The sequence below is a fragment of the Cylas formicarius genome, unplaced genomic scaffold (assembly GCF_029955315.1).
Source record: "Cylas formicarius isolate icCylForm1 unplaced genomic scaffold, icCylForm1.1 PGA_scaffold_7__23_contigs__length_41026272, whole genome shotgun sequence".
In the NCBI taxonomy this organism is placed as follows: Eukaryota; Metazoa; Arthropoda; class Insecta; order Coleoptera; family Brentidae; genus Cylas; species Cylas formicarius.
Genome location: NW_026844352.1, coordinates 2,926,912 through 2,999,000, shown reverse-complemented (window position 1 = coordinate 2,999,000; position 72,089 = coordinate 2,926,912). Strand labels below are relative to the sequence as shown.

Below are 72,089 nucleotides of genomic sequence, written 5' to 3'. Positions count from 1 at the left end.
CGTATTTTACGCACAACGGATCAGCGAAATCTTGCACAATATATTATACGCGGAGAACGAAAATGATATAAAGACGAAACTTTTGGATTTCAATGGATGAATGCGCGCTGACCATTGGGTTCTGACCACATTTTTCCTAAACAGTTCTTTGAAACTCTACGACCGTCTCTTATCACGCTAGCCCGAGTTTTACGTTACCTGCATGTTTTTAATGATTTTTTTGTGTTGCATATCTGACGTTCGACATTTTGTACAGATCCAAACCACGATATCGTATTTCGAGGCATTGCCGTTTCGTACAGTCTTCCAAATCGCACTGGGAATACAGTGTGGGTAGTCATGCGGATAGATAATATCATTCTAAACACCTATGAAGGGTAAAGGGCAAAAACCCATGATTTTAAGGTTTAGTAGTTAATTTCAAACATTGTTTGAATAACAACAAAATCAAACAAAATGCTAAAAAAAAATTATTTAAACAGAAAAAATTCAAATCAGACAACTACTAACTATCTTTTTCTTCTAAACTCCCAGCGTCAACAGGTGGGTCGTTGAATAGGCGTCACTTCTGGCTACAGGAAAGTCACTGGGGGTTAGGTTTTGATTAGCTATGACCATCTTTGCCAATATTTTTTGCAATTTTCCAAACCAGTTTTATCAGGTTAAAAGTAAAAGTTCTGCCAAGTCATCTACCACATTCTTCTTTGTTGCTTTGTACCTAAAAGACAGATGGTTAAGCAGTAAAATTTTGGTAGTGTAGATAGTTACTGTACTATAAAGGTTACAAGTTCAGTTCTGAACCAAATCTAAAATTTCAACTTTGGAACTGATCGTTCGTTAATTAGATTCAGTCAACTTCTTCGACAGCTGATTATCGAACCAAAGGAGAAAGTTTTCTTGCTGCATTTCCCCATGATAGCTGTTAAGTTGTGTTTCCCTAAACTAAATTAGAAAATAGCTAATTGAGCATATCGGTAAATTTACGTTAGAATCTCAGTAGATCTATATTTGCAGAAATTTTGGTTGATAAATACGTTACCGTCCAAACCTGATTTCAGGCCAAACCAGTTTGCCCTAGGCCACCAAATCAGCTCATAATAGTGGTTTGTCTATCTAATCAAAGCTAACCAAACCTGTCATCAGATTAAAAGTTCGCGTTTTGCTCAGGACTAACTTCATTTTCGTCAGTTTTGGTGAGCACTTGCTGCTTTTCTATTTACTTATAAACTGATATAGCCTGTGATAAATTAGTTTGACCGGTAATATACATTTACTTTTAACAGCTTAAAGTAAATTTGCAATGCATTTGCTATAAAATTACCATGTTAAGTTGACTAAACTTACAATGCCAAGCTGAAAAGATTTAACTATTCAATTTATTTCTAGAAGTCGTGTTATTTAAACACATTATCACTATCAACTATCAATTCAAATATTTCAAATAACCTAAACACTTTAGTCTAAATTAAAAGAAAACTAAAACAGCAACATTCTTATTGTGGATTAATTATTAGATATTTTATAGAAATAGTCTAAGAAATTAAAATGTTTGCCTTTTCTACAACTACATCTCTTACAGATTTTTGCGTGTGTGTGTGACCTACTTCAATTTGACAATGACTAAAAAGATTCAACTTATTGTCCAAGAAACTCTTTAGCATATATCTCAAAAATCCTGTGACTTCATCACAATGACTTTAATAAACCACATAAATTCTCACTTATTTTTTAAACGGCCTTATTATTGTCAATTTCAGTTTAGTCCAGACAAAAAGAATACATAAAAACCTAACTAAAACACCAGGTGATCTATTTATAGCCTGCTTTAATAGTACCAAAGCTAAAAATGAACAAAACTTGACTGACTAAAATGCACGTCGCAATATGTAAATAAAATACAACAATAAATGCATATAATTAACGTAGTTTTTCTGGGAAAAAGTAAGAAATAGTAATTTGTTGACTGTTCGGCCTTAAGTGTCATGTTATTCCATGTCGGTATTTCTCCTTCTTTAAAACCTGTGTATTGAGAATATTTTACGAGTTAATTACTATTTCTATTTAAGTTTTGTTTATTTTGTCTAGATTCTCCTGAATTAGATAGTCTTTTGTCATAAAAGTTTGTTGCTAATGATGACTTTTAATTTGAAATTTCTGTTGTTTGTGGAAAAATGAATATTACCTTAAAAGTTACTAGTGATTCTTAATACGCTTCCAATCAACCTTAAGGTAAATCATAAAATGATGTAATTTATACTGGTGTATTAAAAATGGTGAATACAAATTATATATACATACATTAGAAGAAAAATTAAGTGCTTGTCGAAACCAAAACGGCAAAAGATACTCAAACAGTTGTTTTCAAAAGATCAATTCAAATGATTTTATTGAACTCCTTTCTTTAATAAGAAATTTATTTATAATTAATACCCCATTTATACTGGTCACTACCGACAATATTGATGAGTGTCTGTGAAATTTGGGTCATATAAAATTATGAACCGACTTCCTATTGTTAATCATAAAGACATCAAAGGACTCCGAAAGTTGATAAAAAACAACTACCAACAGCTCATTAAATGCAATAAAATATTATTATCCCGCTACACGCAGGTCAAAGATTTTGTCTTTGCTGTGTACAAATTTTGTAGATAAATGGTCGGTCATTTATTAATTTCCACTTACCGATATTAATATACTCTACGAACGGAAGCTTTAAAATATGAGACTCATTTCTCATTGAAAGCAAAAGTATCTTTCCACCTACAAACAAAACAAAACATAGTTCTGAGTGATGATCTACCCATTCGCGATTGACAGACACTAAAGCATCGGTTACGGCCTCTTTACGGCTGTCAGTGGTGGGTGCCGCTGGATTTTTTTAAGGGGTCGACAATTTAAAAACGAGCTACAATTTTTAATTAATTTTATGCCAGTCGTAGTAAAGTCCGTTCCAAATGAATTATAGATAGCGCTTTTCAGATAAACGGAGAAGCACTTAAAATATTCAGCCGTTAATGCGACTGATACCAGATTTGTTTGACTGCTAACTTACAACTTAGGAAAATATTTAATCGACACTACGTCGATACGTTTTAAGAAATACATACTTACCTACTTATCTTCGACTGCCGCTCAGTCGCCGCCTAAGGCAGCCCAGCATCACATTTCCTACTGTCCATCCAGCGGGAACTCTTCACACAAGACGGCTCATCTGAAATGCAAATGATTTATGTAGCCCTCTTAATAGATTTTTTGCTTGTAATGTTTTTAATTGAAAAGAATTCATTAAGAGGCACTTTTTTAACTCCGTTTTCGTTTTAATTATGTGTAGGTATATATACATTTTTTTATTCTTTATCGCAGATGAGCAACGCCGATGAAGTGGTTTGCGTAGATTGGAAAATGTGGTTTACATTTATAGATATAACTTTAAGAGGGCCGACTTTTAAGATTTTCTTTTTAAATCATAAATTCAATGCCCAAGCTTTTTGGTGTAAGGGAATTATATTTTTTCGGATTTTAAAGTAACAATTTAGTAAAAATAGTCAGTGCGAAGGTATATCAAAAGCTTATCTCTTTTTCCATAGTTGAAATTTCTATTTAACTTAAATTTATATCTTGCCTGATCAAAAATTGATCATCTAAAAAATAATACAAATGTTCTTACAATGTAGTTAATAATAATAATAAGTTTATTTATCAATCAATATCAGCCACAATATCACGACTAAAATATAACGCTATTCATACTAATTCCCGTAAATCCATAACCAAAAAAATAAACACTAAAAAAAAATAAAACAAAAGATTATTAGTAGAAGTGGGAGTAAAATAATTACGATTATTTCATAGAATAAAATAACACCAAGGAAATACTTCTTGTCGGTGAGAATTAAACTAGTTCTGGATACGTTTTCTTGGTTAAGTGTTTATTGTTGGAGATATTCGAGAATTTATTTTTTTGTCGTACTTTTTAAGCTAGCCATATTTTTTCATTAGCAGCGATTGAATTCTCGATCTCTCTTGACTAAGCAGCCATTTGTCTACTCGAGATTTAAACAAAGTTGAAGAATTTATACTTTTGATTTCAATCGGTAGCTTACTGTGGATATTTCGGCTAAGTACAAAAAGAATCTCTGTCCTAGTGAGGTGTTGGTTTGAGGAAGGTAACCTGTTACTACTTTGTGCCTGGTGTTATGATTATGCTTTATAGTTTGTAACGTGTCTTTTTTCTTATATTGTCACATTGCTATACTTTGCACAAAAAGTTGACGAATATCTAAAATTTCAATCTCTCGGAATAACTTATTACTTGCCATAAATTATTTTTAATATCCACTTTTCAGTGATTTCTAGCGTTCTAAGATGAGCATCCAGCACTCTCCCCCAAACCATAAGTTAAATGTGGTTGAACAAGTGCGAAATATAAGATTCTCAAGTACGACATTTCAAAATATTTTTTCAATTCTTTAAATTTTCTGATTAAAGATCTCAAGCAGTTACTTGTTTATTTTACGTGTTCACCCCACTTTAAATGCGGACCAAGAATAATCCCTAAATATTTGATTGTGGTTTTATATTTTATGGACACAGGATGATTCGCATTTATTTTGATATTCAGTTCTTGGAAGTCTGGGAGAGAGTCGGAATGACATCCATAGGTAGGTCATGTTCGGCTTTGTTTTTAAGTGCTTGCCAGGATTTATCTCTGTAGATGATGGCAGAGTCTCCTTTAGTTCTCCAAGAGATTTTATGTTAAATAAATTATTAATGTAAAGTGTAAACAATACCTGGCCCAGAACTGTCCCTTGGGGAACGCCAAACTCTACATTTGCTTCTTCACTAACCACATTTCCTACTTCAACTTTGTGCGTTCTTTCAGAAAGGTAACTTTTTAGGGCACCACCCCTACACCGTCCCTCTCCAAGATTTCAATTAATTTGTGATGATCAACAGCATCAAATTATACTTATTATTTATAAATTGCATGGATCGAAACTTATGTTTGAAGATAATTGCTAATTACTTCGAGACGCAAAAAAATATACAGCTAAGATTTCCAGATTGTTTGACGAAATGCAGCAACCCCAAAAATCTCACAATTTACTGCAAACGAGTTTTAGAAAGATGACTTTTATTCCTTGTCCAAATATCTTCTTTAGTTTCGCAGATATTCTGTAGCTCTGAAAACAGTTTGCAGATTTTAATCGTACAGTAAGTTGGTTAATATTAATTTTGCACTGTTAGAATGTAAATATGACATTTTTTGTTCCAACTTGATCTGAACTTTCCCATACTTTATTTCTCATTCTTAATTTAAATTGGTTTTGCTCAAATTGCCATACCTAATACGCCTGATAATGGTTACTTAACTTTACTTAATAGAAGATACATTGTGGCTTTTACTGGTAAAGTAACAAGTAACGTGAATCCTTCTGCTCTTCCCAGAATAATCCCTTATACCTTTTTTCCATGTAATTAGCAATTTTATTCGTCGCTTTTCATCATCCGGTACCCAAATGAAAATTTTATAAAGATTTCTTACAGTTGAAATCTCACAGAAAGGAACGATACTGTACTTATAACGAGTAGTTACCATAGATCATTGAGACTTAAAAACTGAGAGTATCCACGCAAATCTGGTAAGAAATGTTAACTTAAAAATATCTAAACTTAAAACAAATAATGACAAAGGGCAAATGATTTTAACTTTTCTATTTCAACTAAATTAAAAATAACTCCCTGTATTGATAAACGCTTGCAAATAGGTAAATCGGTTTATTGCTCGGTTTATTGAGGGTGAATGAAAGGGCTTTCCATTTATGATAGGTCAGACAAGTCATAACCATTTATCGTGTGCTGGACTGTACTGCGCTTGTGGAGTAAGAGCAACAAATTGTACAGTTTAATAATGATTTTGATGATGGTGTTTTTAATTGACTATCAATAATTAACTTTAATAAATAAATAAATTAATAAATTTTAAATAGGAAACTTCATATGAGACACAGGGTGGTAAAGCTTTCAAAAATAAAATATATTTTTTAACATCTTTAATACCACTTTAGATATTACAATGACATTTGGCACACTCGTATCAAGAGGTATTATTTAATGTAATACAATTTCACCTGTTTATTTTGGCAGACATTCACAAAATAATTTTTTTTGTGAAAACTAAAAAAATGAAGAAATCAAATCTGCTTATAAATGAATAAAAATGTCATTATTTTTTTGGGGCCTACCACCAAGATTGTCATGAATAAATAATATGTTGGTTAATTGGATCGCCACTGCATTGGGTAAATCGAGAACTTTTTTATGAAACGCAAAATATCTATCTAAAACAAAATATCTAGTTTTCAGTCAACAACTAGTGTCCTTCAGAAAATAAAAAAATATTAGAAGACTGTTCTTTCTACTTTTGCAGTTTTAACGAAACAACGTAATATCCTAACAACAACTTTTATGAAAAAAACTAGAACATGGAAGCTAGATAAGTTGCTCAAAGTGTCCTCCTCTTAGAAGGAGCCTTCAGCTCTTTTTCTCAGATTGCCTCCCACTCTTTAAATTATACCTCCCTTATTAAATCATAGGAAGCTATTATAAGATACTTCAGCTTCAGGTGCGATTAAGATGTCCCCATAAGAAAAAGTCCAAACTATTTAAATCTGGGCACCTAGGCGGCCACGGCTGACCTACACATCGGGTATTAATTTTTTTATTTATATATTTTTTTACTACAACACTAAAGTGCATGCATGAACCACATTCTGTTCCTTATTAAATATTAAAAAAATTTAAACTTTTATTACAGACATTAAAAGGATATATTTTATTTTTGAAAACTGTATCATAAAAATATTAAGACACATGGGACGTATGTCCATATGAAGCTTTCTTTTTAAAACGAACCATTCAATTAGAAAACACCCTGCATTATGGCAATTATTGATATAATCGCGATCACATCGTTTCTTTTTTGAGAAAACAGTACCTCAACCTCAATTGAGAAATCGTGATTTTTAAAGTTAAGCCACCTTTTCGCTGCTGGTGCCAAAAGCGGTAAGTCACTGACGTCCGATCGATCACCTACGCACATTTCAATGCCTTTGCTGCTTAAACGCTTTTTCCAACATCTCGCTCGTTCTTGCTTTCCGTTTTTCTTTTGCGCGTATCATAATTCCATATTGCTCTTATTGTTTCGGGATGAGCATGTCGCCTCGGGACGGGCTCGTTGGTCGTGTAATTTAATAACAATTATTATGGGTCGGTTTATATTGGTGCCTTATTACTCCGCTTTCATTCTTAAAGCTCGAGAGCAATTTGATTTTGTGTTTAATAAGCATAATGCTCAGAGCCATTTCGTCGACTTGGCTTGTTGTTTCTCTCGCATTTGAGCTGCTTTTTAGCTCATTAATTAAACGGGACACACAGTTACGTTATGAACGATGACCTCAAAAATAAAACCATGGAGTAGACAAGAGGACAGATTGACTAAGTGAAAGATGCGGCGGATTACAGAAAATTTTTTCGGCATTAAAAATAAGGCTCGCAATGCGTCACGTTCGTTTTTTTGTACTTCGTGCAAAATATGAAAATTTCTGAACGCTAAAGATATCGTTTTTACAGCTTAAACATAAAATGTCAGATACAAATGTATTAAATTTCATTGCGTTGCAGAATTTCAAGCAAAGCTGCTAGTCTGGTCAACATGTATCATTTTTTCTAAAATTTTTGTTAAGTCTCTGAAAATTATGTTTGTGGTGTCATTCGATTCGGAAAATTACGTAGAAATTTTAATTTTTTTTTAAAAGTTATAAACAATTAAGTAAAAAAAAGGGTTTAGTTTTTTTTTGAATATCTCGAAAAATAATGAAAATTTTCGAAATGTTAAAAAAGATCAGCTAAAAAAAGTCCCTACTCTCGGAACTGTATTTCCAATAATTATAAATTTTACGGAGCCCAGAAAAATTAGCGACATCCGGATGGTCTGGCTTCCGCACGCGTTGCGCTACTCTGACACAACAACAACAAAAAATATTTAAACATATTAAATATGATTATTAGGAAATAAAAAAATTAACGTAGCATTGGGATACTCAAATTAACAATAATCCGCGACAAAAAATGTTTATTCCAATTTGTTCATAAATTATGGATTTGCTAATTAAGTAATTTTTTCAAGTTCAAAGTTAAAATAAAAACCACGATAATTAATAAACAAAAGCATTAGGAATTTTTTCACTTCGTGGAGGTATTGGTATTGGGCTTACAATTTTATTTTTTTTTTATTGACAATCGAAAATCAAAAAATAAAAAAAAAATTACAAAAAAATATTTTGTTGTAATGTTGTGATTTCTGATGGTTTAATGGTGTATAAAATTCTTTATTTTCGTTTCTTTACTGCCATTGTTTAAGAAATTGTTATAACCAAAAATTGTTTATGCGCGAATCAGAAAAAATTTTTTGTTCATCTATTTATTGATACAAATCATGATTTTTAGAGAAAAAATGGTTCCTTAGAAAAAATTACTCGTTGCTAAAAAATGCATTTGTTAATTAACAATCGTTTTTTGAGAGTAAATTTAAAAATTAAGGAACCGTTTTTTCTCTAAAAATTATATTTTCTTAATTTTGTAATTGTTTATTTAATAAACAATTTGTTATAAAAATTTTTTTTTTCATTTTTTTTTCAATACTCAATCCTAAGATAATAAAACAGCCTTGTAGTGTTTTTTAACTCACTCGTTTATTAATCACTCGCTCCGTTCGTGTCAAATAAACTCGTGAGTCAAATGCCGTTTACCGCACTTGTTGCATAATATACTATTTTCTACTCCCGTCCGTAAAATACCTAATTACCTACCGATCTAGCGTGCGGGAATTGTCTCTTTACCGCGTCAGTTTTATTTCCCACGGATCTGAGCCACTTCGGACATTTCCGGGATTTTACCGCACGGGTATGGGAGCAATCGGATGATTTCGGAGATATTTCTCATACCTTGAATTTGACGTTTGTCAATTCTGACGACCATGTCAGTGAATGTATTCTTGTTGTTTGGCGAAAATGAACCCGAAAACTCAAGGTCGTAGAAAAAGTATAGTATGCAACACTTTGGTTAAACTTTTGAAGCCACTCGTTTATTAAACACTCGCTCCGTTCCTGTCAAAAAAAGTCGTGAGTAAAGTGCCGTTTATCCCACTTGTTGCATAGTATACTATTACTGTTTTTGTAAATTTAAAATTTGGAAGTTATTATCATCGAAATTGTCAATTGCCAACTGCTTCATTTACGACTCCAGTAAAGTTCTTTCTCCGGTTGATTTTTTTAATCTTAATCCTGTTGGGATTATGAAAAACGAGATTTTTCAATTTAAAATGATAGAAGAATATTTGACCTACGTAAATACTCTTTTGCATTTTCTTTTGCCATATGACCTTTAATCATATTTTTCATGTGTTTACTTTTAATTTATTTTAATGTACTGTGTCTGTCAACGAACGTTTCGTGAATTTAAATTTTTGTTTCAGTTAATTTTAGTTTAGATCTCATTTCTCACTGTAATTCCTATTTTATCTTATTAACTTGTGTAAATGTTAATGAATGTTGGCACCAATAAATTATCAATAAATTAGTGTTACATTTCTTACAATGGATTTCATTTCATATTATTCTTACTTTTTTATGATTTTTACTTACTTGATCTTGGACTAATTAACGTCTCAATTTTCTGCATGTCTCTATTATTATTATGATGTATAATCTTCATTATATTTATTATTCTAATAAATTACCTCTAATAACGACGCTATTAGAACGCTTATCGACTTTCTTTATAGCCAATCAGATAAATAGAAAAAAAAAGGTTACTGCTCACATCACATCACATCAATCTTTCGTAATATAGTTGATGAAGAATACTTCCCACATGAAAGAGCAGGCATGCTTTCGAAATCGAACTCCATTTACTTTCCGTTGATCTTACAAAGGCCTATAATTTAATTTCGATCCAGATACTTTGGTAAGTCCTAGGGATATCTACTATTAGCAAGGAAGAAACTTTATGATCGTGCGACGTCAATAATAAAACTAAGTTCGATGGTATCCGAGAGCTTCACAGTATCCAAAGGGCTACGGCAACGATGCTGCTTGTCCCCTACGCTCTTTAAGATTTACCTCAACGAATTAACAATGAAAGAGCACTATACACCCTCAACGTTGTAGACCATTAAGTGAAAGTAGCTCAGGACAAAGGTCACGTTTAAAATACAAACGTCTTAAGTGTATTGCTTTGAAGAGACTTCAAGTGCACAGTAATCGTACTTTAATGTTTGAAAACAATTTAGGCCAACCTAACTTTTACTTCTTTGGCTGTTGGTGGTATAGATCCAGGGTTTGTGTCTACAAATTATATTATTAAACAATTTGCTCCCAATTCATTCCATTTTGCTAAAGTTTACCCTGAAAAAGTTAATAAAACTTTGATTAGTATTAAAACTAACCCTCATGGCTAAGACAATATTGATATAAAAATGATTCTTTTGACTACTCCGTATTTAGTCGATCATATCACTTTTCTTGTTAACAAGTGTCTGCTGACCGGACTCTTGGAAGCATCAAAGATTATTGAAAAATTGCAGCCAAACAACTTTGTGAGTTCCTATGCGATAACAAAATAATCCCAGACACTTAATCTGGTTTTCGACCTCTTCACAGCACCACTTCTGCCTTGCTTCATGTTACTGATGATTTATCGAGAGCAGCGGATTCTAAATTAAACTCTTGTCTCATACTCTTGGACTATGGCGAAGCGTTCGGCACCTGGCATCATTTCCTTCTCCTTCTCCTTTGTTGATTCCTTTTGGCTCAAGCTGGCAGGCCGTTATAGAGTTCAGTTAGCCACCTTTGTTTTTTTACTAAACTCCTGTACTTGTTCGATAAACTTTGCAGAGGAAACGATATTCATAATCGAGACACCCGTCATTGTTTAAGATATTGCGTTCCTAGACTCAGTTCAGTAATTTTCCAGAGATCTTTTAACTATAACGCAGTTAAATTATTTAACGACATTCCTTATGCTATAACGTCCGTTCCCACAATAAAGTCCTTGAACAAGAGTTAATATTGTTTATTAGGCCCGCCAGTATTTGGCAAAAGCGTATGAGTTCATGATGTACGTCTATTTCTTGTATTTACGAATCATATACGGGTGTATATTTTATTGACAATTATGGCATTGGTGATATTGTTCATGTGGTTACATGGAAGAGCGCAATTTGCGAATGTCACCACTCTTGTATTATTACTTATATTTAATATTTTGATTTTTAATAAAGACAGTTTATTATTATTATTATTATTATTATTATTATTATCTATTAAAGGCGCGAATTTATGACAAAACGACTTCTAATTGAATGCTAAGAATGGGGAGTATCGGTTAATAAACTAAAGACCGGCGTAGGCCAGGGACATCAGACTCTACACCTAAAAAACAATATAGAATCCTATACATCCAATAAGACAGTATCAAAGAGTAAAATCGAGAAAGGTCATCGAATATCTGAATTCAGTATTATATATAATTTCATCTTTAACAGATTAGTGCGAAGAGTAAGGAAATAGAGCGGCGACTTATGGAAAATCGAAAATTAAGAGAGTGACGAACATCCGAATCACATAGATTTTGTTAAGTTAACAAAATAATTATTGATGAGGAACAGCGAAGGCAACTCATATGGTATGGTCCTGGGAGATGGACACCACCAGAATGGAGGACATGAGGAAGACCAAAGACAACATTACTAGAAAGCATAAAAAAAGCTATGTGAGAGCGAAGACTACAGCCAGGACAGTGGGACAATAGATTAGGTTGAACGCAGGGAAGCGGAAGACATAAGACCCTTTAATTTAGGATCCCCTTTTTGCTTCTTGTCAGACGGTTGGTTTATCAGATCCTGTAAGTTCTTAAAAAAAGGAAACTCTATTAGGAAATACCTTCTAGCTAAACTGTTGCTTTAATAGATTCCATAAGTTGTTAAAAAATAAAACTTCAACTAGGAAATACCCTGTATACTAATCGGACCAATTTCCAGCGACGGTGAGCAAGACCGAAAAAAACGCGACCCGCCTAGCGATCGTACGTAAAAGCTAATAAAGAAATAAATTGTAAGGTAATGGTAATAATTACATATCCGCGACTACCGACTTCCAATAAAATATATCATTTCACTTTCCGATCGAGAGGAAACGCGGTACCCACCGTGCGGTGGACTATATGCTGCACGCGATAGCTTTAATGATATCCCTGTAGTGCGGCGCTACTTGATTAAAATTTGCGATACCGATCTGAGATTAGATAAAAAGTTATGCCGTTTAATTACAGAAGGAGGAATGCTGTATCACAGAAGTTATTCTTTACGTCGTAATCACCAACTACCGCGAACTTTCGAAGGATTGTTTTTTTCCACGTCGGTTATAATCACCGTCTAGCGGGTCCAGACGAAAGGCCGTTTTTGTTTGTCGAAGTCAATTATCGATTAAATAAATATTCATTCATAGGCCCTCTATGGATTGCGCCTTGATAATGATATAGTTTACTTCTCGGAAGGTATAAAAATTGATGCTCGAGACTTTAGAAATTGTTTTAGATATACTGCGGGGCAGTGAGTTTTAATTGATAGTTTTTTAGATCGCGTACCAGATGGAACGAGATATTTTTTGCCATATATCGTTATCCTAAAATAGGTATTGTAAAAAATAAATTATTAGTTTTTGGCCCCCTAGCGGTTTCTGGTTAATCTTGTGTCCTACACTAATATCAATGTGTTCGTTTGCCATCTGCATATTTTCCTCCTTGTTTATTCTTTTCGTTCTGGCCTCGTTCCTTTATTTTTGCTTCCCCATCAATAGTTTGGTCAGTGATTTTGTCTCTTCCATTCTTTTTGGCCAGGTAGTGTTTTCCGTCTCATGAGTTGTTTGACTTCTTTTCTTTCAGTTGTAGTATAAATTCTTTTCATTCTTCTTATAATCTCTTCCTTAGGGATATGTTCTAATCTGGACACTCTACTTGCTCTACTTAGGAAATCAATTTTTACAGTATGAATTCTTTTCGTATTGCTGGTTGATAACTGCCAACACGCTGATCCGTAAATCATTATTGTTTCTACAGTTGCCCTGTAGATTGTTTTGTATTTAAATTTATTTGATGCTTTCCAAGTATGTATTCATTGCACGCTCTTATTTCCAGCAATTATAAACTGAGGTCTTCTGCTTAAATCCTCGTATTCTTCTTATCCTATAGTCGACATCTTCTTTCCGATTAACAAGAATTACTTGGTAATCAGCGAAAAGATAGCGTTGTTCAGCATCATTATTCCATCATCATCCCCAACCCTGCTTAAGACCTACTTTTTGTGACTCTATAATTCTTAACTGAGTTTTGCTAAGTTTTACACAAATACAAGATGCGTTGATAAATTTCCAGCTTTTCTCTTTTCTATTACTTGTTGTGGGGTATATAAGCCTGATCTAGTATTTTCTCTACTATTTAACCGGTACTTTGTTTCTGCTTCCCTATCATTAGTTCTGTCCCCCATTGTGACTTCTTTTCTCATGAACCATGTTATTTATAGGTTTTGCTATTCTTGGTTGATAAGTCGCTATTGTTTCTACCGTTGCTCTGTAGGTAGTTAGTTTTGAAATTTATCTGATTTGACCAAAGCAGCGAAATAAAAATTCGCATAGATTTTTGCCCTCGTTGAACCCTATAAAATACAAGTATACAGATACAAATATCTGTATTCATTGCGCGTTCTTATTTCTCGCAATTGTGCCTGTGCCTGCGTAAGCAAGGCCTACTTGGTTTTCAACTAAAAGCAGCGCTTTTAACGCCTCTTTCCATGTACATTTTAAGCAGGATTGATGACATGCAGCAATCTTTAAGATCTACCTTTTTTGACTCTATAGTTTTGATATCTTCTTTCTTATCTTAACTGAGCTTTGTATATTTTTATAAATATTTTGTAGTGTACGATTAGTGCTTCACCATTGGATTATAAAATATAAAATATAAATTTCGAAATTTTTGGAGTACCGGGATAAAGCTTATTAGTTAATTAATCGGTTTAATTTTATAAGAAAAAAATTAAGACCTCAGATTTTAGTTTTAGTGACTTTGGGTTACATCAAATTGTATTATATGTCTATATCAGATTAGGCTTTGCTTTAATTTCCGTTTAAAGGTATTAAGAAATTTTAGTCGTTTACATTTTTTGTATATGCTAATTGAATCTGAAGTGTGTCGTCTCCATAAAGTAGCTCTATGGAGACTTTGAAACGAGAATGAAGATGTTCCGAAGGCTATCTGGAATAAATAGATCGACGAAAGGACTCCGAGACATTAAAAGGTTATCAAAGTTAAGGCACGGGTATGTGCCTGGATATAGAATAAAGTTTTCGGCACATTCTTCTATTCTCGATTTTTATGACATCAATTATATAATAATTAATTTTGAAATAAGAGTATTTTCTTTTGGCTAGCTCATTCGAAAGTCGTTGTAATAACCGTTTGAGCCATCAGAATGGCGAATGGCGATGATTATTTTCATTCAACACGGTCCAGACATAAAATTTTAATGGCAATATTTAAGGGAAAATAAACTAAGTGCGTAGTTGTAGTTTTTCTCAAACGCCACCTCTTTAGGATCTCCACGGTGGGTTAACGGCCATGCGGGCAAATCAATAATTTCGACTGAAAAAATGAAGAGAGGGATCGTTCTTGGCGAAGGAAGTAACTACCGTCGAAAGAAGAAAACGTGGAGGAACCTCACTAAGTTAAAATTGCTGTAGTATAATTTTTTTGAAAAAAGAGCGGATAATTGACTAAAATTTATTATATAAAGTGTAGAAGGAAAACCCCATTACCATGTAACAAAAAAAATATTACTTTTTTTGGGGAACATTATATTTTAAAGGCAAACCACTTAAAAAACGTAGTCGCTGCTATGATATATACTTACTTACGAAACCACATTATTAAAGGAAGATAATAATAAATGGACCATCATCCATCACTTTCCACTTTGTGAAACAATTTCTATATATATATATATATATATATATATATATATATATATATATATATATATATATATATATATATATATATATATATATATATATATATATATATATATTCTTTTCGGAGCGCGAGCATTGAAGATGCCAAGTGAGATTTTGGCGAAACGTCTGCAGTTCAGTCGGATGCAGGATTTGCAGGATTCCAGTCGGATGCAGGATTCCAGTCGGAGTTCAACGAGCGAACGGATGATATCCCGGAATATAGTGTCATCACATTTTTCCATCCGTGAATCAATACGTGAGAATATATATATATATATATATATATATATATATATATATATATATATATATATATATATATATATATATATATATATATATATATATATATATATATATATATATATATATATATATATATATATATATATATATATATATATATATATATATATATATATATATATATATATATATATATATATATATATATATATATACTCATTGCTTTTTTTAACTGATTTTAGCCAAATTCAAACTTCAACTTCAAATCGAAAGGTTTTTTGCATACGCATGTGCATATTCCTTAAGGGCACAATAGAAATGTTTTCCCAACAAAATCAAAAATATTCCTAGTTCAATACTTTCCTGGAGCATTTGCTCACATAAGCTCAAATACGACTACGGTTTCATAGTGGATGTTTCGGATTGGAGTTACACTTGAAGTTGAAAATCGTCTTTCTTTTAACATCATACGAGATACCAATCAAAAATAAAGAAGTCAACCTAAAATTTTTCATTTTCATAGCGTTTTGAAGAGTAGAAGGTGCAATTTTGTGAAAAGAATTTGAAATATTTTCGCTAAAATCCCAGGAAAAAACTCTAAGTGAATAGTCTAAATATACACTGTCTGATCACTATGAGTGAAACCCTATTCTTTTTATATTGTTAAAGTTCAAGTTAAAAATATAAATTAATTTTGACAGGTGTGAAACTTACGAATAACTGAGGTTCAAAATTTATCGATATACAATCCAATATACTTAATTTGTCTCAATTGTCTCTTTTTAACCCTTTGTTGTGAAGAACAGCTTTTGCATAGATAATAGCAGCTGAAGACATTTAAATCGCACCAAATATCCTTGTCAACAACATTTCTTCTTTTTAACTTGTGCATTAATCATATTATAACTATGTATTAAAATAAGTAGATGCAATACAGGAGTTATCTGGAAATGTATGCAGGCATATCCATTTCCCGTCATCAGCAAACCTGCATTTTGTTTTCATTTTAACTCGTTGTGCCACATAACGAACTAAAATTATGGTATAACTTGCAACCCCCCCCCCATGCCTCTTTCTGGGACAAATGTTTTTACTTCTCAATTCCGAGCAAATTACAGTCAAATATACTGAGCTTTTGAAGAACAAGCATTTCCTGTTACGAAACACTTCAGCATTGTCACCATCAGGATTTAAAATTTTGATGCGAGTGCGGTGTTTGAAAATTGAATGAATCGCTGCATAGAACCTTTAAATCCACTACTTATTGTAAAATGAGAAGTATAGGCAAGTCACGATTAGTTGCCTTCTGCAAGTCTTCAATTACAAGAGGCCAAAGGGTCTGAATTACCGATTTTTTCCCCTCTTTAAACCTTGCTAATGAATCATCCATTCACAAAATTCAAATTCAACAATTCGATATTTGATTACTTTTTGACACTCCAAAAATTAAGGTTAGAAATTTGCGGCTTGCAGCTCCAAGTTATCTTCACTCGATGATGGCTTCCGAGAGACATCGATAATTGCACGTTGCCGAAGAAGCTGGGCAAAGACGAGTGTGTGCCGCCTCGATCGAGAAACAGCTTTTGAGCATTTCCCGTCGAAGAAGACACCAGCGGCTACGGATTAAGCGCGAGATGATGCCAAAACTGCATTCCCTTCCATTCGTCCTTTAATTTCGAGCGTAACTACGAAGTAGACGCCGTTTCCAAAGAAAACACCATTTAAACTTCATTTGCCGATAGATAATTTGTTTTTTAAATTATTGTAATGGCGAATAGTTTGAGAGGAGGAGAACCGAATTAGGTACGAGATAATTAGCGATGCCGAAGATATTCGAGCGCTCGATATAGCGTGCTATAGGCAGTAAGTTATTGAATCGCAGAAAGTATAAATAGCTCATGTCCAATTAACCACTGAAATGTGGAACATTTCACTGCAACTCTTCACGAATGTATATAGGTGTAAGAAAATCGGCAAGATTTTGTTTATGCCTTCTTAGAAGGTCTTAGTTAAACTAATGAATATATATTTCATTAGCGAGGGGATCGTAACTTTGATCTAGTCTCATAAAAAAGAAAAAGGGATAAATGGTTATAAGCGATTGCTGGTTGATGTTGATAGTTGAGTGTAGGTATGGTGTAAAGGAAGATGAACGTGGTGACGTAAGCATCAATTTGATTATAATATTGGTAACCTCAATGCCAGAGTTCCTAATTGGGAGTAGTGATTCTGCATTATAATCGTTGTTGCTGTATAAAAGAGAGGTATGGAGAGAACTAAACAATAAGTTCAAAATAAGAAAATAATAAATGAACTTTATTTTATATCAAAATTCAATTATTAAACCATATAGCAAAGAAACTTCTCCAGACTAGTGCAATACTATTCAAAAATTTCCGGATTTCTCTTGCGTTGGTAAAAGAATTGATTACATTTATCGTATAAAATTTAACGTTTGACGTTATGTCTCCGAAGAACTTTTGATATGTCGTCAGTGATGTTTTGAATATAAGGAAAGACAACTATGGCAAGTGTCAGAATTGATTTTTCATTGACAAGGAAGAATATATAAGATTGGGAGATTATTATTAGTTTCTAATTCAATGGTAAAACGTATGTTAGCGTGTATAGGGTTTAAATAGGTACAAATCTCAAGGGATTATTAATCATGAGGTCAAATAACAAAAGTATCATCAACGTAACTTTTCCATGATTTCCATATCAAAAGTTCTTAAAAAATGTAACGTCAAAATCAGATTTAACCCTTGTCCAGAATTCTCTCAGCATCTTCGATCCGTTAAAGGCAACATTTCGTTTGAAGGAGCTTTTCTTGGGGAAGGATTTGGTTCTAGGTACTGCTAAAGTAAGGAGGTACTAACATATACAGGGTGGCCCGCTTAAGAGGGGCATATCCTTATCTCGAAACCTAAGGGGGTTACAAAAAAAAATAAATACAAAAGTTGTTTCTATTGAAATGACATTTATTTTTTTTTTATTTTGCTAATCGTCACTTTTTCGTAAACAGGGTGGTAAAACAAAGTTACATTTTTTTACATTTTATTATATTTTTGGATAGTCCTCTCAAAGATAAATTCAACAACATATATGAATCTGAGTCTGTGATGCGCCGTTTCGAACTTTTTAGCGATTATCTTCACAATTCAGGTTATGTTTAAACCATCATTGTTGGGTTGCTAGTAACTTTTTAAACTTTTTTTCCTCTATTATTTTTAAGAATTTAATGCTTTTAATTATGCAATGATTAAATTTAAGATATTTTCTTGCCACGTTTCGAAAAATTATACTTTTCCCATTTTTTTAAAATTAGACACCCTGTATATTATTACATTTTGGAATATCCACTTTAATAGCAATTTCAATTTTATAACATAGTACGGGCCTCTGATTTACCGTTTTGGCTTATTTGACAGATAAAATTGAAAACTGTGAATAAGATTTAAATTATTAAGGTATGAAACTGAGAATTACCTCCTTATCAACTTGTTCACGATCGTTTTAGAGCATTGTTAAAAAGTCATATTAAAAACAGAATATTAAGCTTTGCACAGTGTTGCCAAAATTGGCAAATTACTTATTTCTACGTTTAAATGTCTACGTGAAATGATTACAAAAAATTAACACTCTCTACTAATACATGTTTTTTGAGACGAGAGAATTTGAGACGTAATTGCTGCACTTCCAAAACTGTTGACGGTTTATTTTTGTAACAAATATTTTTCACTGTGCTCCACAAAAAAAAATCCATCGGGATCAAATCTGGACTCCTCGCTGACCAGGAGATGGTTCTGTTTTGTCCAATCCATTCCCTGAAATTTTCGTTTAAAAACCGAATGATTGCAGCACTTCGATGATAAGGAGCGCCGTCTTACTGTAAAATAAAATTTGGATGCCTTTTTGGGGAATGTTATTTTGTATAAATGGCTGAATTTCGTTCCCTAATAAGTTTAAATATGGTATGGATGTTAAATTTTGTTAGTAAAATATGGGTCCCAAAATTCTAGATCTAGAATGCGTATTTTTTCTATTAAATAACACCGCAGACGTTGGAAATATTGATTCATTAGTACAAATTATATTTTGAAATATGTTATAGAAAAAATGCCTATCTATCCTTATATTGCAAAATTCGAGTATTAAGTTCAATTGTGCTTCGTATTTTTTTTGTACTGGTGTGAATTTAAATGGCTTATAACTGTTAATTTTAAAACCTGTTTGAAGTGTGGTTTGTCTTCCGTCTACATCTGAAGCGCCATGGCGGGTGGAGGTCTCTGCAGCATTTTAAAAATGCAGAAGAGTATATAGCTGCATGTTTTCATTCAAAACCTTTCGGCTCCTCCTTTTTTTCACGAAACACTGCAATTTGTCATATAATTGAAATTGCTAAAGTCTTATTTAAGAATATGGAGAAAAGTATCATTTTGCAAAACGTGGCAGGACCGCCTATCTTAAGAAAATATTTTGAATTTGATCATTGCTTAAACAAAAGCATTATTTTCGTAAAAATTATGGATGGCAAAAAGTTTAAAAACTTAATAAGCAACCCAACAATGATGGTTTAAACAGAACCGGAATTCTGAAGATAATCGCGAAAAAGTGCATCACATATATACCGTTGAATTTGTCTTTGAAAGGACTATCCAAAAATGCAATAAAATGTAAGGTGTTTTATTTAAAAAAAAATAACTTTATTTTATCACCCTGTATATAAAAAAATTGTCCATTAGGAAAAATAAAAAAAATAATGATAATTTTAAAAGAAACAACTTTTGTATTTATTTATTTTTTGTAACCCCCGTAGCTTTCAAGATAACGCCTGTACTTTGCTTCCAGTATTTTCTTCAATTGCTAAAACTCATTCATTTTTATGCCTTTTTTCACGAGGTTCCGAATGTTGCATCTCACAACCATAGTGAAATCCGCCTTATAACACCCCTAATGGAAGAACCTTCATGCGTTCTAACAATTCCATTTACTTTCTCCATTCGATTGCTCGAAACCAGCGACACTGCTACCACCCACCAAGATATTTTCGCGAAATATCCACCTTAACACGACTTTACGATATACGTGCTCGGTTCTAGAATCACGAATCAGTTTCAAACTGTAAACTTAAACGCCGAACGAGTCTACCGACGGTACCTACGCAATAAACCTTTTACAATTAAAAATAAGGGTAAGTCGACCTATATAACTCGAAGAGGCATGTGTTCGCGTGTAAAACGACACCCTGCACCTTTTCGTAATAAGTGTTGTCGCGAACAAACAACTAGTCGCGTTTATTTTTAATACCGCCTCTTATTCGGGAAAACACAAACGCACATAAAGTTTGGTACGTGCGGTTCGCTGTACGCGGGCATATTTTTCCACGCGCCTTGATATCGGCGCCACGAGCATTTCAGAAGTGCGATTCAAAGCAGCTGCCTCTAGTTCTGCGATTTTTTTTCTATTGCTCCCGGTCTTTACGTCCCGAGACAACGCCACACGCCACGTAAACGTGCACTAGAATAAATTGGCCGCAGAGTTTTTACCGGCAGACGACACGGCAAGAATCACTCATTTTTTGAATCAACGCTCAGTGCCAATAAAAATTTACTAAAAGCTTTGTCTCGTACTTCCGAAGCAGATTTGTACTTTGCAGTCAATTAAAAATAGTCATGACTCGCCTGGCCTATCATAAACGGAAGGCATTTCCCCCCGAATATACCCAGCAATGAAAAAATAAAAAGGCCACTTACAAGTGCTTATTAGCAGAGGGAGGTATTTTTATTATAATAGTGGCGACTCTTTTTGAAGTTTGAATGTAATAATAATAATAATAACAATAATAATATTATTAATAATAATGATAATAATAATAATAATAAAAAGGCCTTCACAGTGTCCCACATTCATGGATAATAGAAGTTTTGGATATTGATCCATACATACAAAACACCCTATAACAAAAAATGAAAAAATGGAAAACAAAATTAAGCGTAAATAATAAGACGAAATTCACAATAGACAACATAGAAATCAAACGCGGAATCTTTCAGGTCGATGCACTCAGCGCATTATGGTTCGGTATGGCAATAAACCCCCTCCCGCACATGCTTAATAAAACAAACAAAGTACAACAATAGAAAATATTAAAATTAGTCACCTCCTCTCTATGGATTATCTTAAAATATACGCGGATAATAAAGAAAACGTTGAAAAACTAATACAAACTTCAAGAACCTTCAGCGATGACATTCATATGGAATTTGGGCTAGACAAGTGCCGAATAAATGCGATGGAAATGGGATAATGGAAGAGGCATGAAGGATATGACGTGGGTGCAGACGAAGGACAGATAGTAGGTATGGAAATCTAAGAACTGTATAAATATTTAGGATATCAACAATCTAGTGGAATATATCAAAAAAACAGCAAAGAAACACTGAAAAAAAATTCAGAAAAAAACTACGGGCAGTTCTTAAAACGAGACTAATGCCAAAAACACAATAAAGGCAATAAACACATACGCCATATCCATTCTGACGTACAGCTTTGGACAGATACAGAACTTGAAGAACTTAATCGCTACGTTCGTATCATGAGCACTAAATTCCGTAAACATCACCCGCGCAGCTCAGTCGAGTGAGTAAACATCCCACGTGAAAAAGGGGCCCAAGGTATCGTGCACATACTAACACACCACCAAAAACAAATCAGTGCTCTCGATTTCATCGATTTTCGAAAGTAACAAGACATGCCTATTGATCGACGTTGCCATACCATCATACGCCACAATAAAAGAGAAGGAATCACAAAAGATTATAAAATACAGAGACCTTCAAATAGAAGTGCGACTGGAACCATCCACAAAAACCTTGCGGAGTCACTCAATAAAATACCGGGTAACAACGAAAACACGAATGCGACACTGCAAAAAACTACTCTCCTTAAGACAGTCCACATCATCCGACGTGCCCTAAGATAAGGAGGTATAAACCATTTAGTCTGAGGAACAGGGATTGTTCTTGATAAATGGAAATGAATTATCGAGAGCACGGTTGCGAATAGAGAATAATAATAATAATAACAATAATAATAAAACCGTCTAAAGGAAAGCGTGGTGGACATATGCCGAAAGTGCTAAAATTGTCCACATAGAATTAGCAAAAAAATATGCCCTTATCTATAACACCTCGTCCTATTATCAATACTCACCAGAATCTGTACTGGAATCCAACACCCACCTACTCTATTGGGACCTGACATCGTGGCCATTGATTAACAAAACGAACATGCATTTATTATAGATGTGGCGTGCCCACTTAGTGAGAACGTTTCTAAAACGGAGGTCGAAAAATTTACAAAGTATAAAAACCTGGCAAGAGAAATAAAAAATGTCTGGAAACTCAAAAAAGTAGAGATAGTCCCCATAATAATTTCAGCAAACGGAGTCTTTACGATACACCTAAAGAAAAATATCGATAAACTAAACTTACCAACACGATTGTATGAAATGATGCAAAAATTCGTAATTCTTCAGACATGCCATATAACGCGCAAGTTTCTGAATGGGGCAGAATTATGAAAAGAAAAAAAAGAGGATCTAGTGGAACAGAATGAAATTTCTCTCCACCAGCCCGAGCCTAGCCCAAACATGAAGAAAACACCAAAGAAGTTATTGGGCAGGTGAAAGTTCCAGCTTCAGCTGAGGAAAAGAAATATAATAATAATAATAATAATAATAGCTGCTTCGTCAGTCCTAATTTAATATGTAACGTTGGTAAAAGAATTTTTCGTTGATCGATAAGACTTACACAAAATACAGAAGTACTTCGTATATCCTGACTGCTGACAAAGTAGAAATTCCACACTTTTTAGGTCACCACCAAATTATCTAACTAAAGTCCTTGTATTTGATTTTCCAAAAACAGTAGTTCTAGATTTTCGCAACATTTTTTCATTTGCACAGAAGCGAGAACATTTCCGTTGTGCAAAAGAACAACTTTAAGGTTTCTCTTGGATGAGTCAATAAAAAGCCTGCAGTGTCCTGAATTGTAATCTGTATTAAGTTTCTTTATTAGATTAGGAATATCGGTGCAATAAACAAGTGAACCACTTTGTTCAAGTCTCGTACTAAGTCATAAATCTCTCATTGTGAAAATAAATGTGGTAACATTACTAAAAATATCTTCATATATTTTAGGTTGGGAAAATTTGGTGCTATCTTTTTCTAAATTGCCTGGATTCTCAAATATTGACTTTCTCGATAAAATAAGTATTCCAAAATGTTCCTCCTGGTTCCACTATTTTCTTCACGTACATTACAAACACTATGTGGCTCAAAGGTTGGTCCTAATCACCAATTTTTACTTTAAAATAAGCAGAGTTTTATTTTTTAAACAGGGGTGTAATTTTACGTCTATATTTCTTGGCCACAATGGAACCATAAACATAACAAAACGAATCTGGATTATTTTTACGAAGTTTTGGCATTTTAAAAAGAAATTTCGCTGCACCAACTAATCTTACGAAATCATATATTTTACTTACGGAGATTCCAAGCTACAATAAACAAAAACAATACATACGACAATTCAAAAATTAAGTCAAAATGTTGAGTGAGAGAAACAAAAGACATGTTTTTTCAATTAGTTTAATCCCTATAACTTGAAAAATATAAAAAAAAAAATATAAAAAATTTTTGTTGGCCTGTGTAATTTTATTGAATCAAATAAATTATTTATTCTTAAGAAGCAAACATTACTTTAAAACCAATAGTTTATTTCACTTAAATAATCCTTGCGATCCACATCGATTAAAAAGCGGGTAAGTATCTATATGAACAAATATTTATTGATACAAACAATTTCAGTATAAACAATTGAAATGCATTTTTCAAAAATTTCAAATAAATATTTGTTTGACCATTATCAAGCAACTATTTTTTTAAATATGGCTCCAAATTTTTTTAGACCAAATTAGGTTATGTAAATTGATGTAAACATAAATGTTTAATAACAGGAGCAGTAATTGTTTTATTTTTACTTCATCGAAATATTTACGTTCTTAATATCACTAATTCTTTCACCAGCGATAACCACTCAAAACCACATCGGGAAAAAAAACACGATTTTCCGATTGCTGAAAAGGCAAGAAGATGTGGCTATTTACGATGCTGTATATACGATACGATATTATATCGAATACGAGCTGCTGAGTACAAATCGTTTCATTTAATTCACGAGTGAATAACTCAAAGACTCGCTCGATCATAAATGCTCCGGATTGTACGATTCTCATCTGATTAGATTTTTTTTATCAGTTATTTATTGATATTGTTTAATATTTCAAAATGTCCGAGTAAATGCAGCAATGAACTAGCTGGGATAGTTTTTATTAGTTTCATGATAAATTCGAGAATTGACTGACTGATTAACGATAATTTTCTTTTATTTGGGAGTCAGTAGATCTGTCAGTTCATAATATATTCTTTGATATTATATTATATATAATTTTATTTACGCAGAACAATATTACAAACTTACAAATTTGAAAAAAAAAGTAAATCGGAAAAGAGAAAAATTTCTAATATTAAACATTCAAATTGCAATGATTTTTTTAATGTTGTTTGCTCTACCTCTTCGATGAATGTGGTTTGGAGTTTGCATACCTTCAAAAAGGCTTTTTACGTCATTGGATAGTCAAAAAAGGTCCCAACTACCAGATGAAGTCCGCATCTTAACATCTTTATCCTAGCTTTAAATAGGAATAAAAGAACTTGAAAGAACGATAAAATTTGGAGAAGTTGGATTTTGGAAAAAATTTCAAACTCAGTTAACTTTTCAATTTAACTTTCACTACTATTTACAAAACTTCTGGATGCTCCCTGCGTCGATTATTGACAAATCGAACTAGCAAGTTATCAAACTATCAAGTTATTAGCAAGTTAGATGATTAGTTAACAAAACCAAATTATAAGTGAACAAAATGTGTTTTATTAATAAATTTATTAAAAACCGACAAGGATACTCTTTAATTTTGTGCGAAACAAAGGTATTGTAAAAAAGTAAAAGATAAACAACAAAATTTTAGTTCGATATTAAATATCAACTTCATATACTAAAATTGCTATTTATTTGGTAGATTTTGGATAATTAGAGATTAATACTGTAATTATAAGCCCGCCAAGTAGAATTTTTTTTGAAAATAAGACTTTTTTTGAGTGTTAGGTTAAATTATTTATATTTTTATCGATTATGGTTTCTTGTTCAACGATTTGATTCTTTTGAAGGGTCGTACGTTTCTGAAATATTGTAAATCATTGCCCCTACTGGAGTAAACTTGTACAAACAATAGTAAACAACCTAATATCACTGATTGACAAATTTTAATATTTTAGAAACATTTTTAAGAAACACCATTTTACTATGCGTGGAGTACTGAGTATACATTTGAAAAATTAGAAAATTATGTAAATATATTTCTTAAAAATCGTATTTCGGAAAACTAAATTTTACTCTTCCGTACAGCTGTTTGGGGAGTCGAAATGTTTTATGTTAATGTAATTATTTTTTAAACCAACGGTTTTTAAAAAAAACAAAATCGACTTCCGAAATATAAATCATTCTTACAATACAAGAAATAGAGTCAAGAGAAATGTTGTAACAAAAAAGGCTAAAAAAACAAATATTCCAAACATCTTGAGAGACTCATTTTTATAATTTCCCAGATGTAAGATTTAAGGCAGAAATTCATAACCTTAATGTTATCAAGTGCTTTTAAGAAACATCTAAAAAGAAATCCAAAATGTCAAAAATAACAAGGCTAAGATATTCACTTACGATTGGTCTGTTTTCAATGTCAAATTTAAGATAATATTTGTTTCTTTAAAAATATATATACAATCAAGACTAAACTTTGTTGGTTTTAGGGAGAATTTTCAACAGTTTATTTTTGTAGATGTCCTTTGCATTGTTTTTAATTTGTAATTATCGTTGTCTACTGAATAATCTTATATTATTATATATTATTATTATATATTATATTAATATATTATATATTGCATTACATTATTATATTACTGGGACACCAGCCATAATATGCAGCAAATTCGCTACTTTAGTCACTAGTTTGATTTGGCTCTCTAAAAGTGTGGAAGTTAGAGCAAATCCCGAATTCTGTTTTTAAATGAAAAGCACAAAAAATCGTTGCTGATAGAAATTCGGAACGGCGGAACTACGAATTGGCCAGCCAACAGCCCCGACTTAACTTTAATGGATTTTTTCTTTTGGGGACACATAAAAAATCACGTGCACAGAACTCCTTGTAATAATGTCGTCGAACTTAGCATTTCAGAGGCAATCAATCATTTAAGAGACAATGCGAAATCGTTACTAAATGCAATGCATTTTTAGTGTTTTTGTTCAACTTTAATTTGTAAATAATTACTGTTGTAGTCACAATACTCTTTGAAATTATATCAAAATGTCCTATTTTTGCCGAAAAAGAGTGGACTAAAATATAAAGTATGTTACGTCATTGTATCGGAATAAGATATTATATTAAACACATGTATAATATACAGGGTGTTCCATTAAAAATATATGATGCAGGGTTCTATGTCAGAAAATTGATAGTGTTTTATTTTATGTCACTTGGAAAAAAATTGGCTACAAAAATGTTACAGCCAATTAAATCAAGAGAAGTTGAATGCATGCTACACATAGTCAATTTTGTACCTTTTAAAAATGTTTGGAAAACGTTTATAGTTTTATAGTATTACAAAGCAACATTCTTCTCACAGCGCACTTACTTCGAAATACCAGGTTTGGAAGTCAGAAATCGGCAAACCTGTATAGCTAGTATTCCTTTTTCCTTTTAGTAGCATCCGCGTTATTAAAAGTACTTACCATAGCTAAAGGTATGCATAAAACTGAAGCAAGGTATAAATAATTAATATCCCATTAAGGTTACAATGCATATCAATTAAACAGGATATTTTAATTTAATTCGAAATCCATCAACTTCTCTGGTACACGCACAGGCACAGAAATGAATATTTTTCAGGGCGATTCGGTACCGTCATAAGTTTGCGGAAACAAATTATTTTTCTGAGAAATAAAGTACTAAGTTTTCCATCATTTTATTGTATTGAGAAAAAGGTTTAAACAACTGACGATTTTTTTAAACTCTTTGATGTCATTTTGATATTCTGATCACATTCTTTCGAATTTCCTTTAATGAGTGCTGATGCAATTGTGTCCGTCCATATAAAAAATGCTCTTGGTAAAATAACCTTTAATTTTTGCCAAGCTTTGGATTTATAATTACAGATTAGGTTGATTAGACCGTTGAAAAAGGCCGGTCCGTACCTGGTCAAGGACGGGACATGATCGCATTGGGGCGGCCACTGATTGTTTATTCGAGACAGTAATCCATCAAAAAATCCATCTAGCGTACACTTTTTAGATATATATCAGCCTAATACATCAAGAGCTCCCGCGATATTGCATCGCTATCACGCCTTTTAGGGGTTGGCTCGGGAACGTGTGCCTCGAGTGGGGTTGAAAGGGTGAATTGACTTTCCGCCTAGGTATAATTTCGCCAGTGGTCGGTTATAATTTTACCAAGACAATAATGATAATTATAATAATAAGAATAATAATAATAGAATTAAGAAAGCCAAAGTGGAAAATTAGGATACAACAAAAGATAGCACAGGCAAGGAAAAAACTCTCCCAAATAAAGGAAATTTGTACGGGAAAACTAAAATCCAGTTAATAAAAAAGGACTATTCGAAAAAAATAAAATAAAGATCAAGGGAGATGAAGATAAAGTCATCGAAGAACTTAAACAGAAAATTTAAGCGCAAACTCAAAGGATAAATAGATAGAATTCTCAAAACAATCACAAAAGCTTCTATAGAACGCTGAAACAGACAAAAGAGAAGATACAAACGTTCTGGAATGGCAGAAAGAGGAAAAACAACATAGGGGTGAAGCATGAAAGGGAGCCTGATGTTTCGTTTGTCTGCCAGATGCCCTTTCCTTTCTTCTGTTCTCTGTTCTTGTCTCAGCCTTTGGTTAATGGAAAAAATAGAGCCATTTTAGACTTCCTTTTATTTTCTAACGTATAACTAGCGTTGTCACTGCTAGTTATTAATAATTTGAAATCGTCAACAGGCATAAAAGTGAACAAAAAAAAGGTAAGATATCAACCACAATCAAGAATCAGTTGATATCTTTTATCACTTGTTTGTATTCCGCTACAGAATGTAAACAAAGTTCAAGAGAATTTTTCACCCTTTTGGAGAATTTAAACTTCTTAGATCGAGGCAAATTTGAGCAGGAAGTGGGATATCCATGATTATCTGAGTGGAGTGACAACAGATTTTTCGAGTTACGAATATGTAAGATTGTGTGATATATGTATACCGATGGCGGTGACATCATACTAAGTTTTCGAGTTTTAAGCCAAAATGCAAAATTTCCGTATTTATTTCTACGGTGTGATCCTTTTCTACGCATTCGAGAAAGTACTTAAAAAGCACAACTTTCTTAATGATGCAGGCAATATCACAACAGAATTTACAATTTTAAGGCTCGATGACAATTTGAAAAATTTATTAGCCAATTTGAACTAAGCGTTCTGAGTAAAATCTTGTATAAAATTTCTCATAAATAAACATAAAATCACAGGGCTAATTCAAACACTCTCCGTATTCAAATTAATGTATATTTAAATTATATTGTTGCCTGTAATCAGAAATAATCGTTTGCTCGGATGATGAGTTGAAATTGATTGCCGAGAGAGCGGTAACTTCAAAAACGTTCTTTTCCGAAAATGCGCTAATCGATTTTCTTAAACAAACTCAATTAAGACTCCCGGGCAACTAATAACGGATAAATTGTTTTAGATGTTCTTTTAACAGTTCTATAATTAACAAAGGAACCATTTACTGGTTTCGAAATTTTCTATTAAAAAACCCTTTAGGACCATTAAGCGCAATTTTTCCGGACGCCGTTTCGTTAATGTAGGAATGAGCAATTGTGGATTATATAAACTGACTAAATTGTGTTCACGTGTGTTGAAGAGGCCGTCCGCCATTGGTTAAGTGTTTTTTTCGTTGCTCTGTGATCGTAAACAATTTAATATTTGAAAATAAGCAAGCACTTGTTTATCAAATGTAACAAATGACAGTCAAATCTGATAAAGCTTAACTTTTATATTGCGATGTGTCATTTTCTATGAATGTTGTTTTTTCGTTTTGCGCCCTACACTTATGCAGTTGTTCAGCTTCTGGTATTAATAAACAAAATGTTTAAAAACTACATGCACTAGCTATTTTGTATAGTACATAATTTCATTTAGTACGTATGAAATAAAAAAATAATAGTAAACAAAGAAGAATAAAAGAAGAAAAAAAAACAATTAATGAAGAATGTAACAAAAATAACACTTAATGGCTGGGCACGATACTAATATCTAAGGAGAGAATTGAATAAACAACCATCAAAAACCGCAAGTCTGCTGGCGAAGATGAAATACATGAACGAGTTGCTGAAGTAAGGAGGAACTAGCAAAGGAGCTGCAGGTGTTCTTTTACAAAATAATTAAAACTAACAAAGTACCAACTGAATGAAAGGAAAGCATAACCTTTCCAATATTTAAGAAAGGAAGCAGAAAAACCCAGCAAACTATCGGGAAATCACGCTGTTGACATCAATACTGAAGTCTATAGAATACAATAAAACAGCGTGTGTGTATTTGTTTTATAGGTCTCACAAAAGCATTTGACCGCGTAAGACTCTCTGATGTTGTGAGACTTTTCAAGAAAAAGAGCGTGGGCTGAGTTAAATACCGACAAATATAAGTGGAGGGCAGAAAAACACGCAAAATACCCATGCAGACAGGAATAAGATAAGGCGACAGCTTGAGCCCTATCCTTTTCAATCTGATTATGGATGAGCTAATATCTGAAGTGAAGAAGATTTTAAAGGGATACCGACTAGGGGACAAAGAAATACAGAAAATGTTTATTTAAGTTCGAAATCATAATCTCCAAGTACAAAATGGAGATATCGGTAGCAAAATCTAAATCACTAACGATATCAAAACAGCCCAGAAGATGTAAATTAGCAATATACCTGTAGACCAGGTAAAATGTAAAACAACCAAGGTAGCCTTAATAGTAGGGTAATTGGCGGGATGTAATATATATAAGACCCATGAGAGACCCGTTATGACATACGCTGTAGAAACTAGATCGGAAAACTAGACAATAAAAAGAACCATCCGAATAGCAGAGATTCTCGAGAACTCTAAGATCTATATCATACTACACACTGAGGGGCCACCAAAGAAGCGTAGACATCAGAGAACTTTGCAGTGTCCTTGATATTGTGCGATGGTCCCGAAACAGAAGGCGCGAATGGGGAGATCATGTTGAATGGATGGATGACCACAGACTGCCGAAAATTGCAAGAGATGGTCTTAAAAGATCAGCAGACCTCCTGGACACCCTCTTATACGATGGCATGGGAGCTGGAGCTCATCTTCCCAGCTAATCTCTAACTATAGAGTACAAGGCAAAAGGGTAATAAAAAGAAGAAGAAGATAAGGTAAAAGGTAAGGTAAGGTAAGGTAAAAACTGAAATACTAGATTGGTAAGCAAACACATTAGTGTATCAGTCCTTTTCTGAATAGATGAGAGCTATAAATCAGTATTAAACTGTAAAACCTGGGTGGTTCTAGTCCTAGTCTAGTCCAAGAGTCCCAAGAGTGACAGGGAGACTGACAGTTAGTTATTATTTCTTGGTGCCTAAAATAATAATTACTTCAAGACAATTTTTTATAAGTTCGTACTTGGTGAGAAACTAAGCAAAATTGAACATTCGTATGGGTCTGTTAGAATCATGAAAATCCAAAAGAAATTCCTCATCTTCTTAAAAAAAAAAGAAATGTGAAAAAAATGACCCCAAAAAACTTCAATACATTTTTACAACAATAGCAGATGCAATATTGTATACCTTGAACGAACAAAACTCTTGCTAAGCCATCAGGGTTTGCGAATAACTTAAATTTTCACTGCTTTCTTCACTTAAGGCCCAGTAGGTTATCATGTGTTTGAATAATTCAAAAACTCTAGACTTTTATGGTTTCTAAGACAGGTTTTTAAAGTATCATAACTTGTGCCAATCTACAAAAATGGTGAAATATCCCGATAGTTTTGAAAATGTTGGCCAAAAATTTGCATTATCAATTTTCTCTTTATTTTGAGTTTCGGTCAGTTTGGGTTTAGAAAAGGGCGTTCCACTACTATTGCTAGTGACTGGCATAGTTGGGTGCTTTGAATGAGGGAAGCATAGTACTCTAAAGCTGTGTCACCGCTCAAATGCCTTTGACTGTGTCAGGCATTCAGTTTTAGGACAAAAACAAAAATTTTACGATTTGCCACCCATTGCAATGGGCAGTTTACTAAAACTCAATGACGATGAAGCTCACTCATTAGTGTTTTCAACAAATATAAATGTTTCGGAAGAGAAATCTTAGAAGTTATAGGGTGTGGGCCTGGATAAAAGGCTCTGGAACGACCACATTACTCAACAGATTCCTTTTTTTTTGCTATGCAAACAAGGTTGATAAGAATTATATCCAATGTGGAATGTAGAGATTGAACTGAGGTGGCTTTTACTTGATGAAAATCCATTTAACCAAATAAATAAGAACTAAAAGTTTTTCACATGACAATTGTTTCGACAACTCCTTGTCTTTATCAAATGTAATACGATATATAGCGAAAAATTACATTAAAACCTTAATTAATGTTGTTGTAAGAAGTTAAGTTTAATAATGGAGAGGTATTTAAATCTAATTGATCGTTAAGCAATACATTTGAATGTCTCATTTTGTTAATCTCCATGGTTTCCAATAAATTTAATTTTCTGCTTTTTGTGGCTGTATGTAAAATATCAAAATTGTCGTCAAAAATGTGTTTTTTTGTTTAAGTGTGTAGCATAATTAGAATCTAGACTATTGTTATTAAACGCTCTTTTATGTTTGTTAATGCATTTCTTGAAGGATCTACCTGTTTGTCCAACATACATTTTAGGACAAGATCCGTATTTCAACCTGTAGACTCATGATTTTTCAGTTTTTGGACATTTCGTTTTATTGTTGTTCAAGTTTTTTAAAAATAAAAAAAAAAAAAGTAAACAGTTGGCAGAGCTAGCAATCAGCCTGTCCGTCACTGCGACCCAGAGGATCTATTGTGACTCTCTCCATAGCTATAGAGCTTTATTCAGGTTCGTCTCTCTAACCAGACTCCACAACTTCGATAACGGCTCCCTCGTATAGCTCTCTGCCTCTGGTTTGGTATCGCCCAGCAGAAGGAAACGCACTCTCGCTAGGCCTTCGCTGTGGCATAGTACGTGCGCGGCTGTTTCTTCCTCTTCCTGATAGAATCTACATTCTGTGTTTTCTTCCACTTCCACCAGGCTTAGATGCCTCTTAAGCCTGCAGTGGCCCGTCAGCAGACCTACTATTATTCTTACGGCTTTTCTATTGTATCTTAGTAGGTCCGCTGTACAATTGGCCGATGGGCCCCTTAGGAATTCCTTGGTCTGTCTTTGCCCCGGCATGTCCCTCCACCATCGTCGGGATTCTCGGTCCATCCAAACCCTGATGGCTATTCATTACCTTTATGCCCACCGTGCGCCGGTACCCATAATAGAGTAACTTTGTTCTGGCCTGCTATCTCGTTAATACCTTATGGCAGTCCAGAACTAACTTGGATGTTATTTTATTAGATTGCGATTTTATTAGATTTGTTCCGGATCTTCCTCGCTTTTATTTCTCTTGCAAAGTGTTCTAGTGCAGTGATCTGTGCTTGGAACACTGTTGATAGCCTACCTATTAGAATACAGATTTTCCTTTTATTCCGGCTCATATTCCTTCTTGAGTTTTTGAGCCATCAGCATACCAGGATATTTCTGGCTTGATTGGTGGCCCGTTTTCCCAGTCTTCTCTGGCTGGGATTTGAGTCCTGTAGTGGTTAACGAAGCAATACTTAAGTGTTGTGTTATCTGTAGGCAGCCCTAGGACATTGTCCGCCCTTACCTCCAAGTAAAGCTCGTTATGTTTCGTGCTATGTCCATCAATTATTGGGGACTGGCCTTGCAGTAATCTATATACTGCGGATCTTGCTTCCCCTTGTATATAGATCTGTATTGGTGGGATGTTCAGTAGGACCTCCAGCGCTGCAGTGGGCGTTGTGCTCATGGCCCCCGTAGCGCACAGACTCGCTAGTCTTTGCACGCTACTTAGTCGCCTTATCGCCTCCCCCTGCAAAAAAAATTGTGGGGTAACGGCTCTGCATCGCCTAGTTGTTTTGTTTTTCATATTGAATGAAATTGATTGGCGCTCCATAGCTTGTAGAATCAGTGGAAATAGAGAATTTTATTTCTTTTACCACAAATTAAGAAGTAGGCTAAGTTGGAATTAACGTAAACGTAACACAAATACACAAGACTTTTTTTCTATTAAAAAATTAAATAATTAATAAAAGTTTATTTTCGAAATGTGTGGTAAAAAATTCAAAATCCACACAAATCATATTTACATCCTGTTGCCAATGCCGTACTCTTTACATGACGTTAGATGTTAATGATTTATAATTTAAAACAATATTGTGTGACACACGCCGGCAAACTCTTTTGTTCCGCTTGCTGTCTTCGTCCTGAGAAAATCCGTTATTGCATAAAATTATTCTTCTACTCGTTGCACTTTTTTCCCTTAATTCAATGAACTCGCGTCTGTCTTTACTTAGGCGGCTGGCTAGATTGAAGTCAGTCGTTAAAGTCGGACAACAAACGCAATACCAACACCCAAGGCTCCAGGTGGGAATCGAACCTACAACCTGCTGCAAGTCAAGTTGGCAGGTCTAACAACTTACCAACCGAGGCATCCTCGATCACATATTTAGTTAGTTGTTGGAATTTGCAAATTAAAATATCATTTGCCAAATACTTATCTAGATAATTGGGTAATAAAGTATTTTGATTTTATCGTCTAATAATATTATATTAACATACAAAAACTATTTTAAACTATTTTATTGAACGATTTAACTTCTTGACTTTTGCTTTTAATCATACCAAAATAAATTTAAAAAGTAACGTTTCTATATTTTAGTAACAATTATCATTTTGAAATGAACTTTTATAAAAGTTATTCGATAAAAGTGTTCTTTTTAATAGTGATTTTTCTTCATTGTCCCCTAAGATATAAATAAAAATAAAGTTGAACAAGGAATGAGAGGGATAAAAGTAAAGTACGGAATATTCAATAATGTGTTACCACTGCCACCGAACAATATTTGGCTATATTCTCTATTCACATATTGTCTATAAACGTTTGCCTCGAGATAAAAAGTGTCAATTTAGTTCCTTCGATACTATCTAATTTTTTTTCCCAAATTCATTTAAAAAAAATCCCCCATTCAAATTCCTGCTCTAAAATACCTATTATTCAGTGTGGCTTAAAGACGTTACCTAGGGCTGCGAGCCACTTCGGAGATTTCCGGTGATATATTAGCCAGGGCTTTGGTTTGTCAATTCTGATGGTCAAGACACGCGTATAGTATGCAACACCTTGTAAACTTCTTCATTCACTCATGTATTAAGCGCTCGCTCCGTTCGTGCCAAATAAACTAATTTGGCGTTTATTAAACTTGTTTAGCAAAGATTTCTGAAGATTTTTTTTAAAGGAAACTTTCACAGAATAATGTAAGGCTATTTACAAATATTCTGCATTCTACCTGCGTCGGTGGTTGATAAAACTTGCTGACGTTTCGCCAACCATCCTGGAGATCTCACAGCTGGTCCTGTTCCAGACAAGCATTTTTCAATTCCGTTGACTAGGTTTGATTCCAGATTCCCGAATTGCAATATATTTGAAAGAGCTATGTCAAAACTAACCAGAGAAACAGAACAAAATATTATACGACTGTGACCAATAAAGTCATAAGCAGTTGCCGAAAACAATAATGAAACCGAAATCTCATTCTATCAAATTAAAAATTAATCAATGTAATCGATTCTTCTTCCAGGGAAATATCCGAAAATGTTAATTTTGTTGAGTAACGAATGCCGCTCTCACCGCAGTTGTCTGTGTTCTTTATAATTTTATAAAAATTTAAAAAATGCTTTTTTTATTAAAACGAAAATAGTAATCTCTAATTATTCCTCCTAAATATTAAAACTAACTAACATCGGCCCATTTTAGACCAACATTAAACACACAAAACACAGTTGTTGGTTGGCCTCGTAAAAGAAAATAATTGAAAATGATATTAATTTCTAAATTAACAGTTTTTCTTAATTCGGTACAATAATTTATTGATCTGCAAATAAGTCAAGAACTTAGAAAACAATTTAAAAAAATAATATTTAGATATTAGTATTTATTGTTTACAAAACTTCTATATTGCTCCTGCGTCGGTTTTTGCTGGGTCAAAATTGCTGGCATTTCGCCAATCATCTTGTTGGCTTCTCCAAGCTTGACTGAAACTGGCTCGCATTTTACTCTGTACTTGCTTACATATTGTTTGAGGAGGCGGCGCTAAATGAGGGACAGAAACACCGTCTCGGATGACCGACTCCCATGTTGGCAGGTAAAACCAGAGTCGCGGTTAAGATTGTCAGGTTGTTTATACATTTCTATAGAATCTCGGATTTTTCGTTGATAGGAGAATTGATTACATGGAAGAATTTTAGTTTTATCGAATAAAATTTTATGTCCGGTTTCGTGATTGTGTTCAGCAACAGTTGATGAGTTTATTTGTATTAGTCGTAAGGTTCTTTCGTTTTCCTTGAGCCTAATTGATATTTTTCGTCCGATTTCTCCAATGTATTCTTTGCCGCATACGCCGCAAACTCCTGGCATCTCAAATTTAATTTTATCTTTGACGGGCCAAAGATGTCGAGAGATTTTGGACAAGTGGCAAATCTGGTTTTGACGTTATACTTCTTTAGAACTTTTGATATGTGATCAGTGATATTTTGAATGTCGGTGGAAAGTGTAGGATTGCTTTCGGCCTCATTGCTATTGGAAGGTTGTGGTGAAGGGTATTTTTTGATCGAACGCTTAATATTTTTAATGTGGAAATTATTGGAGAGAAGACCAGAGAAAGAGGTTGAATTAATGTTTTAATTTAAGAGAGATGTTGGGAGTTTCAAGAATAGTAACTTTGGTAAAGAGAGATTCTTCGTCGAAAATAACTAGAATATCTTGTGTATCTAATGTAATTAATTAATTGAGCACCAATAAGTTCGACTCAGCAAGTTGTTTAGTGGAAGTTTCTTTAAGAAATTAATAATAGTATTTATTTTCAATTATTAAGTTGTAAAAAAATGGGCTTAGATTTCCATTTAAAAAATATTGGTTATTAGGGCACCTCATTATATATATATATATATATATATATATATATATATATATATATATATATATATATATATATATATATATATATATATTTACGTATTGATTCACGGATGGAAAAATGTGATGACACTATATTCCGGGATATCATCCGTTCGCTTGTTGAACTCCGACTGGAATCCTGCAGTGTTCGAAGTGTTTTCGGAGCGCGAGCATTGAAGATGCCAAGTGAGATTTTGGCGAAACGTCTGCAGGATTCAAGTCGGAGTTTAACAAGCGAACGGATGATATCCCGGAATATAGTGTCATCATATTTTTCCATCCGTGAATCAATACGTGAAAAAAAAAAACATATATATATATATATATATATATATATATATATATATATATATATATATATATATATATATATATATATATATATATATATATATATATATATATATATATATATATATATATATATATATATATATATATATATATATATATATATATATATATATATATATATATATATATATAACAAATTTTAGTTAATTGGGGTATCGGTCCTTTTAACTAAAATTTGTTGTTCAACTAGCCGGTCACGACTACCGTTTTGTGTATATATATATATATATATATATATATATATATATATATATATATATATATATATATATATATATATATATATATATATATATATATATATATATATATATATATATATACAGGGTGCTTCAAAAAATGTATACACACTTTAAACTATTGTAGTTTTCCCGCTCTACAAGGCTAATGTTATATTTCTTCGCCAGGTGCCAGCATAGTCGTCCCTCTATGTTATATTATCAGTTGGAATTTGTAATATCAACATGGGGAACGTACGTTTGAGTTTTGAAGAACGTAAGCAGGTTATTAAGTGGTACTGGAAGTTTGAGAAAAAAAGTTCAAAGACAGTGGAGAAGGGAGTATGATACAGAACCACCTTCAAGATTAACAATTACACGCATACGAGACAAATTCGAAGTTCATGGAACAGTGTGTGATGTGCATAAAGGTCATTCCGGTCGGCCTCGAACAGCTACAAGTGATGAGTCATCAACGGCAGTCTTGGAACTGTTTCAACGCTCTCCTAACAAATCTTCAAGGCAAGGGGCACGTGAAAGTGATGTAAGTGCTAGCAGCGTGCTACGCATTCTGAAGAGAGGCAAGTATCGTGTTTACATTCCAAGGCTGGTGCAACAGCTAAATGACGACGATCCAGATCGAAGGTTGCAATTTTGTGAATGGATTCAGGAGATGGTGATACGTGAACCGGGATTTATGGGTAGCATCATTTGGTCGGATGAAGCCCAATTCAAACTTAATGGAACTGTCAATAGGCACAATTGTGTTTACTGGGGTGAAGAAAATCCTCACATTACAATTGAAAAAGCTGTAAATTTGCCTGGTGTAAATGTGTGGTGCGGTTTTGTCTTCAAGGGGACTCATTGGACCTTTTCGATTTGAAGGCACTGTAACTGGTATTAATTACCTAACAATGCTTGCTGATTGCATATTTCCTGCCATTCGTGCATTATACGGTAATGACGATTTTTATTTTCAACAAGATGGTGCCCCGCCGCACTATCACAGGGACGTACGAGCTTACCTGGATCAAAATTTGTCGGGCCGGTGGATAGGACGCAGGGGGCCAATCGAGTATCCAGCACGCTCTCCAGACCTTACACTACTGGATTTCTTGTTGTGGGGCACAGTAAAAGATGAGGTGTACAAACGTAAATCACGTAACCTAGACATTCTTCGGAATGAGATTCAAGCAGTGTGTAGAGAAATCTCATTGGACGTTTTGATCAGTGGTGACTCGTACTCAGAATTGTATTGATGCTGCAGGTCACCAATTTGAACAGTATTAACATTTGTTATTTATGTTTCATTTACATTGGACTTTCAGCTTTCTATTTTCCTGAAATTTAACTTTGTAGAACGGTAAATAAATTTTCTATGGAAGTTCAAAGTGTGTATACATTTTTTGAAGCACCCTGTATATATATATATATATATATATATATATATATATATATATATATATATATATATATATATATATATATATATATATATATATATATATATATATATTATATATATATATATATATATATATATATATATATATATATATATATATATATATATATATATATATATATATATATATATATATATATATATATATATATATATATATATTGGTGGTAATCCAGGTGTTCATCCGTACGTTGTTTGACCCTGGAGTAGGATCATTCGCCTGACGTTTCGCCAAAATATCACTTGGCATCTTCAGAGGCCGCCATGTCACTCGTACGTGTCCGCACTTAAACACGTACGAGTGATATGGACGCGCGGCCATTCTTAGTATTGGAGTGGAAGCAGGTAATATACTGAGGTACCTTCTCTCTTGATTTTCTGACCGACTTTGCCATCGCAAATCTTAGGCATCGGCAACAACGAAAGTGGATTTTTTTAATTTGATGTGTGATCAATTCAAATTTGCACTTTTTAAGCCCTACAAAATAGTTGTTATGTTCATTTTGACGGTTCTGTGGAGCATATGGCCTCCTCACTGATTAAATGGACTGTATATTGTTCACACTTATTCATTTTACTTTTTAATTACAAAAGAAACATAGCATAATACGTTATGCCATTTTCCAGAATTATGTTCCCCATCTTTGCTTATATTCTGGGAATGTCATTCTCCTTTTCACATTTGATAAAGACACGGTGTTGTCGAAACAATTGTGATGTCAAAATATATAATTTCGTGAAAATCTGAACTTTTAGTTCTTATTTATTTTGGTGTACTCGAGGATTGTCTTTTACGCAATAATGAGCATTTCGCAGGCAAAAGTTCCATTATTTTTCACAATACTTTTGGCCGACCAGATAATCTTATGGGGAAGGTTTTCATCTTTCTGATATTTCCTAGTTTACTATCCGCAAAATGTTCCTCGCTTTTCTTTTCTTCCATACCTGAGTGCTTGACAAACTCAATATTTGAACGGATAGAATTTTTGTTTTCTCAAAATTTAATAATTTCGCGATTCCAGCTAAAAGTTATATTTTTCCTCAAAAAAATGTTTGTACTCGGTTCTGCTCTCTCCGTAGAGTTATTAAATGCATACGCTTTGCGTCAACTTTGTTACTATAGATATAACAGCAAGCCCCCATTGGAGGCGACCCGGAGTGCAGGTGGTGCATGGAAGGGGGGTGGAGACCCCGTATCATCTACACACTGAGTGCCCTGCTTTGACATGGGCAAGATTTGGAGTCTTCGGATCGATCCGGACTCAGTGCACAGTATTGGGCTAAAGGAGTTGCTGACTTTCTAAACTACGGTATTGTAATGTGGGGTAACGTTTCTGCAGCTGATCGGACTTTTAAACTTCAAGCTAGTTAGAGTAATAGCATGTGCGGGTTCCCTAGAACATTATAACTCTATCTGCAAAAGATTGAAAATCATACCACTTTTCTGTTTCTGTTCTGTATGTATTATTACATACATTATTTATCATGATTATCCTTCGCAACACGAAATTTAAATATGTTGAATGACAAAAAAATCGTTAAATCTGTGTTTGTATGATAAAGCAATATCAAAAGTGAAGGCACTGAATAATACAAAATTTGAAAGATATGTAAAAAAGATCCTACGAAGGGACTGTTTCCACTCTGTGCGGGAGTATATGAACACTACCATCAGACAGAAGATGCTAAATAATTGTACGTATCTACAATTTTTGCCCTTATACATGTATTGTTTGCTTGTGTTCGATATAAAAATAAAAGTCGTGTCACGAAATATATAGACACATATTCCAAAAAGAGATGCCCTTTAGCGTTATCGAAGATTTTATATACAACTACCCAAAGAATTTAGAAGATTTTATTCCAACTATAACCCGCTAACGCTTGCTATCCAGTCCCTGTAAAGGGCGACATTGGCAAAGGCCCCTCCGGGCAATCCGACGACGTTGCCACATTCCACACTGAATTCTCCAACGCCTATAAGAGTTCCGTTGGCGACTAAAGGTGCGCCGCTGTCGAGGGTACAGATACCTTTGCCTCCGGGGGCGTACTGGGCGCAGAACGTAGTGTCGCTAATGAAAGCTTCTAAAATTTTAATTTAACACTGGTTTTACAAACGGGAAAAAGTACTTACTTCCGTAACTTATTTTGCAATCCTCTGTGAGAACGACGTTGAGTTCGACTTGCTGCAACTGCTCCGATGGCTCCTGACGAATGATGAGGGAACCCCAGCCCGTTGCTACTGCCGGCTCCTCGCTTTTCAACACTCTATCTTTCTCCGCTAATGGAACGGCTTGAATGAACGGTCCGTACTCAAGAGGATTTTCCAATTTGACTAACGCCAAGTCCGAATTGAACCACTCAAACGGTTGGTATAAGTTTACTTCAGTGACCGGCACTACCTGACCTCCAGAAGACAGTTGGCTGCTTCCTACACGCACGGACCAGCTGCCTTGGAGACTAGTTCCTCCGATGCTGCAAATGCCCCAGAATAGGTTTAGAGAAAATCCAATTGGTATGAATACTTACTCGTAGAAGCAGTGACCTACTGTGAGCACCCAACTAGGTCCAACTATCGAACCTTGACATACCAGCGCTTCGTCTAGAAACAGCGCTGTCTGGTAGGGAAAGTCCTGAATGTCGGCGTCATCGCCTCCTACGATTCTAGGCACTGGTTTGGAACCGCGCGGAACCCCTAATATTTAAGAAGGTAATTTCACTGTCACTAAGTCGAAACTGGATAGATGATATAGTTGATTATTGTTAGTGTAAAAATTACCCTGGATTTGGGAGGCTGCTAAACAAACAATAAAAATGGCCTGTAGGGGACTCATGACGTGTTAATCTTTAAAAGTTTCAGGCAAATGTTTGCAATATATAGACCTAGATTCCTGATTGTAGATAGTTATCAGAAGGATCCAGCCAATTGAAATAATTAACAATTTTATCTTGTGATTTTTTATCATAAATAAATTATGACGTCTCAATCATTCCGCGTTTCAATACTCACTTGATGCGTTTCAATTCGTAAAAGGAAGATAAGAAAATCTAAATCAAATTAACCAAGCAACTGATGATGATGAGCGAAGGGGATTGATAATACATTTTATAAAACTTCTGGATTCCTCTTGCGTTGGTTTTTGTTGACTCGAACTAGCAAACTTTTCACCAAACATTCTGTTGGCTTCTTCAGAGCTAGACTGAAACTATGATCGTTAATATTTGCATATCACTTGAAACCTTCTAACATAACATTTTCCAAGACTGGAATGATTTGTCGGAGATATATTATCTCTGCATTTTGCTATTGTGGGTTTTATTTCGTCATCTCAAAGAGATCCACTTTAATCATTGGAGAATATTTGTAAACTATGTAGATGTTAAAAAAGTGAAATATAACCTTTTTCTGAAAAGTTTCCAACACAATTCCAGAATCTAAGTAACTACTAAATAATTAACAATTTTCGGATAAATAAAAACAAATTCAACTCCTAGGACGTTATTTATAAGTAATTGAATGAATCTATTGTGGTATCTATCTGACTAAAAGTAAATATATGTGATAACCTAAATATTCAGTTTCTCTGGTCTTCCAGTTTTTCCATAAACAAAACTATCGACGAAATCCCTTGGTTCAAATGTAACATCTGGATCGGCACCAGATTTTATAGCTATTCTAAGATGTTTATATGTATGAAGCGGAGATGTTATTCAACATTATGAATAAACTCAAAATAAACTACCCAATGGTTTTAGATTATTTTTATTGATCTACAATCCTCGAGAACAGTTTATGCAACGTCTATACAATATCTGTAAATAAACACAAATGTCTGCCACATGTATGTCTACATGATATACGCAAATTCGCTTCTCTATACCGAGATTTCCGCTCCTATTGTACCTACTGCAAAATTTAAGGTGCCTTCAATAACTGACTAAAAATGGTAGATTTTTCAGTGGTGATATGTGCGCTATTAAATAAACCCACCGGAACAGTTTAAAAAATTTTATTTAATCTACAACCCGCTGACGGTTGCTATCCAGTCTCTGTACAGGACGACGTTGCCAAAAGCATCACCAGGCAGTCGGACGACCTGGTCGCATGCCAAACTGAACTCTCCGACTCCCAACAGGGTACCGTTGGAGACCAAAGGTGCGCCGCCGTCGTCGGAGCAGAGACCTTTACCTGCGGACTGGGCGCAGAACATCGTGTCGCTGACCAAATCTTCTGAAATTCCAAATTAATAGCGATTTTAAATCTAAGCAAACGAACTCACTTCCGTAGCTACTTTGGCAGTCTTCACTGAGCACAATACTAAACGTGACCTGCTGCAACTGGTCCGCTAAATGAAAGGAATAATCCGCTGTGCAACCCCAGCCGGTAGCCACTGCCGGTTCGTCGCTTTTCAACTCTCGGTCTCTTTCCGGTAGTTTAACGACCTGGATTGACGGTCCGTACTTAAGAGGGTTCTCTAATTTAAGCAGTGCTAAGTCGTCGAGGAATTTCTGGTACGGCTCGAAGAAGTTTACTTCAGACAGCTGCAGCACCTGACCTCCGAACGATGGTTGGCTGCTCCCTACTCGAACCGACCAGTTGCCTTGGAGGCGAACGCCATCTATGCTGGGAATGGGCCGAAGTTAAAATCAGAAGAAGTCAGTAGTGGGGACACCTACTCGTAGAAGCAGTGAGAGACGCCGATAACCCAACTGCTGCTTGTGATGGATGCTTGGCATGCGTATTCACCGTCCAATAACACCGCTGCCTGGTAGGGATAATCCTGGATGTCGGCACCCTCACCGCAAACGATTCTGGGCCCTGGTTTGAAACCATGTGGTAGACTTCACATACAAAAGAAGCGGAGCCGCGTGTTTAGTGCTCTGCAGGTCACAATGTGTAGATATCTATTGGTTATTTACCTCGAATTAATGACGCGGTCAAGCAAACAACTGAAATGATCAGTGCGATGGTAATCATGAGGCAGACTATTGAGCGACCCCAATTTAATGTGTTTAGCGCAAATGCTAATGGCGATAATATATAAGTTGTTTATCTGTGATGCTACTTGAAACAATCTATAATATTACGAAACCGATTCTAAAAAAATATTCGTCCAACAAGTTTGGTGGTTTGAAAATTTTTCTGAATTAAATTTGAAAAATATTTATTTTATTTGGATTTTAAAAACATCGGCTATTCACCGACTTAACAACAAATTTTAATTTTAACAAAATACTTTACTATGTTTATGCGACTATTTTCTTCAGAGACTTGTTCTCGGCGTTTAACAGCCGAGGAATTACGGCGTATAATACGCAGAAATTCCAGAGAAAGTATCACTAATTATTAAAAAGATTGCGTAGTCTATAGCTCTACTAGCCAAAACTTCCGAGGACCCAAGTAATTCTTTTTCTCGTCTGTTTTGCCTATCTCTCCAAGGCAAAATTAATTTCCCCATCAATACTAGTTGCACTTTAAAGCTTTTCTCTTTCGCAATGCATCATCATACGTCATCCACTGCTCGAAATAAAACTATCCAATCGATTTAGGAGATTGGCTGCTTCCTACACGCACGGACCAGCTAATTTGGAGGCTAGAGCCCTTAATACCACAAATTCCCCAGAGTAGGCTTAAAGAAAATCCAATTGGTGTGGGTACTTATTCGTAGAAGCAGTGACCGGCTGATAGGTCCCACTATGAAACCTTGACACTCGAGCTCTCCGTCTAGAACCAGCGCTGCCTGGTAGGGAAAGTCCTGAATACCGGCATCATCGCCTCCAACAATTCTAGGCACTGGTTTGGAACCCTGCAGTACCCCTAATATTAAAGGAAAGAAATTTATTGTCATTAACTGGATAGGAACGAGTCTGTTTGCTTATTGTTAGTGTAAAATTTACTTGGAAGGCCGCTAAGCAAACAATTAAAATTACCAGATGGGGGTTCACAATCTTCAAAAAGGTTCAGGTAAATGTTTGTAATATATGGACGAAGATGCCTGTGTTTATATTGTAGATACTTATCGAAAGGATGTAGTCACTTGAAATCATTAACAATTTTATCTTGCAATTTTTTGTCATAAATAAATTACGACGTCCCAATCGCTCCGAATTTCCTTAGTCACTTCAATCCTTTTAATTCGTAAAAAGAAGATAAGATAATCTTACTCGATTCAGAAAAAAATACTTTTTTTGCTGTACCAACTGAACAATTGCAGATCAAAATCTAACAATCAAGCCGCCCAAGTACCTGATGATGATGAGCGAAGGGGATCTTTAATATTTGAATATCAATGGAATAGCACTTGAAACAGTCTACATTTTCCGAGACCGGAATGATTTGCCGGAGATATATTATGGATTGTGGATTTTATTTCGTCACCTTAATTTAATTAACGATTGGAGGATATTTACAAATAAGATTTTTCTGAAAAGTTTCAAATACAATTCCAGAATCTAAGTAATTCCTAAATAGTTAACAAATGACTTTCTGAGAAATAAAAACAGATTCATTTTCAAGATATTGTTTATAAATAACCTACCTATCTACCGAACTAAAAGTGAACATTTGTGATGGCCTAAATATTGAATTTCTCTGGTCTTCCAGTTTTTACATAACCAAAACTAACCAAAATTGCAAGCTTACTGAACCAATAGACGAGATCCCTTGGTTCAAATGTAATTTCTGAATCAGCCGATGATTTTATATCTATTCCTTTCTCTCTATTTTTAAACATATTTAAACATTATGCATGAACACATATTAAACTACCAAATGGGTTTAGATTATTTTTATAGATCACAATCGGCTAAAACTGTTTATGCAATGTCTACACAATATACCCAAATTCGCTTCTCTATACAGAATCTCCGCTCCTATTATACCTACTGCAAAGGTTAAGCTGCGTTGGGTAACTGGCTAAAAATGGCTCCAGTAAAACCAAAACAGTTAAATTGACATATGTTAAAATGTGACATTATTCATACACTTTTTTAAGCCCACTAAGATAACATAACTTTAGATAACATGTCGCAATTGGCTTGTGTAATCTAGCAACCTCCACTTATATTTTTCTTATATCTGCTATATTGAGTTTTTCGACTTTTGGAAAGAGTTAGTTTGCATCGAGACATTTTTGGCAATTTCCATTAATGTTTATAAATGTGACTAGACTAGACTGTAGACGACCCTTTCCTACTTTATGAGGGTTCTCCACAGCGCAATAAGTGCTGTGCTTGTCCATAATTGTTAAATCTACTCTCACCGGGCCACAACATATGATCTGCAACATTCCATTAAACTTGTTCGTATACCACATATATAGAAGCGCCTCCTTGAAATACTATAAGTTTGTATGGATGGTACATATTCTTATTTAACCCATATTATCCCAACCATAAAAAAAATAAAAAAATACTTTTTTGTTCTGAAATTATTTATCTTGTTGCACTTAAGAATATATTGCATGTGTCAAAAAAAAACATCGAAACATACAGAAAGATACTGATAAGTAAACGAACCACTGAGAAAAAACATTTAATAATGTTATGAGGCATATAAGATGCAACATATAATTTATACCTAAACATACAAAAGAACGTTCAAATTCGACAGAAAACAACTAAAAGTAGATTGTTTTCCAAATAGAACCTGATTTGATACAAAACAAAAACACAATATTTTATGGTAAAGTATGAAGCATGAAGTATTACACTTATTACTATTTACAAACGTAAATTGTGTGGCTGTGGCAGATTCTACATCTCTTCGGGCTTTGTAAGCATGAACAATCGTGAGGTGGCAACTGCAAGATTTCTTTGAGTAATTGTTTTATCAGTTTTTAAAAGTCGCAAAGGAATGTAAGGTTTAAAATCTACCTGGGAAATCTTTTGTTCTTTGACAATATTATACAATTTCCATGCATTCACTACTAACCAATCCAGTGACTTACAAAATAAAGGCCACCACCATTTTTTTCAAATACCTGGCACCTGTAATTCCGTTGTCATGTAAATCTACCCCACCCATATATCTATTGTATTGGGCAATTACATAAGGTTGGGGTCTATTTAGACCTTTCAGTTCTTTTCTATTACAGCATTTTACATTTTGGACGGGATCTACATTAGAAACATTACTTGCCACAGTTACAACTGAATTGTCGTGCTAACGGACAATAAAAAAATTTGATTCAGATTCATATGCTGAAAGATAGGATTAACAATTTTTCATTAGACATTTATTTGTTCTATTTTCCTGGATAGTACCGGTAGCAAAATAACCATTAGTTTTTAAATGTACAAATAGTTTGAATGATATATATATATATATATATATATATATATATATATATATATATATATATATATATATATATATATATATATATATATATATATATATATATATATATATATACATTCGAGTTCGTCGTCTCTGCCTGGCATGCGAAACCCCTCAAACTGAACGAAGCAATTACAGAAGTTATCTCAGCAACTTTTTTATGTACTTGTTAGTAAAAAATTTTCAATTCGTTATTTGTTTCAAGAATATATAATGTTCATGTGTTCAAAGTTATTTTACAGATGCTGGAAAATATAATAACAAATAAACAATTGGTATATCCTTTTAAGTCTGTTGGTTTAATTCGTTACTTAATTCGTCTAGTACTTTATAGGTACTAAGTTTACATAAACGTGTTTTTCGAGATACAGTGTGAAGAAGTTGTATATTTATTTTTTTGTATCTTTTTTTCCAGAATTTGATGTGTTCTACAGCCCAGTGACACTGGCTATCCAATAAGTGAATTTTCCCACTCCCCTTTGGCGATCAAAAGCGCTTCCAGGGGCGTACTAGGCACATAATGTTGTATCGCTGACTAAAGCTTTTGATATTGCAAATTATCACCTTCAATATAAGCAACCGAACTCACTTCCGTAGCTATATTGCCAATCTTCGGTGAGCACAACATTGAAATTTACCTGCTGCAACTGATAATTAAAAGGGACAGTCCGTCGTGAAACCGCGGCCAGCGCTTTTCAACTCTCGGTTTCTTTCCGGTAGTTTGACAACCTGGATGGAACTTACGTATTCGTCGGAAATAGTAATGGCGCTATTATATTTAAGTTGTCTATCTATGACGCTTGACTGTTATCACAAAAATTCTGCTACTTGAAATAATTTATGACATTATCAAAAGCCAAGTAGAATTGTTAAATGTATTTATCGGACAATATCATTAGTCTTTTTTTGGAGTCAATTTTCTTTATTCATGTAAAATAGACCAAGGCAAACTCTTTAGAATCAGAAAATTTCAAAACTGTTTATTTTGTTTGGATTTTATTCACATCGTTCATTTTATTGAAATTATTACAATAAAATTGAATTAAAAAAAAAGTTTCAAAAAAATATTCGAAATTCAATTTCACAGTAATTTTGTTCACGTTTTGTGCACGAAGGAATTCAGGAGGAATTCCAACTAATTACCAACTACTTATTTTTTTCCTCTCTGTTTTGCCGATTTCTCCACTACTTCCAATATAAAAAAGCAGCATTTTGCAAAGTAATTTCCCCACCATTACTACATCGGAGTTCTAAGCCTTTCTCTTTCGCAGCACATCTAAGATTCAATGAGAGAAACATATTTCAAAGCTGCTAAACGTCATCTTTGGCTTTAAATAAAACTATCGAATCGATTTGGGCGATTTTATTCCATCTACAATCCGATAACGCTAGTTATCCAGTCCCTATAAAGGGCGACATTGGCAAAAGCACCACCGGGAATTCCGATGAAGTTACCGCACTCCAAGGTGAACTCTCCGACGCCTATGAGAGTACCGTTGGCCACCAAAGGCGCGCCGCTGTCGTACGCACAAATACCTTTACCTCCAGGGGCGTACTGGGCACAGAACGTGGTGTCGCTAATTATAGCTTCTAAAATTCTAATTTAAGACCGATTTTAAAAACAAGATAAAATCCTTACTTCCGTAACTTATTTTGCAGTCCTCTGTGAGAACGACGTTGAGTTCAACTTTCTGAAGCTGCTCGGACTGCTCTAGATAAACGATGGTGGAACCCCAGCCGGTTACTATTGCCGGCTCGTCGCTTTTCAACTCTCGGCCTTTTTCGGGCAATCGAACAGCTTGAACAGACGGTCCGTACTCGAGAGAACTTTCCAATTTAAGCAACGCCAAGTCTGTCGAGAACCAGTCAAACGGGTCGTATAAGTTTACTTCAGCGACCGACACTACCTGGCCTCCAGATGAGAGTTGGCTGCTTCCTACACGCACGGACCAGCTGCCTTGGAGTCTAGTGGCTTCGTTGCGGCTGAATATGCCCCAGAGTAGATTTAAGGGAAATAAAATTAATGTGGATACTTACTCGAAGAAGCAGTGACCGGCCGTGAGCACCCAACTCGGCCCAACTATGGAACCTTGACACACGAGCTCTCCGTCTAGAAACAGCGCTGTCTGGTAGGGAAAGTCCTGAATGTCGGCGTCATCGCCTCCTACGATTCTAGGCACTGGTTTGGAACCGCGCGGAACCCCTAATATTTAAGAAGGTAATTTCACTGTCACTAAGTCGAAACTGGATAGATGATATAGTTGATTATTGTTAGTGTAAAAATTACCCTGGATTTGGGAGGCTGCTAAACAAACAATAAAAATGGCCTGTAGGGGACTCATGACGTGATAATCTTTAAAAGGTTCATTAAAATGTTCGCAATATGTAGGCCTAGATACCTGTGTTTATAATGTAGATACTTATCGAAAGGATGCGGCCACTTGAAATCATTAACAATGTTATCTTGCAATTGATGTGGTTTAATTCGTAAAAAAAAGGTAAGAAAATTTACTAGATTGAGAATCACATTATGCAAGACCGGAATGATTTGTCGGAGATATATTATCTCGGCATTTTGCCATTGTGAATTTTATTTCGTCACCTCAACAAGATCCACACTAATCATTAGAAAATATTTACAAATCACGCGGATCTCAATATAGTGAAATATAACATTTTTCTGAAAAGATTTCCAATGCAATTCCAGAATCTAAGTAACTCCTAAATAGTTAACAAATAAATTTCTAAAAAATAAAAACAACTTAACTCCTAGGATATTAAAATAAATAAGAACTAAAAGTTCAGATTTTCACGGAATTATATATTTTTACATGACAATTGTTTCGACAACACCATGTCTTTATCAAATATAATAAATGCGAATCTTGTCCTAAAATTTATATTGGACAAACAGGTAAATCCTTCAAGAAAAGCATTAACGAACATAAAATAGCGTTTAAAAACAATAGTCTAGATTCTAATTATGCTACGCACTTAAACACAAAAAAATAAATTTTGTGACGACAATTTTGATATTGTACATTCAGCCACAAAAAGTAGGAAATTCAATTTTTTCGAAGCCATGGAGATTAACAAAATGGGACATTGAAATGTATTGCTTAACATTTAGATTTAAATACTGATAGATAATAAATCTGTAGGGCGTTTAACCTAATGGTTGCACAAAAATTAAACAGTAAAAAGGGGTTTATTTGACGTAAATCGAGAACAAAATACAAGAAACAACTGCTTATGCCAGGCACACGCGGAGCAAGTGAATGCCCGGTGGATGACAGGCTTCAGCGAGCGTTGTGGGTGGACGGTGGAACCTCTCACCGATCGTTGCTGGTCACTTGCCGAACTACGGCCCAGACTCGCGCTCCCCATTTTGCAAACAGCCAGGAGCGCGAGTGTTGACTGGTGATGCTAACAAATACTTTTCCTTTATTGAGCTTAAATTCTCACAACATTAATTAAGGTTTTATTGTCATTTTTCGGTATATCTAGTAGCAGGTAGTTAGTAAATATTACATTTGATAAAAACACGGTGTTGTCGAAACAATTGTCATGTAAAATATATAATTTAGTGAAAATCTGAACCTTTAGTTCTTATTTATTTTGATAAATGGATTTTCATCAAGTAAAAGCCCCCTCAGTATTGTTTATAAATAAATGAATGAATATCTAATCTTTTGCCTCATCTTCCTGACTAAAAGTGATGATTGTAATGAGCTAAATATTCAATTTCTCGGGTCTTCCAGTTTTTGTCATTTTGTCATAACCAAAATTGCAAGCTAACTGAACCAATCGACAAGATCCCCTGTATCAAATGTAATTTCTGGGTCAGCACCAGATTTTATAAATATTCTTTTCTCTTTCGTAATACGTTATAGATTGATTGGGGTGGTTATATATTTAAATGCTACTTACCATTATGCATGAACATAAATTAAACTACCGAATGGATTTAGATTGTTTTTATTGATCTCCAATATACAATACATGTCAATCGACACAAATGTCTGCCACATGTATGTCCCAGATTCGCTTCTCTGTAAACGGCGGATTTAGTTTTTCACCAGTAAATCCAAAACAATTAAATTGACAACTGTCAAACAATGACAATATGCAGATACTTTTCTAAGCCGACTAAGAGAGAGTATGACATGTTTCAATTGACTTGTGTTATCTCACAACCTGTCTCAACTTATATTTTTCTCATGTCCGCAATATCGAGTTTTTGCATTTTTGGAAAGCACATAAAACCGCACTGAGTGTTAAAAAGAACTTACAAGTTATGTAATGTACTCTTTAGTTTTGGTTAGTTTGCATCGAGATATTTTTGGCAATTGGTGAGTGTATTTCGTACAACGCTAGCACGTGTATTTCCGTTAATGCTTAGAAATGTGTTCAAAATTCTTTGTCTCAGAGTTTCTGTAATTTCGGAAAGTTTAAATTCATAGAACTCAATATTAAGGCGTTAAAATTAATAATGTGGTTAGTGAATCCCGTCATGTTAAAACTGGACTGTACGGTATTGGGACCACTGTTGTTTGTATTGTTCGTTAATGATTGGATAAAGAACTCCCTCGAAGACATGATCTTGTCTTTCGCAGATGACACAGCAGTTATCTACATAGTTGGAGTCTTGAGAAATCCGTATATGTATATATATATATATATATATATATATATATATATATATATATATATATATATATATATATATATATATATATATATATATATACATATATATTCTATATTATATCAATTTACTTATACAAAAATAAAATTGTAAATGGAATAACTTATAATATAATAAGGAACTTTCTCAGTTATCGAAAGTCTGTGATTAGGTAGCGTGGTATCCTGGGTTCAAATATTATAAATATTAGGCAAAGGTAAACATATATTTTATACACAGTCATTAATTGTAATTGCTTAAAGCTTTCTCTACAAAAGCTTTAGTTCAGAAGCACTACCATATTATTTCTAGAAACTCAGTAGTTTACATATCGATAAACTCGGCATTTGTTTTATTCTTCTAGCTAGACAATTAGGAATCAAGGTGAGTTGACTTTGTTTTGTTCAAAATAAAATCATTTTCGATTTACTAATATTTACTAGTTTTTTGTTTTGCCTAAACCACAAACGTATTTCTTAAAGTTTTTGTTTTATTTATTACTTTAATTTAATTTGTGATGACGTGGTGATCAATGTACGTTCATCTTAAACAATGAAATACTGCTTTCTGTTGTAAACGTATGATTTCATTTAATAGAATGTTTACCTCTAATACCATATCCCTCCCAATCAAACAAACGCCTTACTCAAATCTAAAAATAAACCTAAGTCTAAGTTTTTTCTCTAAAATTGTTGGAGAATTAAATTTAAAAAATGCTGATCTGCTTGCAAACATCACCATTTGTGGTATGTTTGGTTATATTTGTTCTTTCATTTTATAGAAGCTTCCAGTAACTCATTTTGTCACAAGGACAACATGCATTGAGTGATTATTTCGTTTAGTATAGTTTTGAAAATGGATATTAGCTTGGGGGTTCAAAAGATCTCGGAACACATTTATCAAGTTCTTATCAAAGTCATTTGGAATGTCTTTGAGATCTTCTGGGAAATCTGGAAAATTTCTGTTAATTTTGCCTGTAAAATTGTATTGGTCTGACAAATGTCTGCGACATTCACTTTTTGTTGGCAAAAATTCCGACTGTTGACATAAATACCATCTGCCAGTTCTATACAGAATGAGGAAACTTCAATACATCATTTTTGAAAATTAATTATTTCAAGAATTTATAAAAAAATTGGAGGGCATGTTGTAGGAGCAAGTCCAAGGAATGGAAGACCAACGATTACCTAAGCACATACTTACCCCTGGATGCCTACAGGGAGGAGAAAAAAGGGATTGTTAAAAAGGACAGAGGGGCGAGATCAGAGTTAGGGCAATGGATGAGGATCTATAGAGCGGTAGGAATCAATGTTGATTGGAAGGTATCGAAAAGGATTTTGAACCCAATGAATACTTATAATTTTTAAATAATTTGTGGTTATGTACCTAATGGCCATATAAAACTTTCTGATTTAATTCCTGTTTTTGTGGTTCCAGGCGTTGCCAAGATGTAAGTGTTTAACTTTACTGCTAAAATTTTGAGTCAACATATGAAACTCGATGCAAAATGACGAGTTATAAATCGAAATTTAAAGCTATTAGCTAATATAGCGTCCCTACTACTGGAAAAATTGATCCGACATAGGCGGTACTGATGTTTTTGATAATTTTCCACGCACCACTAACCTGCACTTTGTGCCATTTTCTTTCAAAATTTCCAAAAACTCAACTCGTTCCTTTAGAACATTTAACATTTAACGAGATCTAGGCTTTTGTCAACGGCTATGTTTTTTTTAATGCCCCAAGGTCATTTTTAAATCTCAAACGTGTATGAATGGATCTTCTTAAAAAGTTTATAATTGTTGCTTCGCAGGTTGTTGTACTATCGACATAGGCCGGGCTTGTATATGTCTATGTCTCGTATTAAACAGATCTAGACTATAATTGGAAGCATTTACTCTTAAATGATTTTTAGTACAATAGAACTAAGTTTTGAGTAATGGGGGAGGTGTAACAAATTTTATAAAGCTGGGACTACCTGAAAAAGGAGTTACTATACTTCTTTTTAATATACTAAAAGTCCCCGGTTGTACCTTTGACCAAAAGGCCTCAATAAGATCAGCCATCTTGAAAATCGGTACTTTTTTACAAAACCTTGTGACTTTTCGAAAGTATATGTGCTGGTATAAAATTTTTATGTCTCAGTAACGGTAGGTCCTATGGGATCGCCATTGGTACAGAAATGATCACCGTCGAAAAAAAATAATTTTTTTTTTCTGTCCGTTCTCCGTTCTCGTCTTTTGGTTTTTCCTGAATAACTTTCGAACTGTTGGACAACATTAAAATTTGTCTCCTTTTTAACCCTCCATATAAACTTAACTTAACATAAACTTATAAGGAATGGCCCTGATCCGATGCTGGTATCCATCTTTTTTTCGCGATTTTCGACTGTTTTGTGGACATTGCTGTGAAACATGATAAGTGTCCTAAATTTGAAGCATTCATATTTGGCACATATATGCAGCTTTGTCCCGTGACGGAACCTATTGAAAATGGGGAGGCTGGGGGTCGGGAAGTATTCTAAAAAAATAAAAAATCTTGTGTACAAGGGTCTACAAAAAATATTATTTTTCAAAAACCGTTTACGAGACCAAAAAAAATCTTAAACCAGAAGACGCAGAAGATACGGCTCCATAAACTTTTATTCTTGACAATTTTTTAATAACATACAGGGTGCGTCGCAAATTCAAAAAAACTGAAAAATTCTAATTTTGCAGATATCAACTTCAAATTTACCAAAGAAGTAAAAGTTCGTGTCCACATCTAAACGGTAGAAATTGGGTGCAGTATTTTTTAAAATAAATTGATTTTTTTTTTGGTAATTTTAGCTTCTAGAAAAATATTTTTTCTCCATAATCGTTCACCCGATCGGCAAAATTATTTCACCAGCAGACGCGGAAGATCCAGTGCATTTATTTCAGGCATTTTTTGAATTATATACAAGGTTTTCAAATTATAGGCAAAAATCTAGAAGACCTAGAAAATTGTTCTTTTACAGAGTAAATGATTAGCCGCAAATGAAAAATCGTAAAAAATATGGCTAATTGGTTCAAACAGTGTCATAGGCATTAAGAGCTACAATTTTTATATTTACGATTTTCGTATATCACATAAGCTGCTCGGGATATTTGAAAAAATCAAGATGCCGAGATGCGATGACGTCATTGATTATTATGGCGCAGTGCATGGTTGCAGAAAATACTTATTTATCATTACCATTTACTATTTTCAAAAAATGTTTGAACCAGGAAACGTGCAAGATCAAGGGCCATAACCTCTACTTCGAACATTGTTTGAATCATATACAGGGTGTGTCGTTTATTCGCAAAAAATCTAAAAGATCCTAAAAATATCCGTTTTTGTGGGTTAATTATTGGCGATAAATGAAAAACTGTTAAAGATGGGATAATTTCATTTCATAGTTTCAGATTTCGTCAATTATACAGGGCGCGAGATATTTGAAAAAATATCATTATTTGTGCAAATTTTAATATTTAACGATGTTTGCTGTAACTTTGAAGTTCGACGAGATGTGAAGGACATTTCATACAGGGTATATGCGGAATTAAATTACACCGATTTTGAGAAAGTTCCATAGAGGTCCGCAGGAGCACAATAGAAAAACAATGCGTCCCTTTACCACACGAAACCGCGAAGCTCTTTCCTTTTATAATAAAAAGCTGCTTCGTGCTAGGCGCTGCGGACTGGTCTCGCCCAGCGACGATTTTTCAAAAGCAATATTCAAAGTATCACATATATCAAAAAATATCAAAATTGAAAATTCTGCATAGTTTCCACGTATTTTTTATGCCCTTCAATTTTGCTCTCTTGTAATTTTTTGATATATGCGATAGTTTTGAAGATATAACAAGATTTTTCCCCAAAAGTACCGACTTTCAAGACGCCGGTCCTTTTTTGAGGCCTTTTGGTCAGGACTTTTAGTATGTTAAAATGGAAGTATAACAACACATCTTACAGGCAGTCCAAGCTTTATAAAAATTTGCTCCACCTAATCATTTATTTGAATTGTACTATTTTTGCGCAAAATCTAAATAGCTTGCGCCAATAAAAAGGGCTCAAAATTGAAACTCCCGGAGACTTCGCAACGCGAACCGACGTTCCATCAAATTAGTTCATAGAGTACCGCAAAAAACGCCAACATTAAAACTATGACCCAAAATGATAGCTTTGTTCTTGATTTTATAGCGTTTTCCCGAAAAAAATGCGCTCAATTGATTATAAAAAAGCATTTGGCTGTGTCATTTTCGGAATTGTCTCGAAAATTAAACTGTATAATTTCGATTTCGTACTCTGTAATTCCGAACAAAAGAAACAAAGCGGTTATTTGCCGGACCCAAAATTTCGGCTAGATTGTTCCAAAATTAAATGTCGTTTTGTGTCCTGGCAAAATTCGGGTGTATTACGATAGGGTATGAGTTTATTAGAAAATAAGTGCGTGCTTAATAACGGGGCACGCTAATGAGTTGTTGTGAGAGCTTTAACCATTAATATTTTGCGAAACTTGACCTGAGAATCTGTAATTTGTACGACCCAATTTATGGCCCCGTCCTAAAATTTCGAAATTTTTACAATAATACAATTTATTTCCATTTTTTAGATTTACTTTGAAACTCTATCATTGAACTAGGTTTGACAATTCATGACTAGGAATTTTTTTAAAATCAAAATCAGAAATAATTGTTTTATAAATATTATTAGTATATGGAAAAGTCCTATGTTCTATAGTGACTTAGCAGTATTCGATAAGCATAAGCATAAGTACTGTAAATAAGTAAATAAGAAGCAATTTCAGATTTGCTAAAAAAGGAGCTAACTTGAACCAGAAATATAGTGCTTTTACAACCGACCTCGTGATTAATTAATTAAGCGAGATATAAGTATGTTTTCAATCTTTTTCGCTGAGCAATACTTGAAACACGTGCATAAAAACATTAGTACAAAGTAGCAATTTATTACGTTCTATGCCATTTGTTCTTATTGCTGCTCCTACTTCCACCACTGAATTTATTATAAAATTGTAAACATCCAAAACAAATTGTTTAGCATCCGCTAGCAATTGATATTTACTGAAGTAGTTCGTCATCTAAATTATCATTAGGTTCGACTACCATCTATAGCCTTAAAAAAGACTGTTGTTGTTCAGACATCGAAGAACTATGTAGAGGACAGAAAACTACAAGAAGAAAAATATTGTTAATCGACAGGCACACAAGACAAAAATGATTATTTTCAAACTTACCTAGAAGATAAATAGACTAAAGGTACTTACCCTTGCAAAATAAATAAGAACTAAAAGTTCAGATTTTCACGAAATTATATATTTTTACATGACTTTTTTCGACATCGTTAAGCAATACATTTGAATGTCTCATTTTGTTAATCTCCATGACTTCCAATAAATTTAATTTTCTATTTTTTGTGACTGTATGTAAAATATCAAAATTTTCGTAAAAAATGTGTTTTTCAGTGTTTATGTTCGCTCTTTTATGTTCGTTAATGCGTTGCTTGAAGGATCTACCTGTTTGTCCAATATAAATTTCAGGACAAGATCTGTATTTCAACCTGCAGACACCTGATTTTTGAGATTTTGGACATTTCGTTTTATTGTTTTTTAAAAATTTTCCTATTGTGTTGTTAGCTCTGAAAGCTATTTTTAAACCATATTTTGACAAATGTTTTGAAACTTTTTCACTGGGTTCTCCTATGTATGTAATTGTTTTAAATTGTTCGTGTTCTGCATTAGGTGTCGGATAACTCGACATACGCGTTCTCTGTTATGGAATAACAAAATCACAAAAAACACAAAAATAAGAATTTTGAAGCGAATTATAGAACCCGTTTTTGCTTATGGGTCAAAAATATGGAGATTCAATAAAAGACAGCAAAGAATAATGCCAGTTGAGAATGGACATTGGAGACGATGTTGCAAAACTGGGACCGCAAACTATCTTAAGATATAAGAAACCAAAAACCATTCTAGAAAAAATAGGCCATTGTCCTAGTATGGTCACATGAGAAGGATTCCCCATGATGCACAACGAAGCTTATTTATATATAGATATTTCATAGAATCTAGTGTATATCACCCTTACGTAAAATTGAAGATTGTAGAATACGTTTGTTTCTTTAACCATTTTTTCGAATATTTTGGAAACTACTGATAACAATGGCAATATATTAAAATTTGAAAATCCACTATTGTTGGTAATTGGTAATTTATAATTCTTAGAGTGATACTTACCTTTTTTCTCAATTTTCAAGTATGTTTTAACATTGGGTACTAGACAAGCTGCTACATTGTATATTGTTTCAGTAATCAGTAGTTAATTCTTGAACACAACAGTTCAAATATCAACAATAAAGAAGGCATTCCAACCATGCGGATAAAATATCCCTTTTCGGAAAGAAAAACCTTGAAGGACACACCATCGATAGTCTTTGTCCCCCTACACCGAATAAACGTTGTAAACGATTGCACGATCATTAACTTAAAAATTAATAGACCGCCAAACGGCTTTCTATTAACCCCCATCAGACACGATTATCGGCGTTTTTAACCCTTTGTAGGCTCAAATTTAATAAAGTACCCCGAAGCTTCCCTTCATAATGTAATTAGTTGTATGAATAGCCGATTTTTGATTTTCTGAGGTTGGTACACGATTGCTTGGTACCGCGATTATAAGAATTAATGGATTAAATTCCGTGTAATTTCGGGGAGTTCATTAGCGGCGTCTGTTCGTCCAAAGCGGATCTAGAATTGACGCAATTCCAAGGGCCATTTTTCTCTGCACTCTCTATACCAGGTACGTTTGCGTGGAGCATTTAATAGTATTCATAGTTTTCAACCAGAGATAACAAGATAAAATGAAAAAAATAGGTGCAACATTATTATTAAATCGTGAAATTTGGATTTGTTACAAACTGCGAAGCTAAGATAGCGACAGCGGAATCGCTTGAGCTAGAAATTGGAACACTATTACATCCATGTTTCGATTAATTTCGCTGATAAAGATGTAAAGAATTTTCCAAATTATACGTATTGTATATGTAGTACTAAACGCACAAAACAATCATGTTTCGAATTTTCTAAGCTAGGGGAAATGATCTTCGAGGTATTTTTTATAGAAGTCGCATTACTCAAATCAAATTTCTTAAAATTAAGATATCAGAAGGGAGTTTTATCAAATCTCAATGCATTTTGTACATTCCTTTGTGTTTGAGTAGCAAATAAACTCATGATTTTAAACTCGCCAAATTTGTGAGAACATTGTGCCGACATTAACCTAAGTTCTTCGGCGCAGCAATATTTTTCAGTTTAACTCTTATCAGACAACATCTGTGACGTTTCAAATTTAAATAATTTAAATGCCAAGCCACATATCCATTACGTGCCACTCAATTCAGATTTATTTGCATTAAATCCGCTAAGTCATTTCTAAACTCGTAAAAATATTTTAGCATTTTCCCTGTGTTCACTTCACAGTAATATGTTACGTCGCGTCGTCATATAAACCCACGACATCCAATAAAATTGATGGTTTTCACTACCATATTCATATTATTCTGGAGTCGAATGGATCACAAGTTCTCTTGTTGGATATTGCAATGAAAGAGTATCAAATTAATCAATCAATCACAATTAATTCAGTTGCTTTTTATTCCGATGAAGTCCTTACTTAAGCCGACCATAGAATGTGCGCCATTTGTGCATATTCCATAACCATGGCACGCCAGAACCTTTTCAATTTCAAATTAAAAATGTCTTCTCCCGGAGTGGTTCCCTTACAACTAAAAGTAGATTGTTTTCCAAATAGAACCAGATTTGATACAAAAAACGCATAATATTTTGTGGTGCGTGAGCGCACCACTGGTAACACCCGGTTTCATTTTTGGTGATATTTTACAAAACATGAAGTATGTCAACGCACATTACACTTATTACAAACGTAAATTGTGTGGCTGTGGCAGATTCTACGTCTCCTTCGGGCTTTATTAGCATGAACAATCATGAGGTGACCTTGATTATCATAACGCACTTCATTTATGGCAGCTGCAAGATTTCTTTGAGTAATTGTTTTATCAGTTTTTAAAAGTCGCAAAGCAATGTAAGATTTAAAATCTACCTGGGAAATCTCTTCTTAGTTGACATTCACTACTAAACTATCCAGTAAGTTACAAAATAAAGGCCACCACCATTTTTTTCCAAATACCTAGCACCTGTAATTAGCAATTCCGTTGTCATGTAAAGCTACCCCAGCCATATATCTATTGTATTGGGCAATTACATAAAGTTGGCGTATATTTACATCTTTCCGTTTTTTTCTATTAGAGCGCTTTACATTTTGGACAGGATCTACACTAGTAACATTACTTGCCACAGTTACAACTGAATTGTCGTGCCAACAGACAACAGAAATTTTTGATTCGGACTCATATGCTGAAAGATAGGATCCGCGGTCTTTTTTACCAAATGATTTACAATTTTTCATTGGACATTTATTTGTTCTATTTTCCCGGATAGTACCGGTGGCAAAATAACCATTAGTTTTTAAATGTACAAATAGTTTGAATGATGAAAAAATTATATCCACAACAGAAAGTAGACTCATGACAACGTCACCGCCAAGACCAAGGTCAGAATGAGGTTTATTTTGAGCACCATCATATGGAATTGAATAAAATAGGTACCCATCAGTTTGCCAAAACGAAGTGGCTTACCCCTTGTAAATATTTTGCAGGATTGGCGGGCAATGTAAGGTACCATTCGTTCATCCATGGATAAGTTGAACGAAAATATGCCAAACTGAAGATTTTTTTATCTATTACATCAAAGAAGCGTCTAACTTTTGAAAATTTATCATTTTTATCCAACAGATTATTGTCAGATAAGTGCAAGTTTTACTGTATCAATTGGAATCTATTGCTGCTCATATATTTTCTTATAAGATCAATTCCTTTGTCTTCATCAGTAGACCAATAACGCTAAATATGTGGCAATGAATGATAACCTGAGAAGAAAAAATGCCTACAAAATTTAAAAGTTCATTTTTTGACAACGAGAATTCATGGCGGGTATTGTTATTGTTTATTGAGCATATTTTATCGGAAATTTCAAAATCAAATCAATCACTTCGTCATCAAAAAACGGAAAAAATATTTCAAGCGGAGTTTTTCTAGAAAGTCTATTTTTTAGTTCCTCACATGATCTAAATTCATCGGATATAGGTGTGTGAGTGAACTCAGTGTGACCTTTCTTCCATTTGACAGTAGAAGCAAGCCTGTCGTTTGCAGAAAGCATACGTGTTCTTTTCAATTCAGTAGTTGATGAATTACAGGACTGTTGAAGGACAGCTGTATCGTTAACTGCATGTAACTCGAAAGTTCCAACTATATCAGTTGGTTCCCCAAACTCTTGTAAATTTATGTTACCCTTCATATCTTCGTCGTCAGTCAAGGTATCCACGTCGGGTGGAATATAGACCGCGTAAGGATACGTAAATCCAAATAATACTTACGACTCTTATTGTTATTGTCCTCATCCATCACGATCTCCTCCATAGCCACCATATTTTACGAACTGTAACGTTTACTGCACAAGATACAAACTAATACTAAAGAACATGCTAATTGTTGGATGTTTATTCTACATGCGCTGACTTGTCTAGACTTGCAATAACAATGTTCTGTTTCACATATAAAACCAGTGGTGCATTCACGCACCAGTAAATATTTTCAAAAAATATAGCATAATCAATATAGTATTTCCAATGCATGTTTTCTGCGATGTAATCTACATTCTATAAACTTAACAAAAATAGCAGTACAAATCCAAAGTATTTTTTTACTATTTTGGATTTACTTGAAAATGTGATACAAATTTATGTACCGCTTTTGTTAACTTTTTAAGTCATTTATAGGATCTTTCCTTTGCACATAAATTAGCGATTTCTAGGGTTCTATGTCCTTTAGTAGTGATAATAATAAAATTTCTATATGTATGTGCAAAAATATTTCCTGGGTGTGAAAAAAAAATCCTAGAATAGGTGATGCATTAACGCACCACTGGGACAAAATGGGTTAAGCGAGCAATTTCTCAGTAACAGTGAACTATTTATCAATACCTCGAATAAACATAGCTAATTTAGGTGCTTCTAAATGGGAAATATTTCAAAGCCAGTCAATGTTAAATCATTACGATAACGTGAGATTATTATAAGTTACCCGATCTTGTCTGGTAATCATGTATATCAGAATGTAGAGTTAACAAATCTCTCCTATTATGAATCTCCAGCAAACTGTGCTAAATGGAGTTGAACTTGGCATTATCTTAAAAGAGCGAAAAAATGGCTGCCAGTGTCTCTTGTCTTAAAGGCAAAAGATAAAAATGGCATAGCTGGAACTCCCCAGAAGACTACCCTTTACGAGATGTGACTATGGAAAATAGCAAAGTAATCCGAGTTAAAACAGCTCTAGTAGGAAAATTAAGAAAAATTTTGCTATAACCTATATAGTCTGCAAATATTAAGCTGTTGGTTGGTATCATAAAATTCTAAAAATCATTAATATTGATCACAAACAGTGTTGGTCTGAACCTTGAGGAACACCACTTTGTGTTGGGCACGTAATGTCGAGGATAAAGATATTCGGATAATCCAAAATCTGTATTGGAATCAAACAGGTCAAATCAGACTGGAGGGGGAGGCTATTACAGAGGAGTTCGAAATCCTCAAGGGCGTTCGCCAAGAATGTATCCTGTCACCCATATTGTTTAACTTGTATGAGGAAAGCATATTTACCAATGCTTTGGATGAAATGAACTGTGGAATTAATTCCCAAGCTATGACGTGACACTGTCCTAATTACTGATAACAGCGAAAATTTACAAATGATGCTGAATAAACTGAATAAACTAGAAAGTGTTCGAAAAAGTAGATGCATAAAGATAAACATATGATCATTAGATAGATAGATCGATTTATTTACGAATTTGTTACATAAAAAGTCTTAACAACAAATGGCGCGTCAGTAGTACAAAAGAAAGAAGAAAGATTAACGCTGACAATTTGTGGTTGTGGATAAATAAATCGGATAAACAGAGTCTTAAGATAGAAAAACAGAAAGCAAAGAAACCAACTACATACATTAATAACGAATCCATAGAGCAGGTTAAATCATTAATAATATCTTAGAATTGCAATAAATGATGCATGGAATCCACAACAAGAAATAAAATGCTCAATCCAACTGGCAAGAGAGTCATTTATTAGGTTCAAACCCTTCCTCTGTGATCAGTCTCTTTCGTTTAAGATCCATCATAGAATGGTGCAGAATACCATATATAACAATTATGTAATGGAAACCTGGACCCTAAAAACATTGTCAATTAATAGGTTAGGCATTCAAAATAGATTCAGCCTCAACTGATTTTTTGATATTGATGTCAATATATTGGCAGAACTATAAACCGCTGCTTCACAGATGCTATCTATATACAAAGAATGTTTTAAGTTTTGTTTAAGGAAAGTGAAAAGTGAAAAGTCAAAGTGAATAACTGGAGAACTATCGTCCTATATCCATTATAGTGACCTTTTCTAAGGTTCTAAAGCAGAGATTGGTTAGATTTCTCAAGTCCAACTCGCTTCTCAGTGACGCCCAGTTTGGTTTTAGGTCCAGTGGATCCAGTACTGGGGTAGTTTTAAAGATCGTGGCTGGCAGGGTGGGAGGTGGGTCCCACATCGTTCTTACGGTATGTGATTTGTTCAGGGCGATCAATAGTGCATTACGGAGGAATTTCTGGATTATGTATTGTCTGATATTGATATTGTCGAAATAATCGACAAATAATACATACAGATACAGAATACTGCCCCTCTTGCACCAAGGCTAATTTTAAACAGGAACCGCGTTTCCCCACTCAAATCTCCCAACTTTTTGAATATTCTGGTGTGGAGGATCCGAACTAGCAGTTTCAGAAGATGACTCATTAAACTAATTAAGAGGATCTTGACATTTTACGGCGTTGGACATCCTCAGAATCATTAAAAAAGACTGTAAAAATTCTGAAGGAAAGTGACCAGTGTCATAAGTACGATTAAATAACTCCAGCGAGATGTTCACATTTTTATTATCTAATAACTTTAATTTTTTTTTCACACCGAGGCCTTCTTTTGCAGTTTTAAGTGCATAGACGATCTCGTCTTTCGATATAGGTGGGCCAGATAGGCCCTCGGCTGGGAGCTTACAAGTTGGTTGGGGTGGTCATCTTCTCTGAAAAAATTGAAGGCGTAATTCTTCCATATTCTCGACAGCTCTTCTTCCGATGTATTCTTTTTGCTCATTTCACATTCTATATTTATGCTGTTTCCCAATTGTAAGCTAAACGAGTCCCCTTCCCATGTAGCGTTCTAGCTATCTTTGGTGGTTTATGTCTACAATCGTTGATTTAATACCACGCAAAACGTATTCGATAATATTTGCATTCTCACTTACCCCATCGTTTTGGACTGTCATTAGAATCTTTATAATTTTAGCGTACATGCTTCTTCTGTGTTGTCTTGGTATCATCTAGTGTAGAACAATTAAGAAGAAATAACGCTTGGTTTGCTAGCTAACTTGATTTCGTGATTATGAGTGAGTAGTATAATTTTTTCTTTTAATCTTACAACGGGCCGAGAGTTGCCCACATGGGCTCTATGCGGTGACCAATGACGACAACAAAAACACGAGCCATACCATTGAGATCAACGTGAAAACGTCACGCCCTATTCTTTCATTCGCAGAAGCGATAAAACTCGGTACAGTCGCCTAAATTAGAACGCTATTTAAAGGCATGACATCCGTAAGAATGGGCAAGAGATTTTCAGGCGTAACCATTGTGTTACCGCCGTGTAAATCTACTCGTTAAACGTTGTTCTCTTTCGCTTTGGCTTGTGCCGGACTTTTTCACTTATCGGCGCGGTTGCTTCCTGTAGACAGAAATCAGTGACGCCGCCATATCGCTTTTCTTTTTGCCGGTGTTATATCTCCGGCCACAATGCATCTACTGTTTCATTTTCGCCAGTTTTATCGGTCGACGAGGCTGTAAAGGTACCGGCAAGGTCGGATGTGTTATATTGCATTCGGAAACGGACCATCGCTGTGCTTTTGTGTACGCTAGCGTTAACTAACACGTTAACGTTGAATAATAAAAACACAAAGTTTGTGTCAAACACCGGAAGTGTTTTGGAGAACCGAATTTTAATATTTTCTCGCCGATTATTAGTAGGAAAAGGTTTATTTCGGGCAGCGCGGTTGAAAGCTGTTGCTTTTTATTGCGCTTATTGCTGCAGTATTCAAGTGATCTTTATTACTCGTCATACCATGTACAAAAATTTATTAGAAAGTGTTGGATGTTTTCAGTATAATACAAATATAAATAATATACAATTTTGTTAGTATAATCAATTAATAAATAACAATAATAATAATTAATAATAGCAGCTAAATAATAAATATACAGGATTATTCACAGTGAGTGTCCTATTAGACCTTTATGGAGAATGACTTATCTGAAATGTTTTGGTTAGAATTTTAGGATCATGCATAGAAACCGTTTCAACCCATGATTTAGTTTTTCTCAAGTTTAACGCATTTTGTCTTAGTGATGCGTTAATGTAACGGTTGATTCAATAAGAGTTTCCACATTACAATCTGAAATATTTTTGAAATGCCACTGTATTTGTTTATTATCATATGAGACTTCCAACCTCAAAACATAAACAAAATTGTTCATGGAGCAATATACGACCGAACAACGTGTAAAAATTTTGCAAGCCTATTATGAAAATGGTTGATCAAGAAAAAATGCATTTCGGGCTTCTCAGAGGACAATTTGGAATGTGGTTCAGAAATTTGAGCAAACTGAATCTGTAACTAACCTCAGAGCCCCTCAACGTGCTCGTGCAGGTCGGTCAGATCAAAATATTGCCATTGTTTGCGAAAGTGTAGCCGAAGATCTAAACACATCACACCCATATAAAGTCCAAATAACTCAGGAGTTGAAACCTCGAGATCATCAACAGCGCCTCGTGTTTGCAGAATGTATACGACAAAAAGGGGTTCATTTTTCAACGAAAATCGTCTTTAGCGATGAGTCACATTTTCACGTTGACGGCTTTGTAAACAAACACAATGCTCGTATTTGGGGATTAGAAAATCCAAGAGAGATTGTTCAAAAAGCAATGCATCATCAAGAAAGTGACTGTTTGGTGCGGAGGAATAATTGGCTCCTTTTTTCGAGGATAATGCGGAGAACGCTGTTACGGTTAATGGTGTTCGCTATCGAAACATGATATCTGATTTTTTCTAGGAGCAGTTGGAAGGTATGGACATTGAAGATTTGTGGTTCCAACTGAATGGAGCCACTTGTCACACATCCCGAAAAACGATGCAATTGCTGCGAGGCAAGTTTCATGGTCGGATTATCTCACGTAACGGCGATATCAATTGGCCGCCGCGATCATGTGATCTTACTCCCCTAGATTTTTTATTGGGGGCATCTAAAAAGCAGAGCGTATAGAAATAAACCAAACACTATTCCAAAGCCGAAACAGAAGATTAGACGCGAAATAGCCGGCATGGAACCTGAATTGTGTCAAAAAGTGATAGGAAATTTCAATAAACGAATTAAGTCATGCCCCACGAGTCGCGGGGGTCATCATTCATACCTAGTTGTAATACACTAATCTAAAATGGCAAATAAAAATGTTTGTATATTTTTATATTCTTCCGAGTTTTTTTTTTATTATTTTAATGTGGAAGTCCTTATTGAATTACCCTTTACCACCTATGATTCTATGATTTTTTTTTTGTCACATCCAGGCAATATTTTTGCGCATCTATTTAGAAGTTTTATAATTATCAGTACTAAAGGACATAAAACCGCAGAAATCGGTAATTTATGTGTAAAGGAAAGATCTTATATATGAACTCAAAAGTCAACAAAAGCGTTAAATAGTTAAAAAATATATTTTGGATTTGTATTGCCATTTTTTAGGTCTATAGCATATAGTCTACATCGCAGGAAACCTACATTGGAAATACCATATTTTCATGCTTTATTTTTTGGAACTTTCGATTTACATACACCGAATGATACAACTGTCCTTTAACATTCCTGTAATTCATCAACTACTGAACCTGAATGGGACTCATCAGATGATGAAACCCTGGAATTGGAATGAAGACGTATGGTTTCTGCAAACGACAGGCTTGCTTCTACTGTCAAATGGAAGAAAGGTCAGATTGAGTACATACTATATTCGATGAATTTAGATCATGTGAGCAACTACGAAATAGGTTTTCTGGAAAAACTCTGCTTGAAATATTATTTATGTTTTTTGATGACGAAGTCATTGATTTGATTTTAAGTCTTACATTGCTTTGCGACTATTAAAAACTGATAAAACAATTGCTCAAAGAAGTCTTGCACCTGCCATAGGTGAAGTGCGTTATGATAATCAAGGTTACCTGATGATTGTTCATGCTAATAAAGCCCGAAGGTGATGTAGAATCTGCCACAGCTACACAATTTACGTTTGTAATAAGTGTAATGTGCATTGACATACTTCATGCTTTGTAAAATATCACCAAAAATGAAATCGGGTGTTACCAGTGGTGCGCTCACGCACCATAAAATATTATGCGTTTTTTTGTATTTGGTAAACAATCTACCTTTAGTTGTTTTCTGTCAAATTTGAACTTTTTTTGTATATTTATGTATAAATTATATGTTACATCTTATATGCCTCAAAACATTAGTTAATGTTTTTTCACAGTGGTTCGTTTACGCACCAGTATTTTTTTGTATGTGTCGAGTTTTCATTTTTATTTTTTGAGACGGGTAATGTATTCTTGAGTGCAACAAAATAAATAATTTCAGAGCAAAAAAGTTTTTTTTATTATTTTTTTAATGGGTTAAGCAAGTTTAAGCAAGTTCGAGCTGGTTCGCTTAGTTCATTTCTTTTAAGTATTTAATAACTATTTTCTAATTGATTCCTTGATTTAAATTTTAACCACTGGTGAAGTGGCAATGTTCAAATTTGAAGTGAAGTAGAGAAGAACATTTAAAGATTGGTATTTTTAACACGAGGGTTGCCATTTCCGATAAAATCATAAGATCCGTTTTACAAATAACAGCTAATTCTGAAAATTGATTAATCGTCCTAAACGCGTTTTTAGGGTAATGCATTCTTAAATATTGCCATATTTCTTCTACTTCTTCCGTCCCTAATATTTCAAGATCTAAAGTTTCGAGATGTGCAAAAGAGATAGTTCTTAACAATGAGTAGTTGCAAATTTTGTGTAATTGTTTCTAGGTCAGTCCTGTTCGCAGTGCCACTTATAATCTTGATCCAGTAGACTTCGTTTTAAAAAATATTTATTTAGAAGAATTATTTTAGAAGAACAGCCTACGGCTTTGACACTTAGCTAATGTTGGCGATTACAATGTATTAGCGGTTTTTATATATTACAAATAGCACGAGTGAGCGTTATTATTATCGGGTCAGTCCGGACCGGTTTACGGATATTATGTTGTTTTTCCCAGTAATGCACCCCAATGATCTATTCTTGGTCCTATATTTTTTGCAATCTACACTTCAGAGCTTCTTAAATGTGCTACCTCAGGTAAGGGGCAAATTTTTGCCAATGAGTTTTATTTTAACTCTCCTTGAACTGATTTGCACTTACATTGAGGCCATTAATTCTGACTTAAATCTTTAAAGAGAAGTTTGTGAGCAAAATCCTATAACAGCATTCAGATTTATGATTCTTTGCGAAATCATTTTGATAAATCACAATGTCGCAAAAATTCAAAATTTTCAAAATATATTTATTTGGCTTATTGAATAGCTGGTACTATATTGAGGGACATATACATAGTTTCTTTATTTATTTATATACGCTACATTTATTATATAATTATACATCAAAAAGTTTCGGTACATTAGATAACAATATTTTTATATACTTCTTAGAAACGGAATTTATTTTAATTGCTGTGTAAATTGATCTTGGCACTATCTGCATAAACTAGCTTCTAGTATGGGAGGATACCATATTCGGTTTACCAGAGTTAAGTTTCAATAGTCGAGGTTGAACTTCGCTCGGTGTATATATAGATTCTTTTGTACATTTATTGCTTAATGAAATCTGTTATTGTACTTCTTATTATATTAACAGTTTTTAGATATAGACACAAATGTTACAACACTGATAAACGACTATAAATTCAGTAGTAGTTATCCGATGATTCTAGACGATTATGATAATACTGACTTTTAACGTAATTACACGCATTTAAATGGATTACTTATTGCTGAGAGTACCCATGGGATGCATAATTCAAAAAGAGTAAATTTAATTAACGACAACTGAAGATGCGCGGTCCAAATTCGGAAAAACCAATTTGGAAGCTCGTTCTCTGCATACATATACATTCCGATATGTCCATCGGCCTCGTTAACGGCACTGTTCTGATTTTTGTACGGTTATACAAAATGACCGAAAATTTTATGTTTGTTTTAAATTCACGGCGCACGCGATTTAATAAAGACGGGTCTTCCATCGAGGAAGTGTTTGGAATAAGTTATTGGATGTTTCTCTATGTTGTATGATAATCATACTGATTATCGCCTTCGAGTCTCCGAGCGCAATTAGCACTCATTTTTGCTGACACTGCAAGTTGGTTTTTGATTTTATATTGTCGAAGAAAACTTCCATATATATATATATATATATATATATATATATATATATATATATATATATATATATATATATATATATATATATATATATATATATATATATATATATATATATATATATATATATATATATATATATATATATATATATATATATATATATATATTTGAGGGTATCCAAAAAACGCCACATTTTTCTCTATCACGTCATTTTTTTATAGTGCTCTATATTTTAAAAATCTTCCTTTATTAATATAGATACCCATGTCGAGAATATGTTTGTATCATGTTAAATGTGATTTGGCATTACTTGGTAATATTAAATTTCTCTGCAAAGCAAAAGAGTTAGCGCAGAAGCGTTAACACAGCGTGGTAATCTACTTGTGCGCAGTATTGGTTGAGCTACTGTTTCCGCGGCTGTTGTCTTCGTTGTTGCGTATTTCTAGCGTTCTAGAACGCATAAATATGGAAAGAAGTAATTGTATGAACAATCCAAATAACATTAAGAAACAGACAAAAAGGTAGGAAGAAATGTTTAAGCTCCGATGTGGATGCTGTATGGCGAGAGGCTAGGGATCACAATGACGATTGTTATTTTTGTTCGTGAAATGTTCAAGGATTCAACAGAAAAAATAAGAAACAAATTGTGTATCCCAATCTTAACTCTGCTATTCCAGTTCCTCATGGACCAGAAGTACCGTGGACTCAAATAGAATGGCCTTTTAGAACAAACTTTTCACCGGGTAGCAAAAATGTATTAACAGAGTCGACTCCAAAAAAGTTTTACTGTCGCCTCTTTATATCAAACTTGGCTTGATGAAGTAGTTTGTTAAAGCCCTAGACAAAAATGGATAGTCTAAGATATTTGTGCGAGAAATTTCCAGCCATACCTGCTGCCAAAATAAAGGGTCTTTTTGTTGGGCCTCAGATAAGAACATTATGCAAAGACAATGACCAATGTCGAGAAAAATGCATGGGTTGCATTTAAAAAATAAGTTTATAAGTTTCTTGGGAAGGATAAACATTATAACAACTAACTAACACTTTCATCGTCCTGTTTTCACACTTAACCTTTTTTCCTGGAAATCTTGGCGCAGTTAGCGGAGAACAGTGGTTTCACCAGGACATTTATGAAATGGAACGGCGATACCAATGCAGATGCAACATAACGGTGATGACGGACTACTGCTGGATATTAAAAAATCATCCTACCAAAATTATATAAACCAGTTTTTAAAATTAAAACATCTGGCAAAAAGTTTAATTTTTTAGACCCGTGTAATCGATAAAATAACAATCAATGCTGTATGCACAATCTCAGTGATTTTTTTTAATGGAAAAGTGAGACAAAACTGCAACATTTAATAGAGATACCTCGCACATTTTCCGGAAAGTGGGAATAATGTATAGCCTAGAATCATCTATTTAGCAACTACGCAGACGTTTTTTTTTTGACACTTTCAAGGCGGCCCTGGTAACATTTTGGTGGTAGGTCCCAGAAAAACTGCTTATTAATGATATTCATCTGATATGACCTATTTAAATGTGCTCAATAGTACAATTAGAGGGATATTATTGTGATCTTTATTCATCTTCCATTTATACTGTCCCTAACACATTCTAGCAAGGTTTAGGTAAAGCTTTTAGTAATTTAAGAAATAAAAAACGAGCGATAACTCGCTCGCATGGACAAAGTACATTATTGGCTTCTAATTGTTATGGAAAATGCGTTGGTGTTGAGAAAAAATACCTTTTTTCATTAATCAGCGTTTGTGGCTTATCCGCATAGACCAATTACTTTACATAGCCCCACAGAAAGTAGTCTAGCGGTGTTAAATCATAAAATCTTGGAGGCCAATTCACAGGTCCAAAACGTGAAATTAGGCTGTCACCAAAAGTGTCTTTCAATAAATCGATTGTGGCAAGAGCTGTGTGACATGTTGGGCCGTTTTGTTGAAACCACATCTCCTGGACATCATGGTTATTCAATTCAGAAATGATAGTAATCATAGCTCTATACCGATCACCATGGAGTGTAACGTTTTTGAAGAAGTACGGACCAATGATTCCATCAGCCCATAAAGCGTACCAAACAGTCAGTTTTTCTGGAGGTGACGGTGTTTCGACATACACTTGAGGATTAGCTTCGCTCCAAATGCGGCAGTTTTGTTTGTTGACATAGCCATTCAACCAGAAGTGCGCTTTATCGCTAAACAAAAATCGAGAACAACGGCAATCTCGTTTTGGGCTCATTCGACGAATCGAAGGCTTCAATTCTTGCACGAGTTGGATTTTGTAAGCACATAAACCAAGATCCTTCTGCAAAATCTTCCATAAAGTGGATCCAATCCAATTCCTGTGCTCGATGGCGGATGGACTCATTCGGGTCTTCCTCA

At 34.1% G+C, this 72,089-nt stretch overlaps 2 protein-coding genes across 2 annotated transcripts; both read right to left on the bottom strand.

The window, feature by feature from the left end:
• Positions 1 to 39,866: 39,866 nt before the first annotated feature.
• Positions 39,867 to 41,969, bottom strand: LOC132704889 (trypsin-7-like). The gene is made up of 4 exons (XM_060675198.1): positions 41,677 to 41,969; positions 41,427 to 41,592; positions 41,032 to 41,372; positions 39,867 to 40,982 (listed from the first exon to the last, which is right to left on the bottom strand). The coding sequence occupies exons 1-4, from the start codon at positions 41,729 to 41,731 to the stop codon at positions 40,765 to 40,767; spliced, it is 780 nt and encodes a 259-aa protein (XP_060531181.1). The 5' UTR covers positions 41,732 to 41,969; the 3' UTR covers positions 39,867 to 40,764.
• A 900-nt stretch (positions 41,970 to 42,869) lies between these two features.
• On the bottom strand, positions 42,870 to 49,598 carry LOC132704410 (transmembrane protease serine 9-like). The gene is made up of 10 exons (XM_060674394.1): positions 49,526 to 49,598; positions 49,276 to 49,441; positions 48,878 to 49,221; positions 48,613 to 48,828; positions 44,602 to 44,715; positions 44,467 to 44,527; positions 43,818 to 43,973; positions 43,575 to 43,739; positions 43,178 to 43,521; positions 42,870 to 43,128 (listed from the first exon to the last, which is right to left on the bottom strand). The coding sequence occupies exons 1-10, from the start codon at positions 49,578 to 49,580 to the stop codon at positions 42,917 to 42,919; spliced, it is 1,833 nt and encodes a 610-aa protein (XP_060530377.1). The 5' UTR covers positions 49,581 to 49,598; the 3' UTR covers positions 42,870 to 42,916.
• Positions 49,599 to 72,089: the final 22,491 nt, after the last annotated feature.

Coding starts and splice junctions, on each gene's coding strand:
- LOC132704889 (XM_060675198.1), bottom strand. CDS start 41,731: ATGAGTCCCCTACAGGCCATTTTTATTGTTTGTTTAGCAGCCTCCCAA. Junction 41,373..41,426: donor GTAGGTCACTGCTTCTACGA/GTAAGTATTCAT, acceptor GGGCATTTGCAG/CATCGGAGGAACTAGTCTCC. Junction 40,983..41,031: donor TTGCAAAATAAGTTACGGAA/GTAAGTACTTTT, acceptor TTAAAATTTTAG/AAGCTTTCATTAGCGACACT.
- LOC132704410 (XM_060674394.1), bottom strand. CDS start 49,580: ATGAGTCCCCTACAGGCCATTTTTATTGTTTGTTTAGCAGCCTCCCAA. Junction 49,222..49,275: donor GCCGGTCACTGCTTCTTCGA/GTAAGTATCCAC, acceptor GGGCATATTCAG/CCGCAACGAAGCCACTAGAC. Junction 44,716..48,612: donor AACTAGCGTTATCGGATTGT/AGATGGAATAAA, acceptor CTTTAATATTAG/GGGTACTGCAGGGTTCCAAA.